At 37.2% G+C, this 72089-nt stretch overlaps 2 protein-coding genes and 3 pseudogenes across 4 annotated transcripts; all 5 read right to left on the bottom strand.

The window, feature by feature from the left end:
- Positions 1–24624: 24624 nt before the first annotated feature.
- Positions 24625–26721, bottom strand: LOC114179608 (L-ascorbate oxidase homolog). The gene is made up of 2 exons (XM_028066016.2): positions 25320–26721; positions 24625–25235 (listed from the first exon to the last, which is right to left on the bottom strand). The coding sequence occupies exons 1-2, from the start codon at positions 26681–26683 to the stop codon at positions 24938–24940; spliced, it is 1662 nt and encodes a 553-aa protein (XP_027921817.2). The 5' UTR covers positions 26684–26721; the 3' UTR covers positions 24625–24937.
- A 7722-nt stretch (positions 26722–34443) lies between these two features.
- On the bottom strand, positions 34444–34806 carry LOC114175331 (uncharacterized). Its single transcript, XM_028060111.2, has one exon. The coding sequence runs from the start codon at positions 34804–34806 to the stop codon at positions 34444–34446; it is 363 nt and encodes a 120-aa protein (XP_027915912.2).
- A 1730-nt stretch (positions 34807–36536) lies between these two features.
- LOC114177588 (uncharacterized) lies at positions 36537–38505 on the bottom strand (annotated as a pseudogene). The gene is made up of 5 exons (XR_003603152.2): positions 38186–38505; positions 38063–38090; positions 37546–37824; positions 37349–37453; positions 36537–37260 (listed from the first exon to the last, which is right to left on the bottom strand). The product of XR_003603152.2 is annotated as an uncharacterized LOC114177588 (transcript).
- Positions 38506–39773: 1268 nt separating this feature from the next.
- LOC146887798 (uncharacterized) lies at positions 39774–40496 on the bottom strand (annotated as a pseudogene).
- A 23-nt stretch (positions 40497–40519) lies between these two features.
- LOC146887797 (uncharacterized) lies at positions 40520–47907 on the bottom strand (annotated as a pseudogene). Its single transcript, XR_014994090.1, has 3 exons — positions 43912–47907; positions 40794–41594; positions 40520–40716 (listed from the first exon to the last, which is right to left on the bottom strand). The product of XR_014994090.1 is annotated as an uncharacterized LOC146887797 (transcript).
- Between the last annotated feature and the right edge of the window lie 24182 nt (positions 47908–72089).

The raw sequence follows: 72089 nt of genomic DNA, 5'->3' as shown, positions 1-72089 counted from the left end.
TTGGTGAGCATGTGTGGAGGAAAGAGAAGGAGCAAAACTTTCTAGAAACATCTACAAAGGATGACCACATGCCTTGGCCTCCAAGAAGTCTAGAAACATCTAGATGGAGCATCACCTTGCCTTGGCCAAGAAGGCTCTAGAATGTGTCCATGTGCTCCTTTGTTGACCTACTTTCTAGACTCTAGGTTTTGTTATTTGCATTGTAATCCTTTTTAACTTACTTGTTTTTGCTAAGAGGCCCCTAGACACTTCTATTTAAGGCGACCTCTAACACTTGTACAAGGGTTGAACATTTTGGAGAAATTAAACACCTTTGGGTATCAACCATTGTGAGAGTCTTCCTCCCTAGGGAGTGAATGCTTTTAAGCCTTATCTTGAATCATGATTCAAGTGGCGGCACACATCTACTCATCTTCAAGGTTTCCATGGCTTCTTCTAGCCTAGTCTTGTAGTGGCGTGCTTCTCACATTTTTATCATTCCTTTCCTTTTAATTTTATGCTTTCTTCTTCCTTTGTATGTATGACTTGAGTTTTACTCTTTTTATGTGTTGTCCACTCTTATTTGTTATGAATCAATTCATCTTTCTCTTCTCTAGAACCTTGGAAAGGAACCTTCACATCTAGATAGCTTGCTATCTTAATGTCCAGTGCGTATTTCCTTGGTTTTGTTAACCAATCATCACCATATTCATTAATCTTCTAAAAGGAACAAGATAATTCTACATCATTTGGTATCTAGAGCTTTGGTTCTCCTTGAATATGGTGTTTTTCTTGTTATAACCTTGTCTTGTGTAGCTATCTTTGAATGGTCCACATAAAAGCAGTGCTCGCAACAATGTGTGTGTTTTTGAAAAACATATTACAGCTAGCTCAGTGGTCCAAAAGTAATGTTCTTTATATCAAAAGAAAGCCCTGTGAGTCTAGTTTCCAACAAAAAAAAAGAATGACCGCATTTGGAGTTTTGTGGAGAGAGTTATGATCAAATGAGTGAGCAAAGGTCAAAGCTGCCAAGAATACGAAAAACAACATTTTCAGGTTATGCTGTGGCAATTTTGGCTTCGGTTTTGTGACTCTTTTTGCTCCCAAATGTGGTTGGATAACATGTCTTTGGATGCTTAGTCATTGAGCTTCAAATCCATGAGTTTAAATGCATCATAGCTACATGTTTATGTTTTTTTTTTTGTATGTCATGTTGAGTCTTTAAATGTGCCTAGCTGTTGCTTGAGTCATATGTCATATGTAACTTGAAGTTTTCTTGTTCTTGTTATTCCAAGTATTTGAATATGGCATTCACTTTATGTCTTGCTTGATGTATGCTCCTTGAAATTGATTTTTGCCCAAAATTTGAGGAACTAAGTGTCCAAGTCACCTAAAAACATTGTCTTTCTATCTTATGAAACTTGTGAAAGAAGAAAAATCTTAACACCTTTTTACTCATTTTCCAAGCGCAAACTTGCTCTTTGGTGAACCAAAAGTGTAATTTTGATTAGGTGTTATGCTACTAGTTTTCATATTAAAATTGTGGGTGATATTGGCTAATTAGTTTCATTCTTAACTTGGTTATTATCTTTCTTAGTGTATGCATGATTTAAGACTTGGTGTGACATGTTCAAGTACTTTCCATAGAGTCTTTAAATGTGCTTTTCTTGTTTGGTTTGGTAAAAGTTTTGTCACATAATTTCCTGTCTTTAGAGTTTAACTTCCTTGGCTTTGTGCTTTTCTTGCTTGTCCTTAAGTAATCTTTGTTTTGTCTTAGTGGTTTTCTTCCTTTGTTCTCTTTTAAGTTTGGTGGCCGACCCACTTGAGTTTGTGTTTGAGAAGGTTTCAAAAACTTAAAAAGTATTTCACTCCTTTTGGTGGATTTGAGTGTAACCTTGCCTTGTTGCTTTGGGGGAGAGTGATCTAAACACTTGGGTAAAATTATTTGGACCGTACTTAGTCTCGGGTTTGGTTACCAATTGTCACTAATATCTTCTTTTTTTCTCGAATTTTGAGTTTTGTGGTAGGAAAGTGAGATGGTGACTCTCGTGGCCACTCAAGTTGCATTGGGGGACCTTGGTAAAATCTTGTAACAAATGGAGCTAAATAGAAGAGAAGATAGAACTCATCATGAAAGAGTCCTCCAAGCACACATTCAAATGCAAATGCAACAAATTCAACAAATGCAACAATTCCAACAACAAATAAAGGCTAGGAAAATAGAGCATTCTAGGCGCCAACCATCACAAAAGAAGGAAACTCCAAAGATTCCTAAGTTCTATGGTGGATGTGATCCCAAAATCTACCTTGATTGGGAAGCTCAAGTGGAACAAATTTTCAATGAAAATCATGTAAATGATCAAGCACAAGTTGATCTAGTAGTGTTAGGATTTTTGGAGTATACCAAAACTTGGTGGCATAAAGTTTGTGAAAATTATGACCAAGGGTCACCCGCGGCTTCTTGGATGGACATTAAAACTCTTATGCACGCTAGATTTGTTCCTCCCTCCCAAGGGCGTACCTACATTAGGACCAAGGGGAGCCATGGCTCCCCCTAGGTTTTTAATTTTAAATTTTGTATATATATTTATATATTTTTCAAAATTTAAATTTATATATTTATATATTATTTTTATTAAGTTATATATATATATATATATATATATTATTTATGTATTAAGTTATGTATATATTTTTAAAAAATAAAATAAAAACTAATTTTATAAACCTTAATTAATAAAGCGATTAAGGTTTTGTATCTGATTGTAACATTTTTTTAGAGCAAACCATTAATAAAATATAAAAATAAAGAAAGAGAGATTGAGAAAACGAGATTGGAAAGTAAAGAGATCGAATAACTCATACTCACAAGATCTCCTAATCAGTATCTTAGTATGATTTATGTATGTTAGATTTATGATTATCTCATTACTATATTTCTTCTAAATTAAGTTTTTCCTAGTATGAAAACTAATTTGATTTTAGGGATTTTTTTATGAAATTGGCACGAACCCTAATTATATCTTCCCAAATTAGTATTACCCTACATTATAAAATATTGGAATTTTATATTTTTCACTTCATATAATAAATTAGTTGAATAATCTTGAATTGGACTAGAAATTAGAATACTTATTTTGCAAGAATTCAATCTATTAGAAAAATTGAAAATTGAGAAGTGTGAATTGCGGTATGAGAATGGTTTAAGTAAAAAAATAATTTTTTTTAATTAATAAATTATATATAAAAAAATATAAATTGGCACCCCTAAATTTTTGGTTCAAGTTCCGCCACTGCTCCCTCCTATAGGAAGGAACTTCTTTTGAAGCTCCAAAGGCTTCACCAAGGTTCTATGTGTGTGAGTGAGTACTTTAAAGAATTAGAGTCTTAAATGTTTAGGGTTGGAATAAAAGAAACTAACAAAGAAAAAATGAAAAGGTTTTTGAATGGTCTTAGGAGAGACATACAAGACCAAGTAGAGTTGTATGAGTACTCCACTCTTCAAAATGTTTTCACACTTGGCCTTAGAATTGAAACTCATTTGAAAAGAAAGAATAGGGCAAGGAAGCGTTACTCACCCAACCACTACTATAGTCTGATGTGATCGCAACAAGGCTGATAGCTTGGGTCAACGCCTAGGCCCAAATCATGCTCAAGGCCCAATACATGGCCCACATGCACCTTCAAGCCCAAGCCCATCAAGAGGCCCAATAACAAGGAGCATGCTAAAAAAGATCCAATTGGGCTTCATTCAAGATGGCCCAAACCCACATGGGCTTCTCATACTCTTCACATGGGCCAAAGAATATGTGAAGATTTGAAGAGGTGTCTCAAAGAGCAATAGAATAGCAATAATATTGGCCCATTGTTTAGGCTTTGCTTTCTAGAATAATAAGTCAAACAATGAGTAGTTCAATTGATAAAATTATGCTTCACTAAGCCCAATAAGAGATTTGGCCATGAGCTATCAAAAGAGCCAAGGTGGACTAAGTGGAAGTCAACACTTCTTCCTACACCTCATGGATCCAAAGCATCCAAGGGTTAGGAATGCTTCCTCCTTTTCCAAGGCATCATCCAATGGTCAAGATCAAGCCTCCTTCTCCAAGCTTGATCTAAGGGCCAAGATCAAGGCACACTCCATCCAAGGGCTCACTTTTCTCATGTGTAAATGGCTTCATATAAAAGCCAAATGTTCACTCATTTGTAGACACTCTTGAAATTTTATGCAATAGATGCAACTTGAGTTGAGAACACTCCTCCCTCTATTGCCTTTGAGAGTCACCACTTTTTAGAGATTTCCTCTCTCTACCTCTAGCCACCTTCCTAAGGCTAGCATAGATTAGGAAATCCTATCACCTCTTTCACCTTCCATTGCTTGCAAGTGCCTTCCAACTTGCCTCCATTCCTTCATCCATTTCCGCTGCACGTGGAGCTCTTCATGCACCTTTGGAGCTCCACCATAATGGTATCAAGAGCCATCAAACCATGGTCTCTCAAGGTTTGGTAAGGTTCTTTCCTAGTCTTGTGTTTCCTTCATTTTCCGTCTTGTTCTCATCTTCTTCTTCTTCTTTTTTGTTTTTCTTTCACATTTACCGTTCATTGTCTATTATATTGTGTTTCTCCATTGATTCCATGCAACTATGAGACTACAAGAGTGTTCTACACTCTATTTGTAGATTTCCTTGCTTGCTATGGTTCACATATTTTAATAGCTTTCCTTTACATTTCAGCACCATTTTTTTGCTTCCATTGTGTTTCTTGTCATTTTTATTCGGTGATTCTTTTCTCTTTTCAATTTCCACCGTTCAAGTTGTGTTCTATGTCTTGTTCAGGCTTTCCTTTACATGTTTCTTCAATTTTCCACTGTTTACATTCATTTTCTGCACTTGCTTGAGTGAAACCGTGCCAAACTCCACTCCAAAACGCAATGAAGCTTCATGCTATGCGTGTGGTTGTTTGAGTCAGCTTTCCTCACTGTTTTAATGCCATCTCACTGATTGGTTTGTGCCTTAGAGTGTCCTAAGATGTTCATCTTCATCTATGCTTTATTCTAGATCATAATCAAGCTCCAAATCGAATTGATTTGTCTATTGAACATCTTCCCCTTTCACTCTGCTTTTGCTTCTGTTTTCAACTTTTTTCCATTGCACACCTTCTGTTTGAGAAGTGTCACGAGTGACTTAGTGCACCAAATTTTAAGCTGATTAATGCTTCGAAAAGCTAAGTCATAGACGAAAATTCTCCAACAAGAATCATTCAATTATGTTGAGAATTGAATTCTATACAATTTTTTGAAGTAGAGGCAACTTTCTGCGTTTTCCAGTGCCAGTTTGCTGCTGTTTTCACTTGTGTCTTGACGCACACTTTTCTTGTGTGATTTAACTGTAACGATTCATAACACCGAATCACCTTCTGATTTTTGCCTAATTTTCTTAACATCGGGACGAAAAAGTAGCAAAAAGAATCATTCAAATATGTCCAGTACAAAAAATATGAAAAATCTTCAAAGTTAGGCATCTGTCAGCGTTTTCTGGTACTGTGTTTTCGGGAAAATCACTGTTTAGTGCGTTTTTGGTGTGTTTTGCTTCAGAATTTCAGTGCTCTTGGTCTATACATTTGCTTGTTTATGTGTGTATTCCATATTGCCATCAATTGCTTTCATTTGGAGTGGATTACTTCCCTCACATTGGCATACCATAAGCATTTTATGAGCACTGCAGTTTTTGTTTTTGGTTTTTACTCTATTCTAGTTCCGTTCTAGGATTCTTTTTGTTGTGCTTTCCTTTCTTTCAAGCCTTAATTTCTTGTTTGTCCTTGTTTTTGGCTATTCAATTCAGTCTTGTCAAATCATATTCAATGTGGTTTAGCTTTCTTAATTAGTTTTTCTTGTGTTATACATTTCAATTGGCAAGTAATGTAGGCTTCAATGCTCTTGATTGTGAATTAAGTGATTTTGTTTTCCAAATTGGTTGCTAGTCTAAGGTAGCATTTTAGGTGGTGGTTGAGAAGTAAAACTCTAGAGAGTGTGCTTGAATTCTTCCTCTCACCTTCACCATATTTTGGAAAGTTTTGAGCCATCAATTTCTTGCTTGAGTGAGAGCTAACCAATGCCTTTGGCATAGTTTGTTTGCTGTTTTTGTTCATTATTTTGGCTAGGTTTTTGTTGCTGTTTGGTGTTGCATTTTGCATCCACAAGGGGTCCAAATATACCTCCAATTGGTGTATACTTCAAAGCCATCAACTAAGGCTTCATTTGGCACCAAAGTGCTCTTGGGAGTCCATCACTTTGCTGTCCAAAATTGTGGTGTTCAAGTTGGCCTCGGGAGTAACTTCCAACACCAATTTGAAGCATTTTTGTTGGCCATTGTGGCTTGTAATTGTTGCATCTTTTAGTTTACTAGTTTTTCTACAATTTGGTCACTTCTTTTGGTCAATTTGGAGCATCCTTTGTGCCTTATTTTCTACTCAAAGTTCTCTAAAAGTTTGGTGCTCTTAGGTTGCTCCTCTTTGCCTAAATTTTGTGTACCAATTTTAACTCTCTCTTGTATTTTTGCCTACTTAGGTGTCTTGGGGAATTACAAGGTGTTCAATCCCATCTCCTAAGTAGAACCTTTATCATCCATTAGTAATTCGCTTTTAGTTGTAAGTGTGTTGAAAGTTCTAAGTGCTTTCTCACCTTACATTAGGCCGTATAGCTTATATTCAAGTTTCCACATTGTTTGCTTGTTTTGTGCTTAGTGACTCAAGTGATTATATTTACTTAGCACTTAGACAATTGTGTGATCTTTGAAACCTTTTGCAAGTGTATCTTGGCAAGGATTGGCCTTGGTATTTAAGAAGTCTTAAAGACTCACCTCGCCTAACCTGGAGGTCCACTTGTGATTGATTTCCTCTAGCACACTTTGTTCAAGTTGCATAAGTTCATTCAATCACCATGAGTACATATTCTACATATAGTCCTAGGTTGCATAAGCATGGTAGTCATGAGTTGCATAATACATTTCATAGTGATATTCCATTCTTTGGGGAGGATATAGGACCAATATCATTTAGAGATTGGATGTGGGATACCGAGAAAATGGTGCAACCATTGTTTAGTACATATAGTCAATTTGACATTCTTAGGCATGTTACTTCTAGGTTTATAGGACGTGCATTCGAGTGGTGACAAGAGAGACAATATAGAGTGAAAAAGGGGAGAAAATCATGCATTAATACATTTTATGAATTGAAAGCATGCATGTGGAAACATTTTATTCCCCCTTCATTTAGGATAACTAAAGAGCAACAGTCTAGGATAGAAAACTTCATTGACATAGGTGATGCATTCATCCAAAATCTTGCTATGTTTTCTAGACTAGAAAAGGATTTTAAGACCAATTTGGACTTGCTCTTGAGTGAACAAAAAGAGAGAGAAAAACAAAAGAGAGCACGAGAGAAGCTTGAAAAGCTTCGAGAGTTTGAGATGCAAAGAGAAAAAGAAAAGCTTAAGAAGCTTCGTGCTAGAAGAGAACAAGAGGAAAAAGAGATAAAAGAGAGGAAGAAAATAGATGAAGAAGAAAAGGCAAAAGAGGAGAATATTAGAAAAGTCAAAGAAGAGAATAAGAGAAAAGACTTTGAAGCAAGAGAAAACTTAAAAAAAAAAAGTGCGTTTGAAAGAAAATCAAAAGTGGTAGAGTTAAAGAGTAATTCAACTTCAAGGGAACTCATTGTTAGGGACTTGGTGTGTAATCCTTCACCAATTCCTTTCATGAAGACCAAAGTTCCAAAGGGAGTTTTCCCATCTTTAAACTCTTTTCACTTTTTCATTAAATCTCTTGTTTTATTTCCTTCTCAAACTTTTTGTTCTTTATCTCATTCCCTTATTTCATCCTCTACAAAATATAGTGCCAAAATACACTTTGACTTTAAAATTCTTTTCAAAAATCATCCAAGTCAAAGTGAGAAACACTCTTTTTGTGAAGTGGGCCTAATCCCAACTTTTTCCAAATTTATAAGTCCATTTTCACACATTCCCCAATCAATTATACTGCATGGTCTTCATGATTTTAATCCAATTCTATTTGATGACTATTGTAGATATGTTTTTGATCCTGGTGGAACCCAACTTTAGTTGCTGTGAGCCTTAAATGACCCTCTTGATCTGAGGTCAGATCCTCTTCAAGTGGGAGGGGATGATGTGATCCCAACAAGGCTTATAGCTTGGGTCAACGCCTAGGCCCAAATCATGCTCAAGGCCCAATACATGGCCTACATGCACCTTCAAGCCCAAGCCCATCAAGAGGCCCAATAATAAGGAGCATGCTCAAAAAGATCCAATTAGGCTTCATTCAAGATGGCCCAAACCCACATGAGCTTCTCATACTCTTCACACGGGCCAAAGAAGATGTGAAGATTTGAAGAGGTGTCTCAAAGAGCAATAGAATAGCAATAATATTGGCCCATTGTTTAGGCTTTGCTTTCTAGAATAATAAGTCAAACAATGAGTAGTTCAATTGATAAAATTGTGCTTCACTAAGCCCAATAGGAGATTTGGCCATGAGCTATCAAAAGAGCCAAGGTGGACTAAGTGGAAGTCAACACTTCTTCCTACACCTCATGGATCCAAAGCATCCAAGGGTTAGGAATGCTTCCTCATTTTCCAAGGCATCATCCAATGGTTAAGATCAAGCCTCCTTCTCCAAGCTTGATCTAAGGGCCAAGATCAAGGCACACTCCATCCAAGGGCTCACTTTTCTCATGTGTAAATGGCTTCATATAAAAGCCAAAATTTCACTCATTTGTAGACACTCTTGAAATTTTATGCAATAGATGCAACTTGAGTTGAGAACACTCCTCCCTCTATTGCCTTTGAGAGTCACCACTTTCTAGAGATTTCCTCTCTCTTCCTCTAGTCACCTTCCTTAGGCTAGCATAGATTAGGAAATCCTATCACCTCTTTCACCTTCCATTGCTTGCAAATGCCTTCCAACTTGCCTCCATTTCTTCATCCATTTTCGCTGCCCATGGAGCTCTTCATGCACCTTTGGAGCTCCACCATAGTCACTCATGGAAGGAAAAAACTAAAGAGAAACATGATAAATCTCCTTCTAAGACTCACCAAGCACCATCAAGTAAAAATAAGTCACCAAGTGGTCACACTCACGATTCCACTTCTCAAAGATCAAGTTCCAATAAATGTTTTAAATGTTTGGGGTATAAACACATTGCTTTGAATTGCCCAATGAAGAGGACAATGATCTTAAAGAAGAGTGATGATGAGAGTGAACATTTTTCTTCCCCTTCCCCCTAAAGTACTTCTTCCCACACTTATTCTTCTTCAATTGAAAGGACTAAACCCCTTGAAAGTGGATTGTTAATGGTAAGGCGCCAACTAGGACAAGTTCCCAAAGAAATTGATCCTTCTCAAAGACAAAACCTTTTTCATGGAGGGTGCCTTATCAATGACAAGATATGTCCCTTCATCATAGATAGTGGAAGTTGTGTAAATATGGCTAGCCTAAGGGTGGTGGAAAAGTTTGGCTTGAAAACCATTCCTCATGCCAAATCCTCATTAACTTTTCAATTGGCAATTTTAAGGATGAGGTATTATGTGACATTGTGCCTATGGAAGCCAACCATATTTTGCTAGGTAGGCCATGGCAATTTGATAGAAAAGTTGTTTACGATGGCCATGCAAACACTTATGTTTTCTCCTCCCTAAGAAAGAAGTTCACAATCCTACCTTTCCCACCTCCACAAGAAAATGAGGACAAAAATAAAATAAAAGATGAAAAAGAAAAAGGGCATCTCCAAGACTACAAAAAGAGTTTTTCAAAGCAAGAGGTGCAACACCACTCTTCATTCTCTTCCCAAACAATGAGAGACGAACAAAAACACAAGCAAGAAAAGGATAGTGGCATTAAAAAGAAAGAGGGCATCTCCAAGACTATGGATGGAATCATTAAAGATGAAGAAAGTTCTCATCAACTCAAGTCAAGCTCCATCAACAAAGACTTCAAGAATTTGGGGTCAAATTCTCTCCAACAAGGGGATAATGATAAAAGATTGATCCCTACCAAGGATGATGGCCCATGGCACATGCTTAAAAGAAAAAGGAGTTCCTTGATCCCTTCCTTTGCTTTTATTTTCTTTAGTTTAAAATTCCATTAAGTTGGCTTGGTTGACTATTTTTAAGTTGACTTGTTGACCTTGACTTTGGGTTGACTTGTTGACTCAAAGGATTAGCTTAACCTAAAGCTAACATGCTAATTAAAAATTAACTTGTTTTGTAGGTTCATGAAGAAGTGGGACAAGGAAGGACAAGTGGCCCATTTAGATGGCTTTTGGAGAGCACATGCGGAGGAAAGAGAATGAGCAAAACTTTCTAGAAACATCTAGAAATGATGACCACATGCCTTGGCCTCCAAGAAGTCTAGAAACATCTAGAAGGAGCATCCACCTTGCCTTGGCCAAGAAGGCTTCTAGAATGTGTCCATGTACTCCTTTGTTGACCTACTTTCTAGACTCTAGGTTTTGTTATTTGCATTGTAATCCTTTTTAGCTTATTTGTTTTTCTTAAGAGGCCCCTAGTGACTTCTATTTAAGGCGACCTCTAACACTTGTACAAGGGTTGAACATTTTGGAGAAATTAAACACCTTTGTGTATCAACCATTGTGAGAGTCTTCCTCATTAGGGAGTGTAGTTCTTTTAAGCCTTATCTTGAATCTTGATTCAAGTGTTCTAGCCTAGCCTTGTAGTGGCGTGCTTCTCACATTTTTATCATTCCTTTCCTTTCCATTTTATGCTTTCTTCTTCCTTTGTGTGTGTGACTTGGGTTTTACTATTTTTATGTGTTGTCTAGTCTTTTTCGTTTTGAATCAATCCATTCTTCTCTTCTCTAAAACCTTGGAAATGAACTTTCACATCTAGATAGCTTGCTATCTTAATGTCCAGTGGGAATTTCCTTGGTTTTCTTAATCAATCATCACCATATTCATAAATCTTAAAAAGGAACAAGATAATCCTACATCAACATGTGACTAGACTATCATGATGCACACAAATTTTAATCACAACACAAAGTCGGATCTATGGCTACAACATAATTCTTGAATCATGATAAAACAGAATACAAAGTGCATGAACACTAATGAGATTAGATGAGAGTGTGCATAAAATCATATGGCGCATAAATTTTCACCTTGATTTCAGCAAACCAATGCACTACAGCAATAAAAAAGTTTTAACAGTAGCAAAAATCCAATCCAGCTCATATTCCCATAAGGAATTTTAACTCAGCCACACACTCAATTCAATACAACTCCAAATGCCATGCAAATGAGGTAATGCCTACTTATGTATATGCAAATGCACTAATACAAAATGCCAAACAGATTTAATATGCCACAAAATGCAGAGAAACTGAAATGAACTCAAGGAATTGATCCCTAAACTACTGCAGAAAACTAAAAGCTGGGAAAAGAGAATTGAACTTGGTGTAGAAACTTAAATCAACAAAACAAAAAAGTAGCATAAAGCAATAAAGGAAACTTAAAAGCATTGCATAATCGAAATAAGCTAAACTTGGAACAGTGCAGTGACTAAACATGAATTCATCTACACTCGAGAAGACATCCCGATAAATCGTGCCCACTTTGGGGTCACATGATTTCTAAGAGGAAACCTGATTATGTGCAGATATTGAACCCAAGCTCAAATCACTGACTAAAGAGTGCAAAATTGAAACGACAACTAGGAAGTAGGAAAGAGAATTTAAACTGCTGCAGAATTTAAATGCTGAAAACGTAAACTGCAATAGAATTATAAACAAGAAAAAAACATAAGTTGAAATTCAAAACTGGAATTGGAACATTCTATTATCAAAATTAGAGGAGATTATACGAGTTCAAGAGGAATGCTAAAATAAAAATGGTGAAAGGGAGCTCACTTAGCAATTCCGACCACTTTGTGCTCGTGATCAACCGATGTGAACTACTCACACACTAAGGGACAATCCAAAATTTGAAGGCCACTTTGTGCTCATCAAATATGGAAAACCCCTCTTATAGTGCATTATCTCTCCCTCATATAAGAACCTCGAACCCTAGCTCTCTCTTAAAAATCTCTCTTGCACACTCTCTTGGGCTACCACTTTTAAACCCCAAAGGAAAAATTACAAAAGAAAACCCAAAACTTGTCGAATCATGATTTGTTGCTCTTGAACCTTAATCATGACATTGAGACCCAATTCGTTGCCCTTGATTAGCTTGACCTTTTTATCATTCATCCATCTCTCTACGACTCCATCCATCATGAATCATCAATCAGAACACGATCCAACACTCACGCCTCTCTCTCGAAGATTAGATCAGACTCGTGCATCATCTTCACTTGATCGCACATTATCCCTTTGTTAGTTTTGAAATGGTGAGTTTAGCCAAGAAGGGGGGGTTGAATTGGCTTTATAAAACTTTTTCAAAAGCTTAAACTCTTTTTCAATTGAATCTAATGGACTGGAAAGTTTGGATGTAAATGCAGCAGACCAGTACACTTTCAGTCGATTAAAATATAAAACAGCAGACTAAATTGTTCTTGATGCTATGAAACAGTCGATTAAAAATACAAATCAGTTGGCTAAAATACTGGAGAATTATGCAGAATGCAGAATTCACGAATTCAACTCAAACAACAATCTTTTACATACAAGACATGTTCCAATCAGTATTTATAACAAGTATAAAGCCTTAGATTACACAAGAACGCATTAAATCACACCAAAGATAAAATTTCTTGGTTTTCTTGAGTTTTTAAAGAGATTCAAAGAGAGGGAGATGAGGGAAAGAAGAATGCACAACTATTTTTTATACTGGTTCACTCAATTATGAAGCTACATCTAGTTTTCTAGGACAACTTGAGCCTGGTTTCCACTATATTCAAAAGTTTTGCAAATCAAACACCAAGATTACACTTTTGAACACAAAGCACACAAGATTTTTGATTCACACAAAAATCTAGAACTACAACCTTCAAGAATCACACTTGTAGACCTGAAATCACATCAGGCAAACCATCCAGAGGCACAAGAATGTCCAAACTTGATGGTGGTTGTCCCTAGCACACTATACATGTGTTCTTTAATCACGTCCAAGCCAAAATGCCTCCAAGATCAACCAAGATCAACCAAGATCTTCAAACATGAGTTGCAGCTGTGTATTGTAGAGATAGAACGCTTCCCAGAGATGAATGACACGATTTCATTCAGAAAAACTCAGATTCACACCTCTGCTCGCGAAAACGCAACTTATGTAGTTTGGTTTAAGTGAAAACAGTCGATTGAATTTTCCGTACAGTTAGCTGATTTCACCTGACTTATGTGAAATCAGTTGATTGAAAAATAATTCAACTGACTGAATGTATTCATTCCAGAAACTATATACAACAAGCCTTTTAACCTGATAAAACCCATTTTAACATATTAAAAGAGACACACTAAGGCACACAAGACATCTAACCTATGTCATATAGCCTATCAACAATGTATAACCCTAACACATTACATTTAACATGTTATATACAAATTTAACACACTAAAACTTAATCTTCAAGAGGATCTTCATCAATCTTCATCAAGCACTTACGATCTTCTTGCACATGGCTTTATCAATTCTTTGCTTCAAGCTTGCTTGTGCCAACACCCTTCTCTTGCATCAGGATTTTCTCTCATGCATCAGGCTTAGGTTGTGATCTAACCTTCTTGTGCTTCTATGATGCAACATAAAGGATGAGTCAAGCAACTAAATAAAACACTATGTTTTGGGGAGGGAAAAACTTGACTGCCTTTAAGTTGACCAGGGGTCTCCTTACAAAAAAGATGAAAATTGGATTAGGAGTTCTCATGCAATTCAATAAAGATAAAGGGTTTCCTAGCAAAGTTTTATTAAAACAAAAGGGTCTTAAAGAAGAGAACAAAAATACAGCAAATTACTACTAAAACTAAACTTTTTAACACAACTTTATGAAAGCTCTATTTTTCTAAACACTTAACAAAAACTAATTAATTAAAGACAAACAAATATTTATTTAAACTAAAAAGAAAGTTTTAGAAAGGAAAAATAACATAAAATGGAGTGCTAATAGTTACTTTACCCTTTCTATTCTGTTGACTACTTTCTTAACAATACTGAAGTTGTTATAGATAAGTAGTATTAATTTGATCGCTTCATGACAACATTATCAAACCCCCACACCTCCTAACTTGCTCTAATGGAAATTTATCATAATCCCTAATGAAAGTTCATAACATCTCATATTGCTTTTAATAACCACTAAGTCATTAATACCTAGGTTACATAAGAACAAAATGTTATGCACAAATTGTAGCATATTAAGTTCATTTCTCCCTAACCTTATACCTTCCAACAAATTCATATTACTTGCTTGTCTAACTAAGCTCAATTGCCTTTCCACAACTATTAGGAATAAGAAAGGCTAGCTATAGGATCCCCTTCTCTTAGCCTCTTGCTAGAATGAATTCCTAAGTTGGACTGCCATTTATAAGAATAGAAATTGTAGGTGACTCAAGACATGCCTTTATCCAACTTAACCATTTAGTTCCAAACCCTCGTGTATCCAAAATATAGTATAAGAAATCCTAACTAAGTGAGTCATATGCCTTATCAAAATCCAACTTTACTATCAAACACTACTTTCTATAATTTCGTACTTCCTCAATAAATTCATTAGCCACCACAACACTATCCAATAAACCCCTACCCTTAGTGAAAGCTGGTTTATTGTTATCAATTAAACAAGGTAAAACTAGTTCAAGTCTATTGGATAGGATTTTGGCTATTATTTTATAAATACAACCCACCAAGGAAATAGGTCTATATTCATGCAGGCTAATGGAATTATCTATTTTTGGTATCAAGGATATGAAAGAAGCATTACATTCTTTTAGTATGAAATTATATAACTAGAAGTCATTAATAGCTTGTACAACATTCATTTTCACATCCCTCAATGTTATTTAATGAAACTAAGATTAAACTCATCAGGTTTAAGGCTCTTAGTGCCCTCACACTGCCATACAACTTTTCTAATTTCCTCATTTGTAATAATCTTAGTTAGAATTTCATTATCCTATTTGTTATCTTCTGAAACTCCACTTTCCCTAACCTAATTTGTAATGGTGTTAAGATTATTAACCTTTCTTTAAAATAATCCATACCCTTTTTACCACATCTGGTTTATTTCTTCTCTAATTCACTATGGAATGAAAATATTGAGAATTAGGATCACATTCTCCTATCCATTTAGGTCTTGAGTTTTTTTTTCACACTACTTATAATCTCTATGTCATATTAGATCGAGCTCACTGAATAACTCATTTCTCTATATTCTTTGGACCTTCTTTAGAATGCTCTCATCATCCAACTTATCCAACCCACTTATTTTATTAGTGACGTCATACTTTTGTAGATTATCATATCCAAAGACGTCTTTCTTCCAAACCTTGAGATCCATTTTTAGTTTCTTGAACTCCTCTTTCAATTTATATAAACCATCGCTATAAGAAAAAGTGGTATTATCTACCGCAAAATTCCATAGATAACACACAAATTCGTAGGTAAGACAAATTTACCTACGAATTACCTACGGATAAAAATTCGTATGTTAAATGGACGTAATTAAATCATCTACAAATAAATTCGTAGGTAATTCCCTATCGATATATCCGTAGGTAATACCTACTTATCCATTATAAATTTTATCATATTGGTCATTTCCTATCTTATTAATCCTAGACTAATTAGTTGTCATAAAATTTAAAATAACACCAACATAAATGAAGATGATTTATAATAAATAATAAAGTTAACAAAGTTTAGTAATCTAAATATTTATCCAATCATCTTAATGTATATACAAGTTCCAACCATATGATCACAAAAGTTCTTAACCAACACCTATTCCTTAGTCTCTCCTCCTCAATAGCATCTAAGAGAATGCATTGTGAGACACCAACATAATTGGATTCAACTTCAAAAAATCTACTTTGATGAAGTTCCGGTTGAAATAGAACATGTTTGTATTAAAATAAACAATAAATAATTGATATGTAAAGTTTTAATAAAGTTGAAAGAAATTGTGTCCTCCTAAATCTCTCATTGACAAAATCTCTTGCGGTCTTTCATAGCTAAATTACCTACTCAAAGTCTACTATAATTAAGAGTATACACTAACAATCCTAAATATTGTATTCATGAAAACACATGCTTTCATATAAATGCAAAACTCACTTCACCAATTAGACAAGTAATGATGATAGAATGTTGTGATTCATTATTCAATGACTATGATAAAATACCTATTAAATGCATTATGTGGTTGACTTGGGGTTTAAGTGTGGATACATGGGACCTTTGGTTTGATCAACTTATTATACAAACGATTGTTTAATTGTTACTATAAATTAGTTTAGCTTAGTTTAGTACTTATTTTTCTCCAATATTCATCAAATAATGGGTTACACTACATATATAATAACATCCAGTTATTTAAACGGGAAAATAAAATTATACTTGAATCATATAAAAATTTAGCATTCTGCATATCATGTATATCAAATTATTAAAATAAATAAATTAAAAGTAGGATTCAACATGTTGCAAAATGTGCAAGAATCATTGCATTCAACTTTGAGTTAATGTTTTTACCTAAAAGTAATGTGAGCATAAATTTATAGGTATCCGAAAATTAGAAAAGAAAATTATGATTTTGTAAGAATTTAAATTCTTAAAAAAGATATAGTTTTTCAAGGTTTGTAGTACTTAATAAAATGGAGAAAAATTACCAACACATTGTTTTTATTTATTTAAAAATTTCGTATCGCTTAAATATTAAGTTAATAGTAATTTATAAACTATATATCTTTCATTAATTTATAGATACACTTTGCAAGATAAAATCAATAAGGATTTAAACAAACTATAAATAGAAAATAACCAGTGGCGGATCTTGGTCAAAAAGTTTGAAGGGGCCAAAATAATATACTCAAATTTTATATATTGAATTATTATCATTAATATAACAAAAGTATATATAATTTAATATTGAAATTTTTGTATGTTTTTCCTTACAAATATTATAGTTTTTAATTTGTATTTGATATGAAACTCATTTTAAATTAGTTTTTTCTAATTTCATCTCTTTCCCTGGATATTCCCATATTTGAGCACGTTTTCTTATAATAAGTTCCAAAAAATTAATATAAAACATTCTGCTTATAATTCAAAAGAAATAATATGAAACTTCCCACCTATAATTCTTTGAATTTTAAAAAATGGTTCTCTAATTCAATAATTGAATTCTTAGTATCATGCTTGAAAATAGGTGAAGAAGTAAATTTGTATTGTTTTTATCTTCAAGGGTATCTTCCCTTTTATCACTTTACAAAAAATGAATCTATTATTTTATTTTTCATCAATATACCTATTTAAAAACAAATTAAGTCTAAAAAATAATTTATCAAAATCTAATAAAAAATTGAGAGACGTAATTACTAAAAAAAATGATAATCAAGTATTTAAGTAGTGGTTATGAAAAAACATATAGTACATAACTTTTCTTTTTATATTCATAAAAAAATAAATATACAAAAAACTCATGAAAAAAAATTAAATATCAAACTAATATTTTCCTCTCAAGAGAAGGGAGAAAGTTCTCTTTTTTATCTTGAAAGAGGACAGATGAGAACTAAAAGCGGAAGAATGAAATTATATAACTTTCTATTTTTTTTTAAACAAAAAAGAAAAGAAGAGACACAAGAATAAAGAATAAATATAATACGTGAGAAACTTAAAATATTAGAGAGAAAAAATCTCAATAAATTTATTATTCTTTGTTATGTTTAATTTTTAATTTTATTATTTATTAATATTAAATATTATATTTTATAAAAATAAAAATCAATTTAAAAAATTAAAAAAAAAATAATTTTTAAATATTTTTAAAAAAATTAAAAAATCTTGGGGGCCATGACCCCCTGCGGACCTTCTAAGGTCCACCACTGAAAATAACAGTTTTAAAATGAAAATATTGAACCAAATAAAAGAATCAAGTCGGTCTTTAATCTTTATCTCAGTTAGAAAAATTAATTGTGTAATATTAGAAAATTACCAAAATACAACTAAATAATCATTGAGACATAGTGAAATCATACGTATAATATGAAGGCAGATTACACTGGTATGAGATGTTGTCATGTACCCAAATATTCTCAATTATCCAAATCAGGTCATGATCCATACAGTTTACGTCTAATCTTCGATAATTTTTAAAAAATGTAAAAAAACATCTGAAAATTATTTTAAAAAATAGTTAAACTAAAGAAACATACAAACCCATTCGGTGGTAGTTGGAGTCTCGCAGGGTCATCTTTTTCGAAATGTATAATGTAAGGATAGTGCAAAATACAAATGAGGTGGAGACCATTATGAGCAAGCCAGTATAGAGAGGGCACGTGGATGAGGGTGTGGGAATCATGACCAAGGAAAAAAACACACGATCCAAGAAAGAAAGTGGGTTACCGAAGGATTATGTGAACAAGTAGTTTGGTATAAATAGAATAAATCCAAAAATGAAAAAGGGGGAAGAATTTTACGTTGGACTCTTTCTTCCATTTCTAACTCGTACTCTGTTTTGGAATGCTATACTGCTATTATCGTTTGGGAAATTTTGTTGTCATGGCTTGAGAATATTTCCTTTTTTTCGTTACTCTTATACATGTTAATATTACAATTGTAAAGTAAGAGTTGACTCTCTAGTTTTGTTGGCTTACATTTGGTGCTTTCATCTTCTACCATTGTGGAGAATACTCGATTGAAAAAGCTGCAAGTGGAAATGGCTCGTACGAAGGAAGGGGTGGTCGACATTAAGCAATTGGCCACTAGAATGGCTAATACAGATCATGATTTAAAGAGTATGATTACAACTCTTCAAGAACATTAGATGGATGATTCTACTCGTTTTGAGACGTTGAAAACAACTATGGATGCGATATTGAAAATTGATTCAAGCGCTCGGAACAGGTTTACGTGTCATTTCGCAGTCTCCGTCATTTCAAGTACGTAATGTCAAATTAGATTTTCAGAAGTTTGATGGATTTGAGGTATTGCAATGGATTTTTCGGGTGAAACAATTTTTTGATTACTATAATACTCTAGATGAACAAAAGTTACTCATTGCATTTGTGCACCTAGAAAAAGAGGTGCTGCCCTGGTTCCAAATGTAATCCTTAAATCAAGTATTTCCGAGTTAGGTTGCCTTCACTTGTGCTCTGGAATTGGAATTCGGACCTTCACCCTATGACTGTCCTTGCTCAAATTTGTTTAAAGTTACACAAGAGGGCTCGGTGCAGGAATATTATGTTAATTTTACTACGCTAGCCAATCGTGTACAAGGTGTAACTACATAGGCTTTATTGGATTGCTTTGTAGGTGGGTTGCGTACTAATAATTGTCGTGATGTTCTAGTGCAGACACCTAAGACGTTAATGCGATGTGTGTCATTGGCAAAATTGTTTGAAGAAAAATATGCTACAGAGCGAACCTCAGTGAATACTCGTGTGAATCGGTGGAATCGACACGTGAATACTCCAAAACACCGATCTACACAGTGGAAATAATGAAATCGGCACTCACACGAGTTCTAGTGGGGAACTCTCACTCAATGGGAACCTAAGAGGTGAAAAGCTCTCTAGAAGGTGAGCTAAGACGAAAGGGGATTAAAATCTCTCTCTCATTCATCAAAGCTTCTTACAATGAATTGGCCTGCACCTTTTATAGATCAAGGGTTGCCGTGAGAAAGCAAACGAAAAAGAAAAGGGAACGTCATCTAACAAATGAACCTAACGGCAAAGATGAGAAGGGTTTGGTTGTTCGTCAACTACTAACCTACACACTAAGAGTGGATTGTGTTGAGTGGCAAGAACAAGGCGTGACAAACCCTAACGGCTGGGTAAAGTTTGCGTGACCCATGAAGAGATGAAGCAATGCGTGATATGAACACTTGCTAATAGTCAAATTTGATAACGCTGTCGTCAAGCGATCAAATTAATACTACTTATCTATAACAACTTCAATATTGTTAAGAAAGTAGCCAAAAAATTAGTATGGGTTAAGTTAACCCTAAGTCGTCTCCCAACGAACACGGAATTGATTTTTAACAAGTTAGTTCTTATAATATCTATACAAAAGAGTTAGTTAAATAAAATAATAAAAATATGAAAGATAAATATAAAAAGATAAAATAAGATAGAAACAATAGTAAAGAAAAATAGGTCGATTCCACTGCTTTTTCAAAATAGGATTCATCATTGGTTTCCTAAAGATTATTGTTATTGATTTCTTGTTTAAGACTTCAAATTAATCAATGTAACTTCTCAATTAATTTGTTGGCGTCCTTACTTTCAACCAAAGTAACTTCTCAATCAAAATTAAAGACTTTGTAGATTAATCTTAGGAAAATTTAACCAAAGTAACTTCTCAATTAAATATTACTAATCCTAATCATGTCCATTCTTTTACCTCTTATATCTAGTAAAAAGCTAATTAACCAAAGTAACTTCTTGATTAATTCTAATCTAAGTTTTCACCTTTAATCAAAGTAACTTCTCAATTATTAGCAAAAACTTATTCAATCATATGAAAGTTTCTAAAATTAATCAAAGTAACTTCTCAATTAAAATTTAAAAACCCTTGGACTCATATGATTGTTATGTTATGTAGATTTAACACCGTGCTAACTTGCTACAATGTAAAAATCATTACTTTTACTAAATTAAGAACCAAAAGACATAGAAGAAAATAAATCTCAACAAGAATCAAAAGAACAAAAAAATTAATTGATCTAACCTCAGAATCCAATTAAGAAATTACAATGGAATCAACCCAAGAAGTTCAACACTCCATGAAATCCAAAATAAAATAAAAATAGAGAGAAGAATAGAGAGAGAAAGGAAACAAAATTAGGCCCCCCTAAGGGTTCCTAAACTTCAAAGTCCCGAGCTTGTTTCTTTTGCTTCTCCCTTGGTCTCTTTATATAGGAATTGGACTGGGCTTTTCTATTGTTAAAACCTCTCAAATATCTTTTAAAATAAAGATAAAGATAAATATTAAAAGATATTTGGAGAGATATAGACTATTTGACAAATATAGTTGGTTGATAATATCAATATCTATTATAATTAAATAAATTAATTACTTAAAGATATATGATAAATTATTACCAATTAATATTTGTATTAATTTTCCAAATCAACCCTTTGCAATCTCCTTAAATTATCTTCTAAATAATCCAATATTTTCAAGATATATTTGTTTGTTGTGGATCTAAAAAGATTCAAGAAGATCTTGTCATATTTAGAAAGATTTGGTAGTTAATATCTTTTAATATTTTATGATATAATTAAATAAGATAATTATTTAAAAATATCAAATAAAATATCTAAAGATATATTTTTCCCAAATTATCTTCTATCATAAAGATAAAGAAAACCGCAAGGTCCAATTTTTTGTTGCTCTCTTCTTGGCTTAGCCAAACTTCTTCACTTTTTCAAGCTTTTCTTATCGTCTTCATGCAATGCTTGGCTTGGATTTTTGTGCTTTTGATAATTTCTTATTCTTGGATTTATCTTTAAGGTGTCATGAAGCTTTAATCAATTTATTTCCACACCTCCATGAGCTCAACTTAGCTGCAACTGCACTAACACACCTCAAAATATCTAAAGAACATTTATGCAACTAAAAAGCTATTTTTAACATGTTTTTGTATCTCATGCTCAATAAACCCAATTATAGGAAATCCCAATTAAATCAATCTTTAAGCACACAAATTCAATTAAATACCCAGAATTAAACATTAAATGAGGGCAAAAATACGCACTCATCACTTGCAGAGAAATCAAAACGCAATTTTTTGATGAAATTGGGCTAATTGAATCTAACAAACCCTCATTCAAATCAATTTTACTTCCAACAACCCTCAACCCTAAACCTAAGCATACATCTAATAAAGAAAATCTAAAAATTTCTTTACTAAGGCGAAAACCTCCTCTCCTCTCAACCCAGACATTAACCAACTCATTCAGAAGATTTCTACTTATCTTCATAGACTATTTCAACTTCGGCATCCAAGCAAATGGTGTTTTTTCTAGACAAGTATTTTGTTCTGGTGTTAAGCTCTTCTTCAGAGAACCATATATTGCGTCCGACATGAATGTCTAAAATAAATTTGCATCCACCATAAAAAAAGTACATAAAGTCATTATTTAATAGATATATTCAACAACCTTATATGACTATTTCCAAACTCATACCTTCGTCTCAGTTGTACAACCATCGTCTTCACTACCATCACTCATGATTCCCAAATCAAATCTTCACTTCACAAAAATAAATATAAATCAAATCATTCATTATGTATTCATAAACCATTTTCACATCATAAATGCACACATGTATTAAAGTGCATTTATCAAATATAACAAACAAAACTCCTAATGAAATATTAACCAACTATTAACTGAATCAATAGAACAATACTATGTATGTTTCCCCAACAAATTACTCTGATCATTGACCAAGCAGAGAACTATTCTATAGCTCAATCGATTCATCATCAAATTCATGAACCATAACTGCAACGTTATACAAACTCCATTATTCATCAAATGGTAATAATTCTCCAACATACATAAATGAAATATGGTGGGCACAAAACAATTGCATTGTATCAATTGCACAAATCAATAACCAATTGCACAAAACAATAGACAACTAACACAAACAGAGCGTGCAAAAAAAAGTAGTTCAAAAGGGAGAAACATTAAACCTTCTCACTAACGACACCAACGGCAGCAAAATCAGGGCAACGAATAGGTTCCCAAAACGCTCTTCTTGCACCTCACATTCGCGTCGATGTGCGTCCATTTCGCAATGCATGTGTCCGGAAAGGAGATAATGGTGTCGAGGGGGAGGGGAAAGGGATTTGGGGTTTATGGTCTTTCGAATAACTGCTACGGTTTGGGGGATTCAACAATGAAGGAAGATGGAATAGGGTTTTCTGGGCACGTTTCGGGAACAATGGCTTCACAGGTGTGGGGAAAAGTTGGTTCGGAGGGATATGGGATAGGGTTTGTCGAACAACAGTTTGGGGTTTCAACATTCATGGGAGAGACTTCTATGATGGGTTTTGACGGTGAGGTTTGGGGAAGAGTTGGAGCAGAGGACGGGGAGAGTTTTGTGGGTAGGTTTGGGGAAGAGTTGGAGCAGATGACGGGGAGGATTTTGTGGGGAGATTTACAGAAGTGTTGGAGCAGAGGAGGGGGAGGGTTTTCTGGGGAGGTTTGCGGAAGAGGTGGAGCGGTGGAGGAGACGGTTTTTGAAAAACCAAAATGAAAAGAGAAGAGTGTTCTGTGATGAATGACAAGTGCCTACACGCGCGAGTGCATAACCAAATCTTCTGCACTGTCATTTAATTTTTCAGTTAAATAAAAAAAATTAAAATTAATTAACTGACGTCACGTCAGGTGGTAAGAAAAGTGGTAACAAAACGGTGTCATTGTATCATTTCTCCAATAGATAACTAAAGAATAATAAAGAATCGGTTGGGATTTTTTTAATCTGGTAGCTCCTACTTCTTTAAGGATATAATTTGTTATAAAAATATATAATTTAATAACTAAAATATAGAGAGGGTAGAAAGAATATAGATGTATAATTTATAAAAAAATGAAATTTTTAATAAAATAAAAGTAAATTATTATAACTTATTTATAAACCTTCTATTCTTTATTTATTTTTAAACTATATCTATAAAGAAAATTAAGTTGTTACAATTTTACCTAAAATTGTGGTTGTAATTAATTGTATCGAAGGAGTTTAATACCTCCACTTATCTCTAGAAAAAGAATACTCCTAATTACATTTAAAGCCTAATTCAAAACCGGCTGTCTATCACTTTTTGACCGATAAAATGTACATTTTAAAACAAATATATATGAAAAAGTAAAATAAATATATTTTTCCACTTAAATTGAGTGACGTTTTACTAAAACTTCGTATATATAATATTAAGAGAAAAATTTTAATTTTTTTACTTCAAATTAAATAATTAATGTGATGAATTTGGTTCTAATACAAAGCCACTAACGAAAATAATTTAGCGAAATTATTGCACTGATTAGGCATTCCTTGCTTTTTAATTTTTATAGAACATGTTTTTTTAATGGATGGAGTACATAAAAGATAAAACTTATATAAAATATATTAAGTACACCATCTAAATTATACGAGTTACATTAAATAGTGAATTTCAATTCAACTGCTTTGATCCATTACTGTATCATAATCGAAATCCCTGGATTAGGTAGCCGAGAATGCATTGTTAGAACTTAAATGCATACAGTCATGAACAACTTGATTAGTTAAACAAAAACCTGGTAAATCAGGTTATGAAAAACCTCAGATAGTCTGAACAGTTAGATAAATTGGATTCCTGATTCAGTAATTGTTACGTACTCACACTATTATTATTGTTACGTTTCTGATTGTTTGGCAGAATCTAAATAGTGAAGTAGAAGGCGAAGAGAAGAAACACAGTAGTAACAAATATGAATAATATTTATGAAAATGAGAGTACAAAATTTTTTTTTTATGATAAATGGTGGGAGATGCGAAGCCACAACCCCAGAAGGAAAGAACAATAATAAAATGAGATATTGGAGAAGGAATTGAGCAGAAGGGCTGCAACAAATGTGATGCTCCAAGGACCCCCCATGTTATTGTGCTTCTCAACTTTCTCCATACTAACTACCACTCCAAATGTTGTGGAGCCTCTCATTTGATTTCATCATGTTCAGGGCGCAAAAACTAACCGGAGAAAGCAGGGAGTGGTAATAGTAGTCCAACTGAATTAGACGTATGATGGTGGCCTTGGAAGACCCGCGACAGCGCCACACAAAAGACCGTTGTCGGGCATGTTGTACTCGTCCCTCAGGGATCGTTCTGGAGTTGGAACACTGATGTAAAGCTGTTGTCCCAAGTACCTATTCTCAGCAATCTCCGACCTCAAGTTCCACATTCCAACGTTGTCGAATGTCAACATGATCGCAGCCCATGACTTGGGGAACACCTGAATGGTGTGTCTGCTCACACCATCCAGAAGATTGTAGTTCTTCCTCTTCTCGGGAGTCCAAGTGCCGGGTTCAATCCTAAAAACACAAACAAACAAATTATTTTCATTTCATTTCCGAGAATAATATAAAGAATCTGAATAATGATATAGTAATACTCACGCCACTGCGAAGAAGGAGTAACCGTTCAAGTTGTAGGACTGGACGCTCTTCTCGTGGTTCTCGAAGATGATCTCGATGAAGGTGCGGTATTCGAATTTGACAACGTTGGGAGCCAAGGTGACGGCGGTTCCAAGGTTTGCTGGTGGCTCATCGGGAATGGTGTCGTACTTGAAGACTTTGTCGCCGATACCGAAGTACTCAGCGAGCTTAAGTGGGGTTTCGCTTTCGACGTGTGAAACACCATTGATGGCGTAGCGAAGCTTGCCGTTATCCCTGCTGACGGTGTTAACGAACTTGAGGGTGCGAGTGATGTTGATCTGGCCATAGTGGTAGGAGCCCTGGGGGTTTGGCCTGGCAGCGCTGGCGGTCAAGTTCCAGCGGAAGGAGCGGAACTGATTGAGAGACCATGCCCAGCCGACGGGAGCCTCGGGGATTTCAGGGGCAGCTGGGCCCTTGCCGTTGACATAACGGATGATTCCCTTTCCGGTGAGGATGGTTTTAGTGAAGCGGGAAGAGGCAACGACGTAGTAATCTTTAGGCTCTTGGTCAGCGGTGACAAGGACGCCATAGCACTGGCCGAGGTGAACATCGAGGGAGTCGTAGACGTTCTGAACGGTGTGGGAGCCTTCCATCTCAACCAGTTTCATCTGGTGGTTTTGGAAGCGGAAGTTGACGGAGTTTTTGAGACCCACGTTGCAAAGACGGTACTTGTAGGTCTTGCCGGGAAGCATGGTGAAGAGGGGCTGATCAGTGCCGTCACCCTTGGCGTTCTGGCCATTGACGAGAAGGGCCTGGGGGCGGCCTAGGGCGCGGCCACTGTCGAGGAGCTTGGCGAGGGTGGAGTGACTCTTGGTGTACCAATCACCTGCCAGCACGGTGTAGTCATCCTCGGGGTCGGCGTAGGGCACTGGGATGAGCAAACGGCTGTTGATGCGGAGGCCCCCGAAGCCGCCGGCTGCGCGGTGCATGCCGAGGCTTGGGTAATAGAAATAGCTTCCGATCTGATCCTTGACTTGGAATTTGTAGGTGAAATTGGCGCCTGGTTGAATGGGGCAGTTGGTGCCTGCTACGCCGTCTTGCCAGGAGTTCTTCCTTTGCTGAATTCCAGCCCAATGGAAAAGGAATGGCTCGTCAAGGTTGTTGAAAACATTGATGACGACGTTGTTGTTGGTGGTGGAATTGATGTTGGGGCCTGGGAATTCGCCGTTGATTAGAATAACCTGTTGGGGCACCCCTGCCGGAGCTAGGGTTCCGTAGGTTATGTTCCAAGTGAAGTAGAGATAAGGGTCTTCAGCCCTTGTGGGGAAGACCACTCCTGCCAAGAGGCAAACCAACATCACTGAAATCCTTGTAACTCCTCCCATTTTTTCTCCTTTTATTGTTATTGATTACAATGTAACTCGTACACATTTTTTCCTCCCTCTCCCTCCCTCTTTTATACTTCTCCAACCCTCTCTTCCACCACTCAATATCTCCCTAACATTACGCGCTCCCTCCAAACCCGCTCTTCCTCAAACTTCCCTCTTTCTCTCTCTCTCTCTCTCTCTCTCTCTCTCTCTCTCTCTCTCTCATTCTCTCTCCCTCTCTCTCTCTCTCCCTATTACACCTCTCCAATTTTCAACACTTTTTTCTCCTACCACGCGTTCTTCAGTCTCTTTTACCCCATTTTTATATTTATTAATCATTTATTGCCATGCTTATGTAAAACATAAAAAAACAACCTACTTTCAAAAAATTAATATCCATTAGTGATGATAAAATTTAGTTTGGATTAGTTGTTTGTGGTAATTATTATAAAGAAAATCAATTTGTTTACTATAAGGGCTAGAGAAAATTTATGTTTAAGAATCAACATGTAAGTAGCATGCTTCAATAAGTTTGAGCCACACTGTAAATTATAAAATTTTATTTTTTTAGTTTCATACTTATTTATGTTTTTTCTCTTATTATTATATGTTTAAAATACTTTTTTACATATTTTTGGCATATTAATTTACTTGTATCACAACAAATCAGTATCTTTTTCGAATTATAATGATTTTTTTCAACATAGTTACAGAATAATTAAATGTTTCATGTTTCCAATGTTTTACACCTTTTTTATCATTAGGTGTGAATTTAATTGTCAGGATTTCAATGGAAAACTAGATTGATTGAAAGGGCTTCTTGTTATACCAAGTGTACCAAGTGTGGAGCTTCGATCACCAATTATTGCAAATGTGTTTTTTTTTTCTGTGTACCATATTTAATATTTATATATATATATATATATATATATATATATTTTGTTTGTTTATTTCATTCTTAATTTTTAATTAATCTTAGAATATGTAAAACTAACGAAAAATAAATAAAGACTAATATTCGACTATTTCCATTGTCACAAGAATCCTTTATTGTGTTTTTAAGTTTCAAATCCTCACCCTCTAAACTAAACTTTGATGTATAGTATAATATAGGAGAGAAGGACCCTTCTTTCTTCTGCTTTGTTGTGACAAAAGAATCACGCAGCAACACTTGTGCACAACGGAAAAAAAAACTTAGTTCTCCCCATTCAAGATTCTCCCATTTTCCGTAGATTTAGGGTTCATTGTCAAAAATTTTGGAAGATTTAGAGATTTTGGGAGAGTGGGAGCTAGGTTTCAAGACATTTGTGGAGACAATAGGTTTGAATAGAAATTTTATGAAATTTGGAACGTTCAATAGATTTTGGCAGAAGAATATTAATTTTTTTTGTTTTTAATTTATTTTTTTTAGATTTATTTTATCCATGGATTAATTAGTCTTATCCATGGATTTTATTTCCCATTATCCCTATTCTCGTAGATAACTTTATTATGGGTCAAGCTTTCCTATTTTTTTATTTTTTTATTAATATTATTAAAATCAGTGGGAAATTTCGTATGTAATAGCTATTTATAGACTAACTTTTTTCTATAGATAATTATCCATGGGTAATTCAGCTTATTCTTGTAGTGCAAAGCACAAAACACTTGTGAAATTTGTAGTGTTTTCTCTGTCCATCACAAAGTAAGTGTCATAATAAATTTGTGTCAATTATATGAAATTACGGTATCAAAATTTATGACAATTATAAAATTGATTGACAAATGAACCACATTTATGGAAATAATTGAGCATGTGAATATCTCATATTATTTGACATATCATATATTTTGGAAATTTCCAACATTCTCTCACTTGGTCCATTTATCCCATTATCAATCAATACAATAAACTAAATACAAGGATAATGGTGACATCCAACAATGAGTATTATCTACCATGTATCACAATATATCAAGTCTCTCATCAAAGACTCTTAACTTTAATGAATAAACCATATGTTTATTCTTGGTCAAGGAAATTTCTCAAAATAAACAAATATGTCCTCAACAAAATGTGAAAAAACTTAATAAGAGTTTTATCAAAGTAAAATTAGTGATTGTCACAACATGGAACTGAGTCCCATTTGCATTAAATGATCCTTAGAATTCTTTAATAGCATATCTTTAGTCTAAGGATCAAATCGACAATCATCAACTCAATGCTAATGTGTTCAATGACCACTTAACACATCCTCTTATGCTAGATATTTAGTGTTAGTGTGCTTACTTTGACTTTTGCCTCTATTATTCTTAGCCATAAATACCACAACAGAGTTATCACAATATAACTTTAATGACCTAGCAATTGAATTCACAACTCTAACCCATATATAAAACTCCTCAACCATACACCATGTGAGGTAGCCTCAAAATAAGAAATAAATTCAACCTGCATAGTGGAAGTAGTGGTCAATGTTTGTTTTTTTGCTGCTCCAAAATATGTTTCCATAGTTAGCATAAAAATATAACTAGATGTTGATTTTTTGGTATTAATACAACCAAAAATATCTAAATAGAAGTAGCCTACCACATCCAAACTATTAGTTTGTCTATTTATGAGCATGATATCCTTTAATCCTTAAACATATTTGATTACCTTTTTTGTAGCTTTCTAGTGGTTAACACCTGAATTATTCTGATATCTTACCAACACTCCAACTACGAAACGTTAGATCTGGTGCAAACCTCAACATACAGTAGACTCCCAACAACTGAAGCATATGAAACATTCTTCATTTGTTCCTATTCAATATCATTTTTGGCTCCAATGTTATAATCAAATTTTTAGTAAGACACTCACAATTGTGACATCCCATTTAAATAGAATGATCTACTCAATAAAACATCGCATGATTATAATAACGAGGAGCAATCAGATCAACATAGAACATAAGAAAGGTAACTGCTACAGTCATCCAAGAATGTACTTCGAAAGTAACTTAGGCATATCACCATGCAATAAACAAACATAAAGGGAGTTTAAAAGTTTGCAAAAGGGTCGCTCCTAGAGTAAGGAATTACAAAAAGAGAAGGGCATTATAGCCATGAAAACTGCTCTACTACAGATAACTGGTCCCAACTACGCAGCCCCGCTACCACCAACAGATCCACCTCCAGATTTCTTCCCATCTGCTCCCACCATGAGGTGATCATTGCAAAAGCAAAAGAATCAAGGCAAGACAAGTACTTAAATAGTTCAAGCATGCAACGTAGTGAGCACAGAGAATCATGGTATAGCAGACAAGCATGACACTATGACTCAATTATCCAGATACATATACTAAGATCGGATTCACTGGACCCTTGCACTTGTGGTGCCCTCTACTACTCTACAGAGCCATTGCCAATGGGTTTCACCATACCACACACAAGGTTAACCTTCAAGCATCTAAGGCCATTGTCCTGTCAAAGACTAAGGCCTCCCGCCACTCTCACCACTTGGGTCAGTTTGCTCTACCTGAAACACACTGACCCATTAGAGTTTCGGGATGCGGTCCTTACTTGAATCCATATCTTAATATATACACTACGCGCCACCATGAGATCTCCCCACGAAACTCATGGAATTACGCCTACCACATACAAATTTCATGATCCTCATACCGTAACCACCACTGGTTATCTCAACATTTAATTCTCATGCACGTTCTCAACCAACCAAACAAAATCCCATGTTTCCCTCATGTTAACATACAAATTTTAGTGCATACAACTCATGCAACTCATGCAATTCCACAATAATCATGTACGTTCGAGATAAATAGCCACACACTCAAAGTAAACCAGAGTATATAACACAAATCTGCACCATTCTCGCCTAGTCTAGAAGCCCTCGCCTAAGCTACAGCAACTGTCTCGCTTAGGCTAGGCATTCTCGCCTGGGCGAGGTCTGTAACAGTGGCACTCTACGAGCCCTCGCTTGGGCGAGACCAGCTTGCCTGGGTGAGATCGTCATTCGCCCAAAAATAAAAACCCCTCACCTGGACGAGGGCGCGAGCAGAGCACATTGGCTTTCCTCGAGTACTCGCTTGGGCGAGCCATTCTCGCCTGAGCGAGGCAATGCATTGCTCAAAACAAGCTTTGGCCGCCTGAGCGAGATGCTTGAGCAACACTAGTGAGAGCTTATGCTATTCTCGCCTAGGCGAGACGAGCTCGTTTAGGCGAGAATACCAGTGCTCCCCCACTGTTTCACACATGCAGCACCACAAACAGATAACACCCACCAAACAGTTCATTCACATACAAGCACAACACTTTTAAATCATCCCAAGCATGAAATATAGCAGAAATATACCAAGTACTTAAAAATACGAAAAGAAAAGGCCTAGCTTCCCTTACCTTTTTTATGCAAGAAAAGGAACAAGAACTTAAAGAGCACGACTTAGGCACAACAGCTCCACAGACTAGGATGAGGAATTTAAACAAAACCCCAGGACCCAAACTAGAGTAAGAGAATGAACCTTAAACGCCACAAAACACCCAACTAGAAAAGGAGAAGGAAAAGGCTACTACAGATCCTAGGAGTAACTTACCAGAGGAGAACAACTGAGCTAACTCGAGGAGGGAAGTTCTATGTGCCCTAGCAGAGCTTTTGCTTTCGTAGAGAGAGATAGGAGAGAACTATTTTTTTGAAAAAAAGGTAAAGTGAGATTGTGAGGGGGTTGGCAGAGTATTGGTGTCCTACAGAGGGGCTGGCCTTGGGCCTACGAAAGGCCAGGCCCAACCCTTTTTAGGACAGAAAAAAGGGGCTTACAATATCTCCCCAACAACAAAAATTTTTCGTCCTCAAAAAATCAGACTTACCAAAAAAGATGCGGGTATGAACTCCTCATTTCCTCCTCTAGCTCCCAGGTAGTGTCACCTATCCTCCAGTCCTAGATGACCTTTACAAGACTGGTGGCTCTTCTCTTCCGCTCCTTAACTTGGTGATCCTCTATAGCCACAGGTTGTACCACTACTCGGAAATCCTCCCTGACTTGCACATCCTCCACCTCCAACACATGTGATGGGTCAAAAACATACTTCCGTAGATGTGAGACATGGAAGACTGGGTGGAGATTTGCCAATTGGGGTGGCAATGCAATCTCATAAGCCATGAGCCCTATCCTCCTCAAGATCTGATATGGACCCAAGAACTTAGGAGACAACTTTCATGAGCGAATAGCCCTCCCCACACCAGTGGTTCGTGTCACCCTCAAGAATACATGCTCCCCAGCCTCAAACTCTAGGGGTCTTCTCCTCCGGTCTGCATATGCCTTCTGCCGACTCTGAGATGTTTGCAACCTATCTCTCACTAACTGCACCTTCTCTGTGGTCTGTTGCAGCAAGTCAGGTTCTAGCAAAAACGATTCACCATCCTGGTACCAACATAAGGGAGTCCTACACCTCTTCCCATACAAAGCCTCATAAGGCGCCATCCCTATGCTCGCCTGGTAGCTGTTGTTATAGGTAAAATCCACCAGCAGCAACACCTCATCCCAATTGCCAAGGTGGTCCAGGATACACGTCCTCAACGAATCTTCCAAGGACTGAATCACTCTCTCTGACTGGCCATCCGTCTGAGGATGATAGGCATAACTCATCCTCAGCCTGCTACCCAAAGCCTCCTGTAGCGTCTGCCAGAACCTTGAAGTGAACCGGGGTCTCTATCAGACACTATGCTACTGGGCAGTCCATGAAGTCTCACTATCTCTCGGATGTAGAGCTGGGCCAACTTGGCCATAGACATTCTGAGATTCACTGCCAAAAAGTGAGCACTCTTCGTCAACTGGTCCACCACCACCCATATAGGATCATGTCCTATCACGGTGCGAGGCAAGTGGGTAACAAAATCCATAGATATGCTATTCCACTTCCACACTGGAATATCCAAGGGCTGAAGCGTTCCACCAGGTTTATGATGCTCCAGCTTAGCCTTTTGACAAGTTAAGCAGGCTGATACGAACTGTGCAACTTCCTTTTTCATGCCTTACCACGAAAAGTTCTCGTTGAGGTTTTGGTACATCTTAGTCATGCCTGGGTGCAGACTAAGACGACTTTTGTGACCCTCCTCAAGAACCAATCTCCTCAGCTCAGTATCATCTGGCACACAGACTCTACCTCTGAACCTCAACACACCATCACTACCCAAAGCAAATTCCTTGGCCTGATCTGATCCTAGTAGCTCTTTCACCTTCTGTAGACTAACATCCCTTGCTTGCCTTTCCCTAATTAAGCCCAGGAAGTCACTAGATATAACCAAGGTGATACACTTAATGAATTCCGGCTCCAACTCAAACGGTAGCTTCATGTCTTTGAAGCTCTCAAGCAATTCCATCTCTTTTATCATCAAGTGTGCCACATGCACTGTCTTCCTACTCAATGCGTCTGCCACCACATTCGCCTTCCCCGGGTGGTAGAGAAGCTCAAAGTCGTAGTCCTTTAGGAACTCTATCCACTGCCTTTGCCTCATATTCAACTCTTTTGGATCAAAGAGGTACTTCAAGCTCTTGTGGTCACTAAACACGCGGAACTGCGCACCATAAAGGTAGTGCCTCCAGATTTTTAGAGCAAAGACCACTACCGCTAGTTCTAGGTCATGAGTGGGGTAGTTCTTCTCATGAACCTTCAACTGCCTCGAAGCATAGGCCACCACCTTCCTTTCTTGCATCAAGACACACCCAAGACCCTTATGAGAGGCATCACAATAAACCTCAAAGGGTTTGCTCACATCCGGAATCACCAACACTGGAGCACTCGTCAATCTCTGCTTAAGCTCCCTAAAGCTCTCCTCACACCTATTAGACCATGCGAAAGGTTGGTCCTTCCTGGTTAGCTGTGTCAAGGGTGCTACTATCTTGGAGAACCCCTCAATAAACCTCTTATAGTAGCCAACTAGACCCACAAAGCTCTGAATCTCCGTTACTGACTTGGGACACTCCCACTGTATCACAGCCTCCACCTTAGTTGGATCCACAGTTATACCCTGAGTTGATATTACGTGCCCCAAGAACTGCACCTCTCTCATCCAAAAGTCACTCTTTGACAACTTAGCAAACAATTGCTTCTCCCTCAAGATACCAAGCATTATCCTCAGGTGCTCGGCATGCTCCTCATGCGTCCTAGAGTAGATGAGAATGTCGTCTATGAAGACCACGATAAACTTATCTAGAAACGGACGGAAGATCCGATTCATGTAGTCCATGAACAAGGCCAGAGCATTGGTCACACCGAATGGCATGACAACATACTCGTAATGCCCATATCTGGATCTGAAGGTAGTCTTCTCAACATCTTCTGCCTTCACCAGAATCTGATGATAGCCCGACCTGAGATCAATCTTGGAGAACACCGACGTCCCATGTAGTTGATCCATCAAATCATCTATTCTTGGCAAGGGGTACTTATTTTTGATAGTCAGCTTGTTCAGCTGCTTGTAGTCCACACACAACCTTGAGCCACCATCTTTCTTCTTTACAAGCAAAACAGGCGCTCCCCACGGCGAAGCACTCGGCCGTATAAATTGCTTCTCAAGCAATTCCTCTATCTGCTTCTTTAACTCCACCAACTCTGCAGGAGCAATCCAATAAGGGGCTATCGATACGGGGCCCGCACCCGGTACCAAATCTATGGAGAACTCTACTTCTCTCCTTGGGGGTAAGCCTGGTACCTCTTCGGGGAACACATCCTCAAATTCCCTGACCACCGGTATCACTATTATCCTTTCCTCCTTCTCAACCTCCATCCTTGCAAAGATCCTACAACAACTTCTTCTCCTGACAGTTGATGAGAACGCGATTGGCTGAGAGCCAATCCATTCCCAAGATCACATCTAGCCCTTGCAGAGGGAGGCATATGACATTGACTTTATACACGTGTCCCTCTACTTCCACCGGGCACCTAGCACACACTGAAGAAGTCCTAACCAACCCAGATGCTGGAGTAGATACAACGAGATCGAACTGTAGTTCACACACCGACAGACCCAACTCCCGCACACAAGACTCCGACACAAAAGAGTGTGTCACTCCAGAATCAAAAAGCACGCAACAAGACTTGCCAAATATCACACAACAACCAATCACAAGGTTACCTGAACCTGCTGCCTCTAACCCGGTCATCGCATACACCCTTCCTGTAGCCTGAGGTCTGCTGCCTCCCCTCCTCGGCTGAGTTTGACTCGGAGTCTATGAAGAAGGTCGTACCACGGTCCTCCTCAAAGTCGGACAGTCTCTACCAAAGTGACCCTCCCTACCACAACGGTTGCTCTTGTGGAACCCGGATAGCTACGGGCAAAAACTCTTCACATGCGGTCCTCCGCAATGATGGCACTGGATCTTGCTCGGCGGAAAGAAAATCCTCTAGACCCCTGTTGTTGTGGATGAGGCCTAGCATACGACTTCTTCTTTTCTTCAACTCTCGGCCTGGACCCAAATGGTCTGCTAACCCTCTACTGTGGCTGCTGCTGGGCCTCGACCTCCACTTTCATTCTCTCCATAACCTTGGCCTTTTCCACCAAGGCCGCGAAGTCCTTGATGGAAAGTGGGGCTACCATCAAGCGAATGTCTCCTCGGAGACCATTCTCAAACTTCCTGCAACGCCACTCCTCATCGAGCGGCATGGTGTAGAAATGCCCCAGATGCTTGAACCTCTCGGCATACTCGGCCACTGACTTGTCCCCCTGTGTCAACTAGAGGAACTCCACCTCCTTTGCGTATCTCACGCTGTCTGGGAAGTATTCTGAAAGAAACCTCCTCTTGAAGGCTTACCATTTGATCTCCTCATGCCTCTCTTCCATAACCAGCCTCATGCTGGCCCACCAATGCTCAGTGAGCACAGAGAATCATGGTATAGCAGACAAGCAGGAAACTATGAGTCAATTATCCGGACACATATACTAAGATCGGATTCACTGGACGCTTGCACTTGTGGTGGCCTCTACTACTCTGCAGAGCCATTGCCAATGGGTTTCACCCTACCACACACAAGGTTAACCTTCAAGCATCTAAGGCCATTATCATGCCAAAGACTAAGGCCTCCCGCCACTCTCACCACTTGGGTCAGTTTGCTCTACCTAAGACTCACTGACCCATTAGAGTTTCGGGATGCGGTCCTTACTTGAATCCATATCTTAATATATACACTACGCGCCACCATGAGATCTCCCCACGAGACTCATGGAATTACGCCTATCACATGCACGTTCTCAACCAACCAAACAAAATCCCATGTTTTCCTCATGTTAACATACAAATTTTAGTGCATACAATTCATGTAAGTCATGCAATTCCACCATAATCATGTACGTTCGAGATAAATAGCCACACACACAAAGTAAACCAAAGTATATAACACAAATCTGCACCATTCTTGCCTAGTCTAGAAGCCCTCGCCTAAGCTACATCACACTACAAAAAAAATAGATATTACCGACGGTCGAGATCCGTTGATAATAACATATATCTGTCGGTAAACTACTTTTTTCGACGGATTTCTGACAGGCCAAAATCCGTTGGTAAAAGGGTCGTAGCTAACACTTACCGACGGATATGTCCGTCGGTAATTACCGACCGCACAATCCGTCGGTAATTATTGACCGCACAATCCGTCGGTAATTATCGACCACAAAATCCGTCGATAATTATCGACCGCGAAATTCGTCGGTAATTACCGACTGCATAATCGGTCGGTATATACATGAGTTTGACGCAGCATTTTTCGATGGATTGGCGATGGAATAATCCGTCGGTAATTTCAAAACTGTTTTTCAGTGCAGTTTGTATTCGCACTGTCCACAAAATTTATCAAACCTGCAATCTCACAAATACAATCAGACCTGCCCATCTTATAATTATCCGTAGCCAATCCAAACAGGTATCTTATACATACATCACACGCATAAATATTTTAAGAGTCTGCATATAAAAGTGAAATAAAGATTAACATCTTTCAATCACAATCTCATAGGTTATGTTTAACTAATGTAAAAGCAGACATAAATAACAAACTCAGTATAGAAAAATGTCCTAATAATCTAGATAATCATCTGAATGATTATCTTCTGCAGGGTCTTCTTGTTGCTCAATCTGTGGCTGGACTGTAGTGGGCTGGACTGGAGTGGGTTGGACTGGAGTGGGTTATACTGGAGTGGGTTGTACTGGTGTGGGTTGGACTGGAATGGGTTGTTGCTGGGGCGGTGTTGGGTTGGACTGCTGTTGTTGAAGACGGGTCTGGGCATCAGGAGGTAGAAAGGCCATGACTAGATTTTGGAAGTTTTGAAACTGCCTTGTCAAATTTTCATAAGCTTGATCACGTTCTTCTAGTCGTTGCGTCAGTCGGTTCACGACCTCCTCAGCATTCCTGGAATAAGATGCTTGTTGTTTGTGGATACCTCTTCCAGTAGTGTAACCTTTGCCAAGTTCTCCAGTGCCATAAAGTCTTCCTTTATTTTTTCCGCCGACAACGTCAACCCAACACTGTGTCCTAATGACGTCTTCCTCATCATTATGCTCTGACGCCTCAGCACAGGACCCTTGCTCAGATCTGACCTGTGACAGTCTAGTTGAAAATTCTTCCTGTTAAAGAAAACAATGACAAATTAGTTAAATAAGGTACAACATTTAAGTTTAAAGGAAATAATAAATAGTAAAAGGATTTCCTTACATGTGTTCTTCGAGACCTTTCATCAACAAACTGGCCAGATCCCTTGCGAAGACGAGTTTGGTAAAATACCTCATCAATATATGCCTCTCACCCCAACTCTTTTTCCTTTTAAAAAATAAATGGTTATATGTATACATCGATTTTAAAAGAAGTAAATTATATCATAATATGAAAATAAAAAAGATTAAGGTTTATACCATACGAAGGGCATGCTCATGAGTGGTAATGGAACCACCTGTGTGTAGGGTCCCACCCTTTTCTGAAGCTCTATTCCTCTGGGCTGTAATTTGCTTGTTACGATAAGAAGGAGAATTCCAATGTTCTAGCAATCGATTCCAGATATGGTCCCCAATCCAATAAGGGCGCTCCCCTGCAATCCGGGCATCTCTAAACATCTCAGATAGCCTATGAGATGCTTTGGAGTGGAAATTTTTTTTAATTTGACCTTCGTGCTCAGGTCTCCACTGAACCGACCTCTGTAACAATAAATCAAGTACATATGATCTTGACAACACAATATGCATGGTATTTAAAGTCTAATAGCAGTGACCATCTACTTTTCATTTGAAATACATACATAAATACATAATGAAAATAAGTTTCATGACGTTTTACCTTAAATCATTGCCAAAAAGGTTCTTTCTCTTCTAGAGGTATGGCTCCCCATGATGGCCATGGCGAAAGGAACTGTTGCTTAATAGATCTTGTGATTGCCTGAGAAGCAACTCTGGAAGGAACAAACCTAAATATAAATGCATAAAAGTCATCAAAAAGAAGGCAAGCCAAATAACAAGTCATGGCATACAAATTAGTATTTAAGATCTAAATAGATATTACCCCCGATTAAAAGGCTCAATCATCGGTTGCTCATGGAGAGGAGGGTCAACATCATCAGCAGCTGAATCAGGAGCATCTGCTGCAGGAGCAACATCAGGAGAGGGATTAGAGGATGAGGAAGGTCTACAAGAAGTGTGAACCACAACAGGGGAGGGTCCTTGATGGGAAGGTTGTGGTGTGGAGGTAGGTGGTGCGGGAACCACAATAGGGTTTGGAGTGAAGGTAGGTGGTGCGGGAACCACAGTAGGGTGTGCTGTGAAGGTAGGTGGTGCGGGAACCACAGTAGGGTGTGGTGTGGAGGTAGGTGGTGTGGGTACCATGGTAGGATCTAGTGTGGGTACCACAATAGGGTGTGGTGACGGAATGGATGTAGATGGTGTGGTAACCCCGGCAAGGTGTGGTGTGGGTACCCCAACAAGTGATGGTGCCTGAATGGGCGCACTCTGTGGTATTTGGCTAGGAACCCTTATGATATACCGTGGTGGCTATCTTCTTGGTAGACATGTCAAAGTGGGCCAACCCGGCTCACACGGGTTGGCTCACCACGAGCCGGGTTGAAAATGAGTGAACCCAACCCGGCTCACTTTCTGGTGAGCCAGAAATTCTGTAACCCGGCTCAACCCACCACGAGTTGGTGGGTTAAGTGGGTTGGCTCACCAACCCACCTAAAAAAATTATTTTTTTATTTTTTTTAGTATTCAAATATTTAAATAAATTTTTAAGTAACCCATGAAATGACAATCATACTAAAATCAAGAATCAATATTTTGATCATGCTCACCGCCAATATATGAAGAATTATTTCCAAGAAAGTATCCATTAGTCTAAGGAAGCATGGTTAATATTACAAATTTTCTGTCATGCTATTCAAAAAAATATAAATAAAAAAATTATATATTTTTTTTCATGCTAATTTAGAAAAAAATGTTTATAAGACGGTTACTTAAGTAATTTACAATAAAGATTATAGTTAAAGATTAAAGTATCAACATATATATAACTTAACAATCAAATTAATTAAACATTTAAACTATTCAAATATAATTAAGCAACATTCTAGTATTTAAAAATATGAAATTGTGAACAAATATAATAGGAATAGTAAATAATTATTAAAAAAAATTAAAAAAAATTTAAAAAAATTGCAAAAAAATGTTGGTGGGTTAAGTGGGCCAACCCACCTTCAACCCGGCCCGAACCCCTTTAACCCGTGGGTTAAGTGAGCCGGGTTGAGTTCAACCCACTTTTGAAAAAGTTGAATTTTTCTCAACCCAACCCGACTCGAACCCGTGGTGAGCCAGGTTGACTCACGGGTTGAAACTCATTTTGACATCTCTACTTCTTGGCTTTGTCTTCTTCCCTTTATCAGAACTAGATGGACGTCTAGGTGACATTGTAGCAATCAAACTATATAAAACAACAAAATTGAACATCAAATATTAACAAGATAGTTATTTTACAGTTTAAAATGACAAGTGTTATTCACATTACCAACCACAAAATAATACTTTTATAAGTGAAATATTTAAAGTTTGCCAAAACATAGTTAATGAATCTTTTACATAAATTTAACAATTACAACAATAATTCAATCATCATCGTCATCCTCCTCCTCATTTTTGTCATGATCGTCATACTCGTCGTCATCATCATCATCATCATCATCATCATCATAATCTTCTTCTTCTTCTTCTTCTTGGTCGTCTTCATCTTCTTCATCATCTTCTTCTTCTTCTCCATCTTCTTCTTGTATTTCTCCTTCCAATTCTTCAGGAGCACCATCAAAGTCATGCAATGTAGATACACTTTCAACATCGATTATTTCATGGACATGTGACATTTCATCAACTTGATATGGAATATCCTCTTCCACCTCATTTGACTCAATGCGACCCCTAGGCTTAGTTTGTATCGCAACACACCAACCACTTTTGTCGATGCTCCGAAATGCTGGATATGGGACATACTAAACTTGTCTAACATTATTAGCTAGAATGAATGGATCAAAAGGTCGATATCTTTTACTCATTTCAAGTTCAACAATATTATACCTAGGATTCACCCTTGTACCATCTCTAGAAGGATCAAACCATTCACAATAAAAAACAACTACTTTCTTTGGAGAAGTACAACTGTTGTACTCTAGCTCAAATATTTTATGAATTATTCCATAAAAATCATCATAACCTCCCTCTGTAATGCCCTTCACGTACACACCACAGTTAATTGTCTTCTTTCCTTTGGACCATTCATTAGTGTGAAACTTATACCCATTAACAAAGTATGTGTGCCATTCTTTTACGCATCTCATGGGCCAATTTGCCAAATCCCTTAAATCTTGATTTTGAGACTTAATGGCGCATTATAAACCTACAAATATGCAACAATAAATTGTTACATGAATTTGGATAACAACAATTTGTTTAAGAAATAGGAGCATACATACTTGATGTTTCAACCAGTAAGGAAACTCTGAGTATATTTGAGCAGAAGTAGTTCCCTCATGTACTTGATTAGCCACAACGAATGAGCTATTACATAAGAATACAATTAATAATAAGTATATAAACTTCTTGATTAAGGTGCAGAGATTGAGATTAGAACATACTCAAGGTACGATTTAACTTCAGCGCAATTGATTAACACATGGACATGAGCAGAGTTGAATTCAGCATCAGTTAACCAATAAGTCAACTCCTTGCCTGCCTGACGACTAACTTGTCGAAACACTGATAATGTTGAGTCACATGTTTCATTTTGCCAGTGTGTTTCATTGTTAGGCGACAAGATGAAGTTCTTGAAATAATGAGAGCAAAAATATGTTGTTTCACGATGCAAGTAGGCTGCACAAATTGATCCTTCCACTCTGGCTTTGTTTTTTACAGAATGTTTTGATTCCTCCATAAATCTATAAAAAGAAATGAATAGATTGTGATTTGAAACTGGAATAAAAGTCTAAAACATACAAAGATATAGTAATCATGGTTTATCACCTTTCAAATGGATACATCCACCTATATTGCACTGGCCCACCAAGCCATGCTTCATATGGCAAATGAACAGGGAGATGCTCTATTGAATCAAAGAACCCAGGAGGGAATATTCTTTCCAATTTGCAAAGAATAATTGGAATATTTTCCTCTAACATTTTCAGTGACTGCTCCTTTAGTGTCGTTGAGCACAAGTCTTTGAAAAAATGACTAATTTCTATTAGAGGATTTAACACGTACATTGGCAATGACCTGAACGCAACAGGGAGTAATGTCTCCATGAAGACATGACAATCATCACTTTTCATACCGTGAATACTACCCTTTTCGATATTAGCACATCTTGCTAAGTTTGAAGAATAGCCATCTGGGATTCTTAGTTCCTTGATCCAACGAGAAACTATTTTAGATTCTGATGAGTTCAAATTTTTGCCCTCATTTAATATTTAAATTTGGGGATTTAATTGAATTTTCTGTGCTTAAAGATTGATTTAATTAGGATTTGTGATTATTGGATTTATTGAGTAAGTTTGGTAAAAGTGGCGTAAAAATTGATTTTAGTTGCATAAAATATTATTGGATATTCTAACGATTGTTAATGCAGCTAGAATTTATTTTTGGTCATTAATAGTGTGGATTTGAAATATTCAAAGTTACAAAATAAGTCCAAAATCAAGAAATTCTGGAAAAGAATAAATCATGAGCTAAATGCACCCCCAGATTTTATTTGCACACTCCTCCTGCAAGTGGACCACAAAAACCTGTTCTGCACCCCAGTTTTCACTAAGTTGCACCCCTCCTACCACTTAAACCCAACTCAACCAGATCATGCCATGTGGCAATCCCCACCTCTTAAAATTAGCAAACCAGAACAAGCCACGTGTCATAATCCTCCACTCACCCAATTGACCACTCAGATCTTGCCACATCATCATCTCCTCCATCTCACACATGAAACCCTAACCCTAATTTTCCTCCTCTCCTTCCAACCTCCACAGCCGCCGCCGCACCTCTTCATTCCGCCGCACCACCACAGACCTGCAACCACACCGCATCTGCACCTTCACGTCTCGCCGGCCACCACAGATCGCGCAGCGTTCCATCACCACCGCAACAGCACCGTGCCGCCTCTGTCTTTCCCGCAACCTTCACGCACCATCGCAGCACCTCCACGACAACCATCCTCTCCGTTCGCGCAACTGCAGCGCGCCTCCGTCGCACCATCTCCACAGCAGCGCCAGCCACCGCGCCTACACTTGCATCTGCGCGAACCAGCTCTGCAACACCACCACAGTTCAGTCTTCTTCTTCCTTGCACCCGCGTTCTGCGCAGCAGCAGCAGCTACCAACACCATGCTTGACGAGCCACCACCTGCATCTTTGCGAGAATCCAGGAGCAACCACCACGCCGGAAATCTGACCGCCGCGCCGTTGCAGCACCCACAAGCCTCCATGAAACCCTAAACGCAGCAAACCCTAGTCTGGAGAGAGAAAGTGCACTCTGCGCCACGTGTCAGCATATGATAGGCAGTCAACTGGTCAAACTCTGGTCAAACTGGTCAAACTCTGGTCAACTGGTCAAACTCTGGTCAATTCTGTAAAAATGCTTAAATAAGAGAGGCAGAATTGGAAATTGGACAGAAATTGAGTTGCTAATTAATTAAATAAAAATAAAAGATTTTAGCAACTGATAGATAATGCCCAAAGTCCAGTTGAAGCCTATATAAAGAGACTTAAGGGAGCAGAAGCGGGACACTTTTTTTTTTTTCTGACTGAGACACTTAGAACTCTCTGGTTTTGGCAGATACCGTCTCCACCACATCTTTCATTCTTTCTTTTATTTTCTTTCCTTTATATCATCATGTATTCCATCAAAGCCATGGAGGGCTAAGCTTTTAGGGTTGATTCCACTATAATTTCTTAATTGGATTCTGAGGTTAGATGAATTTAAATGTTTTGTTATTTTGATTATTGTTGTGCTTTTTGTTTATCTATGTCCTTTGCTTCTTAATCGAATAGAAAATAATGATTTTAAATCTACATGCATGCTAATCATATGAGTTAAAAGGTTTTTAAATTAAATTGAGACTTTACTTTGATTTTGTTTAGAAACTTTCATTTGATTAAATAAGTTTTTGCCAATAATTGAGACTTTAATTTGATTAGAGGTAATTAATTTAACTAAAATTAGTCAAGACTGTACTTTGATTAATTAAGTTTTCTATTTGGTGAAGAAACAAAGGAATAGACATGATTAGGCATAGTAAAATTAATTGAGACTGTACTTTGATTGAATTTACTATGGACAATCTAACAATTCTCACTTTTAATTGAGACTGTACTTTGATTAAAAGTGAGGATGCCAACAAATGAATTAAGTCTTTACATTGATTGATTTGTAAATCAACAACAATAATTAATTTAACAATAATCTCTAGATAACCAATGAAGAATCTTATTTAGAAAAAGCAGTGGAATTGACCTATTTATTATTACTGTGTTTACATTCTTCCGTGTCATTTTCTTTGCATATCAAAACCCCCTATCTTTATAGTAGCTAGTTTTAATTGAATTTTTAAGAATCAAATATTTGAGATCAATTCCGTATTCGTTGTGAGACGACTTAGGGTTATCTTAACCCGAACTATTTTGTTCACTACAAACTGGCAATACTGAAGTTGCTAAAGTAGTGGTAATTTGATCGCCTAACGACAGTGATATCAGATTCATCTTTTATGAAGGTGTAATTTGCTTTTGGTTTGAGCAACCGCCCGTTAGATTGTGGCTTCAACTGCAAGTCTTTTCGGCCACAATATAAAGATAAATCTTTTCTTGCCTTGTCATTATCTTTGGTCTTGCCACTAACATTCATCATGGTGTTGAAGATGTTGTCAAAGAAATTTTTTTCTATATGCATGACATCGAGATTATGTCTTAGCAAGTTATCTTTCTAGTATGGAAGATCCCAAAATATGCTTCTTTTGGTCCAATTATGCCACTCTCCATACCCATCTATCCTTGTCACACCAGTTTCAGTCACTTTTGGATAATCTTTGACTCTTCTCCAAACTTGTGATGGGGTTAACCTAGGAGGTGGCCTATCCGTTTCAACTTCCCCTTTGCGAAATGCCTTTTTGTTTCTCCTAAATGGATGGTCAATGGCCAAGAACCTCCGATGGCAGTCAAACCAATAACTTTTTCGGCCATAATTCAATGTGAATGTCTTAGTGTGCTCCATGCAATGTGGACAAGCTAATTTACCATGTGTGCTCCAACCAGATAACATTCCATATGCAGGGAAGTCATTAATAGTCCACATCAAAACCGCCATCATAAGGAAATTTTGCTTCCTTGAAACATCATACGTCTAAATACCATTCCACAACTTATTCAAATCATCAATCAAAGGCTCCAAATAAACATCTATGGATGCCTTTGGATTAGATGGACCTGGTATTAGACATGTTAAAAACATGAAAGGCTTTGTCATACACATCTCAGGTGGAAGATTGTATGGAGTAACAATCACAGGCCAACAAGAATATGATGAAGACGACACCTGGATGTATGGATTAAATCCATCCGAACATAGACCAAGTCGAACATTACGAGGATCACTGGCGAAGGATTCATGTTTTCGATCGAAGTGCTTCCAGGCTTCACCGTTAGATGGATGACGTAGCACTCCTTGAGTTTTGTTCTCATAATGCCATGTCATGTGTTGTGCTGTTTCCATTGAAGCAAACATTCTTTGTAATCTTGGAATTATAGACAAGTAGAACATAGACTTCAATGGAATTGGTTTTTTTTGCCTTCTTCCTGCATGGATTGTGTGATATCGAGCTTGTCCACAGAATTTGCATTCAAGTAAGGATGCATCATTTTTTCCATTATCGTTGTCATAAAAAAGCATACACCCATTAACACAACAATCAATCTTCTTAGACTCTAATCCCAACTTTGAAACTAATCTCTTGGCTTCATAATAATTCTTTGGCAAAGAATTATTTGGTGGTGTTAGATCTAAATAGATTTTTGCCATATTATCTATTGCTTGGTTGGGAATGTTCCAATTAGATTTGCAAGCCAAAAGTCTAACGCATACTGATAGTTTCGACTCTGTTACCCCTTCAAATACAGGTTGATTTGCCTATGCCAATAAATTGTAAAACCTCTGAGTGGCTTCGTTTGGAGACTCTTCTAAACGGCTATTGTCTTGTTCTTCAAATGAAGGATGTCGATTAAGAGCATCATTCACCATTTCTTGCATATACATAAATTGATCCATCTCAGAGGTGTGTGCAACAGTACTTGAACTATGAAGGCAATTTTCTTGTGCAGTCAAATCAACAAAGGGCATTTCTTCACCATGAAATGTCCAAATCTTGTAATTTGGCATGAATCCTTTTTGGTATAGATGAACTTTAACCACCTCGTCTTTCAAAATTTTAGTGCATTGGCACTTTAAGCATGGACATCTAATCCCTCCATCAAGAGCATAATATTTATATTGTCGAGCTATCCAAACCAAGTCTTCAACTCCTATGATAAAATCTTCCTTTAAACCTCTTCTTCCAGGATAACAACGGTCATACATCCAACCACGGTGGATGGAAACTTCGGCCATGTCCTGGGACAAGCCAAAGGAGGAAAATGTTATGTTACACTATGCTAGTGCAACAAAGTACAATTATCAAACATGAGACTTAAGTAATAAATCTATTACTACTTAAGCCCATGCATGTAGAAGGCAAAGATAGAGGGTGCACGAATAATTTCTTCATTCTAGCACACCTCTAATTAACTTGATTTCAATTTTTGCACCAATTTTATAGTATTATTTTAGTCCAATAGCAATTCACATATACAATTGGATGAGAAATTCGACCATGTCCTAGGACAAACCAAAGGAAGAAAATGTTATGTTACACTGCATAAGTGCAACAAAGGACAATTATCAAACATTAGAATTAAGTAATAAACCTATTACTACTTAAGCCCATGCATGTAGAAGACATTTGATTTGAAGGTAGTATACTTGATTTCAAGGTAGCAATTAAATAAAGCAATTAGTATTTGCTATAATCATACTTCAATCATATATATTCAAACAACAACAAAAAATTAACAATGAAAGCTACATACCAAAAACATCAGAGAAAGGTTGAGGAACTAGAAATGAAGATAGTCAATGTACTTGTAAAAGAAGAAGCCATTTAGAAAGTTGACTAAACTTTGACTTTTTTATTTGAACCTTAAATGCAAGTGTAAACTGGTGGAGAATGTTTAGGATGCTTCAATACACGTATTATAATTAACAAAAGAAAGGTGGAGAAAAGATCACAACTCAGAATTAACAAGGTAATTCGAGTTTGCCTAGTCAAAACTAAAAAGAGAACTAGAAATTGGCCAAAATGAGCTAAGGCTACCAAATTAGTAAAGGAATTGATAAGCAATGATGCAAACACAATCTAATTTGTATAAGAATGATGAAAAGTTAGGCCAAAGTGAGGAATAAGATGGCATACGAAAATTCATATGTGGAGGCCAACTTTATGCATAAGTAGTCTACCACTCACAACTTGGTTAATGTTTTTCTCATTGCATTAGAGTGACTAACTTTGTGGCTTAGTTTGATGCAGAAACAGTGATCCCATGGCAGAAAATGCAGCTGAAACAGTGGCCTAAATAAGCACTAAATTGGATGAAAAGTTGCTAAGTTGACCAAGAGTTGACTTTTTGCATTTTTGCTCTAATATGATAACTATGAAAACTGGTAAAAACAGCACCAAGAACCTACTCAACAAGCTTAAAATGACCAAAGGAACCTAAGAAATAACTCAAAACTGAAATCCTACCTAAAACTCAAAGTTTCACTACCTAAAACCTCTAAAAAGACACTAAAACTAGGCTAAAAACTATGGTTATGCTAAATCATGGGTAGAAGTGGATAGAAACTACCTAGACAAGTTTAAAATGACTTAAGAAAACTTAATCCTAACACACAAACTGCCTCCGAACAGATTTACACAAAATCACTACCTAAAACCAAGACTAGTCTACTAAATTAAGTATTTTCTATGTGCATGTACTACCCTAACCTATGCAACTTTAATCTAACTATCCACACAAGTTTCTAATGCCAAAACATGACTACAAAGGAACTCACACGACTAAAATCAACAACAACTCGAAATCTAGGTCCTTAACACCTAAAACTACCAATAAACTAGGCTAAAAGTGCAAAAATTTAGAAATTAAGTACACTAGTGCATATAACTATTATAAAACTAATTGGACAAGTTCTAATTAACAGAATAAAGGTGGAGAAAACATCACAACTCAGAATTAACAAGGTAATTCGAGTTTGCCTAGTCAAAACCCTAATGGCCAATGGAAAGGACCAAAAACAAAACCAAAAAAATATGATAAATAATGAATGAAGATACTAGCTAGCTAAATCAGATCATTAATTCCAATCACAAACATATCAAAATTGACTACTTTTCACGTTCAAGTTTTCCATTCACCAAAACAATGCAGTCCAAAATACATGCATCTATATACATTGGTTAGTTAAAATGAAGTCTATCTAAACAATTATTAAAGATTGGTGATGATAATTATCATAAAATTATGCTTCAAACAAGCAGCACATAACCAGCAACACATGCTCTATCATTCAATTCCATTCAATTCGGATGCACTACAATAGGAAGAAAAATGAAACGAAAACGGGTGTTACCTCCACGACAACCTAGCAGCACCAAAGCCAGTGGTTCTCCTCACGGTCAGAGCACCTCGACAGCCGGAATCCTCAACGGCCAAAGCAGCACCAAACAGAGCACCCTCACTCACGCGGAAGCCCAATTCGAATTCCTCTCACCACAAAAATGGAAGCAACTATCAGAAAACAAATAATGGGTAAGGATGAATTAAAAGCTTGGATTATTGCTCGAGCAACAAAACCCTTACCTTGTTTCTCCCGACGTCAGAGCGGATCCCCAAACTCGAACACAAGCCACCGAAAGCGTTACTGGAAGGAGGTCGTCACGGCGGCGATTGGGAGTGGGATTGCGACGGCACCGGCAGTAGCAATGGGCGGTACCAGCAGCGGTGACTTCAATAATGTGTTTGGAGAAGAAGAACCGAGTTTTGCAGTGGGGGAGGGCAGCGACACCGGAAGAAGGCCGTTACGGCGAAGATTGGAAGTGGCACGGCGGCGGTTTAGAGTGGCGGTAACGGCGGCAACGCGAGCGGCGCGTTCTCAGTGCTTTGGAGGAGATGAGTTTTACGAAATGGGGGGAAAAGGGTTCTGATTTTTTTAAGTTTAATCCGCCAACTTACCGACGGACTAATCCGTCGGGAATCCGTCGGTAATTGCATGAAAACTTTACCGACGGATAAATCCGTCGCCAGCTGTCTCTTGTGTTATTACCGACAGACACATCTGTCGGTATTTTTCCTGCTTAATTGCATGAAAACTTTACCGACGGATAAATCCGTCGCCAGTTGTCTCTTGTGTTATTACTGACGGACAAATCCATCGGTATTTTTCCTGCTTAAGTTCCGTCGGAAAATTATTGTTACAGACAGATAAATATCCATCGGTATTTGTCCGTCGGTAATTAACAGATTTCTTGTAGTGATCAACTATCTCGCTTAGGCTAGGCATTCTCGCCTGGGCGAGGTCTGCAACAGTGGCACTCTACGAGCCCTCGCTTGGGCGAGACCAGCTCGCCTAGGCAAGATCGTCATTCGCCCAAAAATAAAAGCCCCTCGTCTGGACGAGGGCGCGAGCAGAGCACACTGGCTTTCCCCGAGTACTTGCTTGGGCGGGTCATTCTCGCCTGAGCGAGGCAATGCGTCGCTCAAAACAAGCTTTGGTCGCCTGAGCGAGATGCTCGAGCAACACCAGGGCGAGCTTCTGCTATTCTCGCCTAGGCGAGACGAGCTCGTTTAGGCGAGAATACGAGTGCTCCCCCACTGTTTCACACATACAGCACCACAAACAGATAACACCCACCAAACAGTTCATTCACACACAAGCACAACACTTTTAAATCACCCCAAGCATGAAATAGGGCAGAAGAAAAGGTAAAGTGAGATTGTGAGGGGGCTGGCAGAGTATTGGTGTCCTACAGAGGGGCTGACCTTGGGCCTACGAAAGGACAAGCCCAACCCTTTTTGGGACAGAAAAAGGGGCTTACAACAATCATTAGAAATTGTTGATTGATCTTTTGATCCTTATAGATCTTCTCAATGTTGATTCACTATACACATAACTCAAAAGGTGTTCTTAAAACAACCTTGGTTAGAACTTGATTCACTATACACATAACTTTATTAAGTCCTTCAATCCACAAGAATTTAGGAAGCTCTACATGACTCCTCATTCTTCTTACCATAGCCATTAAAGTTCATTTTCTTCTTTTTGCCACACAATTATGATCCAAAGAACCAGACATAGTGTATTGGACAACAATCCAATGTTCTTGAAGAAATTTTGCAAATGAACCAGGTGCTTATCCACTCATAGTGTATCTACCATAATGCTTTCCACCTTTATCTAATCTCCCAATCTTATGTTGTTTTAAGTAGTGTAACTCTACTTCAACCTTAAAAACTTTAAAGGCTTCTAAATCTTCATCCTTAGTATGAAACAAGTAAAGATATATATATATATATATATATACACACACACACACACACATATATATATATATATATATATATATATATATATATATATGTATATGTAAGTAATCATTTATAAAGGTGATGAAATGTCTTCAATTCTATAATGTATGAATTCCTTTTAGCACGCCTTTATTTGGATTTTTTAGTTTTCTTACCTTTAATGTAATCAACACAAGTCTCAAAATTGGCTAAATATGAAGTACTAAGTACTTCATCATTTATTAATCACTTCATTCTCTTAATGGAGTTAGGTTCCAATCTCCGGTGCCATAACATGGAAGAATTCTCATTCACAACACATTGCTTTAACCTAGTAGAAACATGCATTGAAGTATAAGCAATGTAATTTGTAGTTTAATGGAGTAAAGACCATCACAAAATTCATAAAAACCAACAATTTTTTATTTATTCAACAAAGTAAAACTGTGTTTCATACAATTAAAGGAAACATCAAAGGGAACAAATTGTGAAGTGGAAATTAATTTTTTACCAAAACTAGGAACACAAAAGACCTTTTCTAAACACAAAATAAAACCACTACTTTAAACTAAATTGCATGTGCCAATGGTACATGTGAACACATCTTGCTTCCTTAATAGATAATGTTCCCTTTTGGTTTACTTAGGTTTTGCATATCCTCTATAGTATTACAAACATGGATTGTAGTTCCAAAATCAATCCACTATGTGTTAATATTAGTCATATTACATTCATAACAAACAAAGCAAAATAATTACCTTATTCTCTAGCCAATTCTTAAACTTTGCGAAATTCTTTTTCATATGTCCCTTATTTTCTTTACACGAGAAACACTTGGACTCCTCCTTTGTAACTGGCTTAATAAACATTTTTCCCTTCTTATTAACCTTATTCTTCTTATTCTTAAGAGAAGTAGTCAAGTTCATCATTTGGCCTTCCTCAATAATCTCTCTTCTTCTTGAACACACATGGTCAACAATGCATAATAGACCACTTATCGTTATATGTGCCATAAAATTTTTTAAAAGAAGCATATTTATGTGGCAAAATAAAAAAAAATATAATGTATTAGAAAGGAATCAAACATGGTAACCTCTAAGGCTTTCAGTTGACTCACAATGTCCCTTATGCACATGATGTGATACACACACTACAAGAAATATCGTATTTAGTGACAGATGTTTACCGACAGATATATATTCATCGATAATTGGCATTTACCGACGGAATTACCGACGAACACCCATGATTATCATTACCGACGGATTGATCCGTCGGTAATGATTGTATGGAATTTTGAACTCAATTTTCGACGGATTCATCCGTCGATAATGTCTATGCGAAATTAGCCCCGACGGAGTCGCGTACTTACCGACGGATTATATCCTTCGGTAAAGTTCATGGTATTATGAAATCGCACCTCACTTTCTTTTTCCCCAAATTGAGAAACTTCCCCCAAAATCACCACGCCACTGCCGCTCTCATTGGCATTGCCATTGCACTGCCATTACCTCGCCGGTGTCGTCGCCTCGCCGCTGTCGTCCCCTCTCCGCTGCCACCGTGGGTTGGAGTTCCACCGTCGCCTCTCTCCCCCAAATTCACCAAGCCAATTGCGCTGTCGTTGCTCACCGGCGTCGCCATTGCGCTGCCATCACCTCGCCGCTGTCGTCGCATCGCTGCTGCCGTCGCCTCTCCGCTGCCATCGTGTGATGACATGCTCTGTCACGGAATTCATTGAAAAACCCATCCAATCGGAGTTCTACCGATTGAATCACACAGAACACCCTTTTGAAACGCAGTGGAAGATAATTATGGTGTTCGGATTCTCACTGGCAAGGTCACTCTAGGGATTACTCTCGGTGAAGGTGAGCTAAGACGAAAGGGGATTAAAATCTCACTCTCATTCATCAAAGCTAACTTGATACAAAAGTTTGGCCAGCCTTTTATAAGTGAAGGCAGCTGGACACAAAAAGTAAGGAACGAAGAAACTAACGGCAGCACTACCGTGTACAATAAACCCTAAGGGAGAAAAACGTTCAAATGGAAGGAACCCTAACGACTAAGGCACATTCCTCGTGTGGCAACAAAGCAGAAACTAGAGGAAGGATGAAGAAATTCGTGAGGTCTGTGAAGGGAAACCCTAACAGATAGGATGAAACGTGGGAGGCATCCCTAGCAGCACTTCAAGAGAAAGAGGAAACGGGTGTTGGAATCACTCTGCGGAAGAACCACTTGACGAGAACCACAAAGGCTTGGGATGCTGTCCTATTGGGCTGTTGTATCAGAAACCTTGGCCCAATTAAAAACTAAATGGAGAAAAGAATGTGTTGTTAGGCAAAGGAGCATGCTACACATGAAGAGCTTTCTAGTTGGAGGCCCAAAGAAGACTCAAATAGGAGCTGCTTGAAGAATGTGCTGGATGTCACTTTGCAGAAGCGTGAGGTGTGCGAATGAAAAGTGGCTGCTCGAGGCCCAATCAAGAGAAAACATTCGTGACTCAGCTGAAGGAAGTGTTGCATCCGTGAGATACATGGGCTGCAGAAACTGGATGCGTGTGACGCTGGCCACACATGATTCCTATAACCAATTGGGCTGCACAAATTTGTTGGAATGGGCCACAGCAAGCCAAGGCCACAACACTTGAAAACATTGATCTGCATTTAATAAAAACCAAATTTAGAGAAAACATTTATTTAATTAAAAATAAAAGAAATAAAAGAAATTTAAAAAGAATGGGCCAGGCCATTGGCCCAAGCTGAAAAAGCCATGTAGGGTGATATTCATCATCCCCTCCCTCTTGAAGAGGATCTGTCCTCAGATCAACAGGGTTCTTCAAGGCCCACAGCTTTAAAAGCTTATTTCCTCCAGGATCAAAAACACATCTACAAAAATCATCAAATAAATTTTCATTAAAATTCTGGACTTCATGCAGACTATGTTTTCCGAAGGCACATGACAATGGGCGTTTATGTTTGGAAATAATTTCAATGAAGCCCACTTTACTAAAACATTGATTTTCACTTTGACGTAATTGAGTCCAAAAAGGAAATTCTATGTTAGAGATTGATTTTGGAAAATCTTTTGAAGGATTTAAAATGAATGATGAAGGTGGAAAAACAATTTTAGGGAGAACTAAGACAAAAGTATTAACCAGTAAAGAAGAGTTGAAAGATGGAATTATTCCCTTGAGGTTAATGCAAGGAGTTTTAGGATGTTGTATCTCTACTTCCCTAACCATTACTTCTTCTGTCTTAATCTCTTCCTCTTTTCTTTTAAACTCTTTCTCTTGTCTTACTCTCTCTTTTTCTTCAAATTCTTTTCTCTCTTTTTCCTCCTTCTCTTTTCTCAGTTGTTCCTCTTCTTCTCTCAATTCTTGTTCAAATTTCTCTCTTTCTTTCTGCTCTCTTTTCTAAATTCTTATTCTTTCTTTTTCTTCCAACTCCCTCATCTCTCTTAAGAGTATTATGAGTTTTTCCTCCTTCCTCCTTGCTATCTCAATTTTCTTTTTCTCGATCTCATGATCAAAATCAAAGGAAGGTGGTATGAATGTTCTTCTCATGCATGCTCTCAACTCACTCCAATTTTGAATGGGAGATTTTCTTCTTTTTTCCACTCTAGACTGCCTATAATCCCACCACTCTCTTGCATGTCCTACAAAACTAGAAATGCACAAAGTAAGAAAATAGTATTTACTATGTCTAAGATGGAATGAATGCACCAAATCATCTATTTCCCTCTCCCAAGATATGTATGATAATGCACTTATGTCCTCACCAAAGAAAGGGAATGTACTCTCATGTGTATGATGCATTTTATCCTCACTATGACTACCTAAATGCAATCCTCTATACGAATGAAAACTCATATTGCCAAAAAAAATACTTATCAAACAATTTTTTTTACAAAGAAACTTTAGAAATTTATAAAGAGAATATAAAGGAAAAAATTTCTAGAGATATTCCCAGGAAAGGGAGGTGAGTCTCATGGACAGGCTTAGAAACCAAGCCTTTCCTACCCAGAAATCTCTAAATTTCTTTCACAAAAATTCTCAATAAAATTTCCCAACAAAACAGATCTTAATTGTGAAAAACAACTTTCAAAGTGTATGAAATCCTATGACCAAAGAAAGATCAACTAAGGGTTTAAAGATTTGCACCTAGATATCACAGAGACGTAAAACAGAAACATCAAACATGCATAACACACACATAACCTGGACATGGAAAACATAAAGAACAAGAAAACATAAACACTAGACGAAACCTATCTGGAAAGAATAAGTGGCACTTTGAAACCTCTTAATTCTTCCAAACTGCGCGATTAAAAAAAAAACTATTACAAACAGCCAAAGAATGGAATTGCAATAATGCATTTTCCCATTCCAAGACAAAATGAACAGAACTGAAAACAAATATTACACAAAATTCTGTGATAACAAAAAGAAATCTGCAACTGGAATTGGACCAGTTTGCTCTCGGTCCAGCCTGCACTCAAGTGTCTTTCCTCACAGTTCCTCCTTCAGCTCTACCTTCAAGAGAAAGGTAATCACCTACAAAGTTGCCAAATCAGTGAGTTTCAAGCCAAATGAACCAAGATCACTCACGGTCTTCCACATAAGAATAACAAAGCAGAAAATCAAGAAAAGCTCAAATGGAAGAATTGGACAACATCAAGTGATAGAAATAAATGGACAAACTCAATTGAATAACAAGAAGGACAAGCAAGAAAAAGGCAAATCAACAAAGGATAGCACACAAAGGAGAACTTAAAGAATGTGTCTAGAACAAGATTAAAAAAACTAAAATCAAGAAGACACAAAACAAGTTGAATCCAAAATAGTGCACATGCATCTCAAATTGAAACTGAAAATACAATGTAAGGATGAAGTTGTGAACTGCTCTAGCAACTTTCTTTTTCCAGATGTTCTTATTATCAATCTCTTCCCACTGATTTTCTTTTCACTGTTTTCTTTTCAACTTTCAAAGATCAGCATACTTTTTTTTTGTTTTAGCCACAGTTCATAACAATTTTCATGCTTCCAATGTCAATTAACAAATGCACATGAAGAATTATCAAAAGATTCAACTTAAAAAAAAATTGGAGAATGACATAGGTGAAATGAGACTCTCTCTCGGTCAGTGCAGAATCAAACATCAGTATGCAGCAGATTTGAATCAATCATCAACACAAATCACAAAATTTGCAACATTTTAAGTCATTTGACAATCTCAAAAGCTGAACATGTGTGATCTAAGAAACTAGCTGCAAATCAAAGCAATAACACTAGAATTGTGTATGCAATCAATGAATCAGGGCCACACAGAGGCACTCAAGATACCACGGCTGCAGTCAAATGGACCAGAAAGAAATAGCTAACTGAAACAAGTTGAATGACAGTAATCTGATAAAACAGAAACTGTGAAAAGAAAGCCAGGCCATAAACTCTACTGCACTCAACAACCAAGGCCAAATATGATGTAGTAAACAGAATCTACAATATTGATTGCTGCACAACAGGATATAACCAACGTAGTACACTACAATAATATGTAACTTAATCAGCTTAGACAAGCATAAAAATCTGCCAGTTCTGAATCATCAACAAAGCAATAGCAGTAAACTGAGCAGAACTGGAATCAAAACACAATGCGCATGACTCAATTCTGCATAACAAAATTCTGTGAATGAATACTGATGTTGAAAGTAAAGTGCACAGTAATGGAGTCATGCTAGTATAACTGCCTATGCATACACATGACCAAGCTGGAGGTTCCACATATAGAGTCTGATACAAATCAGAGCTCACATTTAGAGATTACTCACTAAATGCTTCGGTCACAACAATCCTTGGCCAACAGATGAATTTCCAGAGCAAGAACAGAATCAAACAAAGCACAAAGGAACAACAGAATCAACTACTATTAGTGAAAAACATCTAAACCGAAATTGGACAAACGATGCAAGAACTCAACACGAATTAAACATGAAACAGTGAAAAATACACTGTAGAAAGTTGCTATTGATCTACTAGCAAGATGTGAACTCCACAAAACACAGGAAACAAAGCATGTGATACACAGCAGGGACAAAAACAGACGCGCAACACAGATCAACAGAAAAAAAAATTAGGCACACATCTATGCAATCATTAACATAGAAAACGAACTAATAAGACCTAAGACAAATACACGAGATTATAAAATTGAAAGCTAGGTAATCAAAATTGAGATTAAAAACCTAAGAGACATGCATTGATGGTAGTAGATTCAGCGAGCTAAAAACAGTCTTTACAGTATTGATTCAGAAAATTAGAGCAACAAATTGTGAATCAATTTCAACAACAAATTCACCACGGGAAAGATTCAACAGAGACACAAAAAACGCAATCAAGTAAGAACAAGACAGAATCGAACAGAAAAGAAGAAACAAGAACAAAGATACTCATCTTTGAAGACCTCCATGCTCCAAGCTCGAAACCGGAGCTCTGATTACCACATGATGACATGCTCTGTCACGGAATTCATCGAAAAACCCATCCAATCGGAGTTCTACCGATTGAATCACACAGAACACCCTTTTGAAACGCAGCGAAAGATAATTATGGTGTTCGGAATCTCACCGGCAAGGTCACTCTAGGGATTACTCTCGGTGAAGGTGAGCTAAGACGAAAGGGGATTAAAATCTCACTCTCATTCATCAAAGCTAACTTGATACAAAAGTTTGGCCAGCCTTTTATAGGTGAAGGCAGCTGGACACAAAAAGTAAGGAACGAAGAAACTAACGGCAGCACTGCCGTGTACAATAAACCCTAAGGGAGAAAAACGTTCAAATGGAAGGAACCCTAACGACTAAGGCGCATTCCTCGTGTGGCAACAAAGCAGAAACTAGAGGAAGGATGAAGAAATTCGTGAGGTCTGTGAAGGGAAACCCTAACAGATAGGATGAAACGTGGGAGGCATCCCTAGCAGCACTTCAAGAGAAAGAGGAAACGGGTGTTGGAATCACTCTGCGGAAGAACCACGTGACGAGAACCACAAAGGCTTGGGATGCTGTCCTATTGGGCTGTTGTATCAGAAACCTTGGCCCAATTAAAAACTAAATGGAGAAAAGAATGTGTTGTTAGGCAAAGGCGCATGCTACACATGAAGAGCTTTCTAGTTGGAGGCCCAAAGAAGACTCAAATAGGAGCTGCTTGAAGAATGTGTTGGATGTCACTTTGCAGAAGCGTGAGGTGTGCGAATGAAAAGTGGCTGCTCGAGGCCCAATCAAGAGAAAACTTTCGTGACTCAACTGAAGGAAGTGTTGCATCCGTGAGATACATGGGCTGCAGAAACTGGATGCGTGTGACGCTGGCCACACATGATTCCTATAACCAATTGGGCTGCACAAATTTGTTGGAATGGGCCACAGCAAGCCAAGGCCACAACACTTGAAAACATTGATCTGCATTTAATAAAAACCAAATTTAGAGATAACATTTATTTAATTAAAAATAAAAGAAATAAAAGAAATTTAAAAAGAATGGGCCAGGCCATTGGCCCAAGCTGAAAAAGCCATGTAGGGTGATATTCATCATCGTGGGTCTGAGTTCCACGTTTAAAGATCAGCTGGGTTCCACGTCGGAGCGGCTTTGTCTTCTTGCCGGCCACCGCGTTCGTTGACCCTGACCTTTGTTTTGGTGAGTTTAATTCATTCTTCTTTTTGCCATTATTATCACTGCTAGGTTTTCTCATTGGTTTTTGATTGGTAAGGAATTGTATTATGGATTGTCGGTGCCGTCACTCTCGCTGGTCAGCCACTACATTGTTCGACCCTCACCCTCATTTTGGTGTCTTTAATTGATTGTGGTTTACCGAATGTTGATCGCTTGTAGTTGTTCTCACATGGTTTTTTGTTTTATAAGGGGTTGTGTTCGGTCTTCCCACGTCCGTTGGTCCACAGAGCGCTGATTTTGGTCCTAGAGCACTGATCTTGTGGTGTGTTTGCGAGATAGGAGCCATTGTAAGGTGTGTTTGCCGATTAGTTCTATTTTTGGTTTAATTATTGTTGATTGATACTTAGTCCAAATTGAGATTGGTTGAATTGTTATATGCATTTGGATTGGTTCTGTTTTTGGTTTGATTGCTAATTGATGCTTAGTCTAAATTGAAATTGTCTGAATTGTTATTGGTTTTGTTTTTGGTTTCATTTCAACAATCTATACCACCTCATTTATTTTGATTAGCAGTGTAATTCTAAATGAAAAGCTTGTACCTGTAATGGGATTTGATTGCTAATTCTGTTAAACTCTTATACTGCATTGTGATGCCTCCATGAATAGATATCATGAATCTGATGATGGTATTTTGGTGTAGACACATTAACTTTTCACAATTTTGGTTAGGAATAGATATCATGAATAGATAACCCAAACTTTTGCATTGTTTCATTAACCCATATCCTTTTTACATTACTGTCATGTAACCCAAACTTTTGCTTAAAATTTCCCATATATTGATCTTGAGACTTCTTTTTTCTTTGGGTCAATTGAATATGAAAAAGTCAACTCATGGTCAACTTACCAAATTTTCAGCCAATTTAGTGCATCTTTTGACATTCTTTTTGTAAGTTTTTTTGCCCTTCGTTCACTATTTCTGCATCAAAAAATGCCACACAAGTTAATCACTCTAATTCAATGAAAAAAACATAAACGAAGTGTTTTAAGTAGACTAGTTATGCATAAACTAAGTCACACAAGCTTGGGTCTCCACACATCAATTTTCGTGCAGCATGTTATTCCAGTCTTTTACATCAGTTTTCATCATTCATTTACCAATTAGAAGGTGTTTGTTCCATTGCTTCATATTTCCTTTGCTGATTTGGGATGTCTTAGCTCATTTTCACCATTTCTAGTTCATTTTTTGGGTTTTTACTAGGCAAATTCGAATTAGTTTGTTAATTCCAAGTTCTCATATGTTCTTAACCTTTCTTTTGGTAAGTGGAAGATGTCCAAGTAGTTCTATAAGAGTTATGTGCACTAGTTTACTTCATTTCTAAATTTTTGGAGTTTTAGCATAGTTTAGTGGTAGTTTTAGGTCTTAGGTAGCTAGATTTTGAGTTGTAGTCAGTTTTAGCAGTTTGACCTGTTTTCTATTCATATTTTGCCATTAGAAACATGTTAGGATAATTAGATTAGACTTCCATAGGTTAGCTTAGTACATGTATGCACAAAAGGGTCAATTTGTAGACTAGTCTTGATTTTAGGTAATGATTTTTGGTAAATCATTTAGGAGATAGTTTGTGACTTAGGATTAAGTTTTCTTACGTCATTTAACCTTGTCTAGGTACTGTAGTGGTAGTTCTACCCATGCTTTAGCATAAACTTAGTTTTAGCCTACTTTTAGGGTGTCTTTAGAGGTTTTAGGTAGTGCAATTTTGAGTTTTAGGTAGGATTTCAGTTTTGAGTTGTTCCTTAGGATCCGTTAGTCATTTTAATTTTGTTGAGTAGGTGCTTGATTTACACCCAAACTTTTGGTCAACTTTTAAGCTTTTCAGCCAAGTTACAGCATTATTTCTTTGTTTTTGTTATTTTTTTGTCCTTGGTTTACTTTTTATGCATAAAAATAGGCCACATAATTTAGTCACACTAATTCAATGAAAAAATAATGAAGTTAGGTATTTAACTAGAGTAGAGATTCATAAATTAGCCATACAAGTTAGTCTCTACCTCAATTTTCATTTTCCTTGATAATACAATGATGTTTATTTGCATTTCAGATTGTAAACTGAAATAAACTGAAGTTTATTTGAAAATTGTATAACAGATTCAACCAACCATTGCTTATGCTTGCTTATTTGGGAATATGTTATGTTTGTTTTGATATATTCATTTGCATGAAGACTAATATTTATTTATGCACTATGATAGGGGAGGAAAAGGTGAGGGTGGATCTGGAGGTAAATCACAGTAGCAAGGAAGGATTTTGCTAAAAGGTTGCCTAGTACCTTTTGTCAGGTATACTTTATTTTCACCTGATGTGATTCTTGCTAAGTATTATCATGCTGCTGATTTAAGTAGTCAATGAACTATATTAATGTAGTCAATGAAAATGTAAAGTAAGTGTCTAACAAAGTTTTAAATGGTAAAATGTTCCTTAAAATAAAGTCAATTACTAAAAAAACAAAGAAATCAAAATTTGACTGTAAAACTTAAAAATAGACTACTAAAGACAAGAACAAAGAGAATTTTAGCTAAATTGGTCTACATAGTCATGGGACTTGCATTCCAATTAGGACATTGTATCTTGGTTAGTATTTGGATATCTTACTTAATCAGTGAGATATATCCCGACAATGTCATGATCTTAAGCAATACGTGGGGACATATATGTCTCTACTTTATTTCAATTCTCCCCTTTATAATCTAATTTAAATCATTTATTGTGGTATAAAACATGGGTGAACCTCCTTTGAATCGTGCATGGATGTATGATCGTTGTTATAGTGGTAGAAGGGGATTGAAGGAGTCTTTTGTCTTAGGCGTTGAAGAGTTTGTTCGAGTAGCAAGACATTCTAGATATTTTGAACTTGAAGGTGGGATTAGATGCCCTTGCATTAAGTGTGACTGTACAAGGATTTTGATAGATGAGATTGTAAAAGTTCACCTTTATAAAAAAGGGTTGATACCAAATTACTGGATTTGGACATTACATGGTGAAGATATGCCAGTTGTTGATTTAAATGAAGGTGATAATTTTCTCCCTAGAGAGGGTGTACATACTACTGAAATGGAGCAATTGTGACATGGAAGAGATGGTCAATAACGTTTTATGTCAATTTCAATCAAACGAACAACCCAACGACACTAACTTAGAAGAGTGTCCTAATGAATCCACACAAAGGTTTTATAATTTGTTGGCGGAGGCAAATCAACCTTTATTTGAAGGGGAAAGAGACTCTAAATTGTCAGTATGTGTTAGACTTCTATCTTATAAGTCTAATTGGAATATTCCTAACCAATGCTTAGAGGCTTTCACCAAACTTTTGTTAGATCTCACACCACCAAATATGAGCTTGCCAAAGAGTTTTTATGACGCTTAGAGGTTAGTATCAAAGTTGGGATTGGAGGCTAAGAAGATTGATTGTTGTGTGAGTGGTTGTATGCTCTTTTATGACAATGATAGTGGAAAAAGAGATGCAGCATTGCTTGAATGTAAATTTTGTCACAAACCAAGATATCATCCATTTCATCAGGGATCAAGGTGCAAAAAACCAATTGCAGTTAAGTCAATGTTCTATTTGCCTATAATCCCAAGATTACAAAGAATGTTTGCTTCTATGCAAACCGCGCCACATATGACTTGGCATCATGCAAACCAAAGCCAAGGCATGTTACGCCAACCATCTGATGGTGAAGCCTGGAAGCACTTTGATCGTAAACAGCCTACCTTTGCGTCTGATCCACGCAATGTGCGACTTGGTCTATGTTCAGATGGATTTAACCCTTACATTCAGGCTTCATCTGCACCATATTCTTGTTGGCCCGTGATTGTTACTCCATACAATCTTCCTCCTAAAATGTGCATGTCAAAGCCTTATATGTTTTTGAGTTGTCATATACCAGGGCCATCCAATCCAAAGGTCTCTATTGATGTTTACTTTGAGCCTTTAATTGATGATTGGAAGAAGTTGTGGGTTGGTATCTTGACCTATGATGTTTCAAGGAAACAAAATTTTATGATGAGGGCATGTTTGATGTGTGTATTCAATATTGCCATCAATTGCTTTCATTTGGAGTGGATTACTTCCCTCACATTGGCATACATGCAATGAATACCATAAGCATTTTATGAGCACTGCAGTTTCTGTTTTTGGTTTTTACTCTATTCTAGTTCCGTTCTAGGATTCCTTTTGTTGTGCTTTCCTTTCTTTCAAGCCTTAATTTCTTGCTTATCCTTGTTTTTGGCTATTCAATTCAGTCTTGTCAAATCATATTCAATGTGGTTTAGCTTTCTTAATTAGCTTTTCTTGTGTTATACATTTGAATTGGCAAGTAATGTTGGCTTCAATGCTCTTGATTGTGAATCAAGTGATTTTGTTTTCCAAATTGGTTGCTAGTCTAAGGTAGCATTTTAGGTGGTGGTTGAGAAGTAAAACTCTAGAGAGTGTGCTTGAATTCTTCCTCTCACCTTCACCATCTTTTGGACAGTTTTGAGCCATCAATTTCTTGCTTGAGTGAGAGCTAACCAATGCCTTTGGCATAGTTTGTTTGCTATTTTTGTTCATTATTTTGGCCAGGTTTTGTTGTTGTTTGGTGTTGCATTTTGCATCCACAAAGGGTCCAAATATTCCTCCAATTGGTGTATACTTCAAAGCCATCAACTAAGGCTTCATTTGGTACCAAAGTGCTCTTGGGAGTGCATCACTTTGCTGTCCAAAATTGTGGTGTGTTCAAGTTGGCCTCGGGAGTCGCTCCCAACACCAATTTCAAGCAATTTTGTTGGCCATTGTGGCTTGTAATTGTTGCATCTTTTAGTTTACTAGTTTTTCTACAATTTGGTCACTTCTTTTGGTCAATTTGGAGCATCCTTTGTGCCTTATTTTCTACTCAAAGTTCTCTAAAAGTTTGGCGCTCTTGAGTTGCTCCTCTTTGCCTAAATTTTGTGTACCAATTTTAACTCTCTTTGAACTTGTATTTTGGCCTACTTAGGTGTCTTGGGGAACCACAAGGTGTTCAATCCCATCTCCTAAGTAGAACCTTTCCTATCCATTAGTAATTCGCTTTTAGTTGTAAGTGTGTTGAAAGTTCTAAGTGCTTTCTCACCTTACATTAGGCCGCATAGTTTATATTCAAGTTTTCACGTTGCATAGTGGCTTGATTGTGAGATCAAAGTCTCTAATCTTTTGCCATTTAGGGGTCCGTTTTTAGTGTTAAATTTCTTTGAGTCTTGTTTGCTTGTTTTGTGCTTAGTGACTCAAGTGATTCTATTTACTTAGCACTTAGACAATTGTGTGATCTTTGAAACATCTTACAAGTGTATCTTGGCAAGGATTGGCCTTGGTATTTATGAAGTCTTAAAGACTCACCTCGCCTAACCTGGAGGTCCACTTGTGATTGATTTCCTCTACCACACTTTTTTTCAAGTTGCATAAGTTCATTCAATCACCATGAGTACATATTCTACATATAGTCCTAGGTTGCATAAGCATGGTAGTCATGAGTTGCATCATACATTTCATAGTGACATTCCATTCTTTGGGGAGGATATAGGACCAATATCATTTAGAGATTGGATGTGGGATACCGAGAAATTGGTGCAACCATTGTTTAGTAAATATAGTCAAGTTGACATTCTTAGGCATGTTACTTCTAGGTTTATAGGACGTGCATTCGAGTGGTGGCAAGAGAGGCAATATAAAGTGAAAAAGGGGACAAAATCATGCATTAATACATTTTATGAATTGAAAGCATGCATGTGGAAGCATTTCATTCCCCCTTCATTTAGGATCACTAAAGAGCAACAAGCTAGGATAAAAAACTTCATTGACATAGGGGATGCTTTCATCCAAAATCTTGCTAATTTTTCTAGACTAGAAAAAGATTTTAAGCACAATTTGGACTTGCTCTTGAGTGAATAAAGAAAGAGAGCAAAACATAAGAAAGAGCAAGCAAAACTTAAAAAGCTTCGAGAGCATGAAAAGAAGAGAGAAAAAGAAGAGCTTGAGAAACTTTGTGCTAAAAGAGAACAAGAGGAAAAAGAGATAAAAGAGAGGAAGAAAAGAGATGAAGAAGAAAAGGCAAAAGAGGAAAGTCTTAGAAAAGCCAAAGAAGAGAATGAGAGAAAAGAATTAGAAGAAAGAGAGAAAATAAGACAAGAGAGTGAGCTTGAAATACAATTACAAGTGGTAGAGTTAAAGAGCATTTCAAAAGCAAAAAAGGAACCAATTGTTAGGGATTTGGTGTACCATCCTTCACCAATTCCTTCCATGAGGATAAAATTTCCAAAGGGAGTTCTCTCATCTTTAAATTCTTCTCACTTTGTCATTAAATCTTTTGTTTTGTTTCCCTCTCAAACATTTTGTTCTCCATCTCATTCACTTATTTCATACTCCTCATCATATTGTACCAAAATACACTTTGACTTTAAAATTCTTTTCAAAAATCATCTAAGTCAAAGTGTAAGACATTTTTTTTGTGAAGTGGGCCTATTATCAACCTTTTTCCATTTTATAAGCCCATTTTCACAAATTCCACATTCTTGTATGCTGCATGGTCTCCATGATTTTAATACCATTTTATTTGATGACTATTGCAGATATGTGTTTGATCCTGGTGGAACCTCAAATTTGGTTGCTGTAAGCCTTAAATAACCCTCTTGATCTAAGGTCAGATCCTCTTCAAGTGGGAGGGGATGATGTGATCCCAACAAGGCTTATAGCTTGGGTCAACGCCTAGGCCCAAATCATGCTCAAGGCCCAATACATGGCCCACATTCATCTTCAAGCCCAAGCCCATCAAGAGGCCCAATAACAAGGAGCATGCTCAAAAAGATCCAATTAGGCTTCATTCAAGATGGCCTAAACCCACTTGGGCTTCTCTCACTCTTCACATTGGCCAAAGAAGATATGAAGATTTGAAGAGGTGTATCAAAGAGCAATAGAATAGCAATAATGATGGAGGTGTGGTTCGAGACCGTCAAGGGATAAGAAAACAGTTGATGGAATCATGTCCAAGACCTTAAAAGAGATCTCGGATTAGCTTCAGATTGTAGAACAAGAACTCTTTTATAATTCTTGTAATGTTTTTGTTTGGGCTTTACCGGACCTTTAGTTATGTTGGGCCTTTTTGTTGTTTCGGCCCATAGTATATAAGCCATTGTGAGACACATTTGTATGCAGATTTGAGTTTTATGAAACAGTGAGTTTTCTCTCAAGTCTCGAGGTTCTCCTCAGAACCACCGATCCTTATCTTTGAATCTCCGATTCAAAGTGGCGGATCTTCCTCACTTATCTTGGAATCTCCTCCAAGTGGCGTGATTTCCTTCCGTTCTGCAAAAACCCCCAATCAACGTCCTCCATTTTCCCCCTTTTCGTTTTAGGGTTCATACCCATTTTCGTTCTAGATGAATTTCACCCCAAATCCGAGACGATCCTTCATCATATGGTAATCAGAGCTCAGTTGTTTCTCTTTCAAATTCGTTTCAGATTGTCGTTCTCAATTTCTTCGCATTCTGGGTTCTGGCGTAGTTGTTCTCATTCATCCTTCGTGCACTTTCGTTTTGTGCTCTAAAGCAAAATCGCTAAATCACAATCGTTGTTTTTTCTGAGGCATGAGTTGAAGTGAAGAGATAATGGCGCGGTCATCTACATACGAGTGGTTTGGAAAACCATTGTTCTTCGTTTTGTGCTTACACCCATTCAACCATTTTCTGAAAATTGGATTCTCTAGCTCGAAGCTTTCTGTTTCCGCATACCAGTTTCAGTGTTGGGATTGTTTTCGCTGTAGTTGAATTAAGCAAAGTTAGTGATGCATACCACGTGCTTGAGAAAATGGCCCATTGAAGATAAACTTGAAGTTGAGGTGTTCTAAGTTGATTCAAGTGGCCATATTTACTGCTAGCGTTTTCTGGAATGTGAATTGCTTAAGTCAATCAAGGACTAACACAACAATCAAGGTGTGAGTGAGTTTGAGAAGCTGGTCCATCTGACTTACTCACATGGAGGAAACTTTTGTTGCAGTGCAGCAACTCGTGGTTTAAGCTTCGTTCGGTGCACTGAAATTGTGAAGCTTGCGGTGATGTGATTTGAAGTCGTGGATGCAAAACACATTTCTTTTGGCATGTTACAGCTCATATTCTAGTGCAGACATTTTGGTCCAGTTGGTGCAACAGATTGGAGCTTAGTGCAACATATTTACTTCATCACCTGATCTTTATCTTTAAGTGCATGTGGTAGACCAATTGGCAACAACCATTTGGGGTCAAGCAGTGCAGCGTTTTTATGTTAGAAGCAAAGTGATTGGTCATCTAGAAGCGGCTGTACTATTGTGGTGGACTCAAAGTGATTGGAAAGTCAAATTTCCAACATGGTTCGTGTGGTGTTATGAATGTGAAAATTGGAAGTGCAGCAAATAAATCTCCGTTTTTGGAGCCATGCAGTAGTAGCTTTCGGTGCAGAGTTGTAGTTGGCCTTGTCTTTAGTGGTACATTAGTGCAGCAAGATATTGGCCCATGCGATAGCAACTAAAACCATTCAGCACAGCAACCCCTATTGGTGTAATTAGAAGCTGTAGTTTTTCATCCTAGTGGAAGCATCACATATGGGTTTTAATTGGTGCAGCAGATTGAAGATAATTCTAGAATTGGCAGCAACATCTATTTTCTTCAAGCGGTGTTGTGCTTGAAGTTTAGTGCAAGCCACTTGTTGTCTTTAGTGTTGTAGCAGCCAAATACATGGCGTCTCAAGCGGTGCAGTTTTTGTTTTTCTGATTGAGTGGTGGCTTTGTTTTCGGTGCAGCCAACTAAATAGGTAATTGAGCAGCAATAACCTCTATGTTGAAATACTAATACTGTAGTAGAAAGATGTGGATTATAGTAAGCTGGTGACGTTGGATACACTAAAGTGTTTGCTGGAGTTAGTTCCAAAACTAGGAACCTTTTTCTCAATTGTTGGTGGGACACAATGATGAAGGATTATCTTGTTCCTTTTTAAGATTATTGAATATGGTGTGAGTTGATTAAGAAAGCTAAGTGAAATCCCCACTGGACATTAAGATAGCAAGCTATCTAGATGTGAAGGTTCCTTTCACAAAGCTCAAGAGAAGAAGATGATGGATTGATTCAAAACAAAAAGGAAATGGAAGGCACATAAACCATAGAAAACCAAGAACAATTAAAGGAAGAAGAAAATATAAAATGGAAAGGAAAGAAATGATAAAAATGTGAGAAGCACGCCACTACAAGGCTAGGCTAGAAGCCATGGCAATCTTGAAGATGAGTGGATGTGTGCCGCCACTTGCTATGCAAGATAAGGCTTAAAAGTATTCACTCCCAAGGGAGGAAACTCTCACAAATGGTTGAGACACAAGAGTGTTTTTACTTCAAAATGTTCAACCCTTTTACATGTCTAGGAGCACCCCTTTTATAGAAGAGTTTAGGGGCCTCTAAGCAAATAAAAGATACCTAAGGATGTCTCTACAAAAACCTAACTCTAGCTTCTAGAAACTAGGTCAAATAAGGTTACAAAAATGAGAGACAAAAGAGTCATCTATGGTGTGTGCAAGGCTAATTTCGTTCTAGCACAAAAGGAGACAAAGAATGTGTCTCATATGTCTCCAAAAAGTGGTCAAAATGTGCTAAAAACAAAGGAGACCAAAGGTACATAGGTACACTTGTTTTATGCCTTTTACTTTATGCTTTATGCCTTTGCTTTACTCTCTCATCCACATCATTTATGCTCCCCAATCACCATAGGCCACCTAGCATTGCTTTCTTACTCTTAATTAACCTACAAAGAAAATAAACATAGATTAGCATGTTGGCTTAAGTCAAGTAAACTATAGTCAACAAGTCAAACCTAGTCAAAAGTCAACAAGTCAACTAAAGTTGATTCAACTAAGTCAACTTAGGGAATCAAAAATAACAAACACAAATGAAAGGGATGAAGGATTAGTGAACTTCCTTTCTAAACATGCTTAGTCTTCTTAAGCATGTGCCTCCATCCTTGGTTGGGGTCAATCCTTCATCATCCTCCCCTTCTTGGAGAGAATTTGACCACAAATTCTTTAAGCCTTTGTAGATGGAGCTTGACTTGATTTGGGGGAAGTTTTGTGCCTCCCTTTTATGAGCTCTTGTTCCATCCTTTCTAAGGGTATTACCCCTAGCTTTGGTTAGGCCATCTTTATTTTCTAAACTATTCTTTCTCTCTTGCTTGTGTTTTGGGCCTTCCTTTTTGGCTTGGGAAGAGAAGGAAGGGTGATGCACATCTTGCTTTGGAAGAATTTTTTTGTAGGCAAGTAACACCTTGGTGAAAGCTTGCCCCTTTTCTTTTTCTTCTTTATCTTTTCTTATTATATTTCTATCCTTATTAACTTCTTGAGGTGATAGAGGTAGTAAAGTTGTCTTTTTCCCATTTTTGAAGAAAATGTATTGGTTGGTATGGCCATCATGTAAAGTTTGTTTATCAAATTGCCATGGCCTACCTAATAAGATATGTGTGACTTCCATGGGAACAACATCACATAGCACCTCATCTTTGTAGCTTCCTATAGAGAAGTTAATTAGGACTTGTTTATTGACATCTATTTCTCCCTCTTTACTTATCCAAGCAAGCTTGTAGGGCTTAGCATGAGGACTGGTCTCTAAGCTAAGCTTTTCCACCAACCTTGTGCTAGCTACATTGGTACTACTTCCTCCATCAATAATTAGAGAGCAAACCCATTTGTTAATTTTGCATCTAGATTGAAAAATGTTTTCTCTTTGAGTTGGCTCAAGCTCACTTTGATCTTGACCTATCATGCGCCTTAATAACATAGGTTCTTTCTCAAAAAATTTAGTTTTACTAGAGGAAGAAGATTCTTTTGAAAGAGAATGGGGAGATGAGTGTTCACTTTCAACATCATTACTCTTCTTTAAGATCATGGTCCTCTTGGTTGGGCAATTTAAAGCAATGTGATTATAACCCAAACATTTAAAACATTTAATGGAACTTGATCTTGAAGAAGTGGAATGGTGAATGTGATCACTTGGAGACTTACTTTTACTTGGTGGTTCTTGATGAGAGTTAGAAGGGAACTTATCATGTTTCTTTTTATCCTTTCCCTTCCATAAGTGACTAAAGTAGTGGTTGGGTGAGTAACTCTTCTTTGCCCTTCTTTTTCTTTTTAATTGAATTTCAATCCCAAGGGCAAGTGTGAAATCATTTTCAAGAGTGGAGTACTCATACAACTCTACTTGGTCTTTTATGTCTCTCCTAAGACCTCTCACAAATCTTTTTATTTTCTCTTTGTTAGTTTCTTTTATTTCCACCCTACGCATTTGAGACTCTAATTCTTTAAAGTATTCACTCACACTTATAGGACCTTGGTGAAGCCTTTGGAGCTTCAAAATAAGTTCCTTCCTATAGGAGGGAGGAACAAATCTAGCGCGCATAAGAGTTTTAATGTCCATCCAAGAAGCCGCGGGTGGCCCTTGGTCATAATTCTTACAAACTTTATGCCACCAAGTATTGGCGTACTCCAAAAATCCTAAAACTACTAGATCAACTTGTGTTTGATCCTTTACATGATTTTCAATGAAAATTTGATCAACTTTAGCTTCCCAATCAAGGAAGATTTTGGGATCACTTCCACCATAGAACTTAGGAATCTTTGGAGTTTGCTTCTCTTGTGATGGGTTGCGCCTAAAATGCCCTCTTTTCCTAGGCTCTCTTTCTTTCTCCCTAGCTTCAAGCCTTTGAATGTGCTCTTGGATTCTTAGGACACTTTGCTCCTTTTCTTTTCTCAATTGTTCAAAGGCCTCCTTCCTAGACAACTCCAAATCCCGAAGCAATCTCATCAATGTATTGTTTTTGTTTGGTGTAGGTGCATTTGATGAACTTGCCATGATTCCTACAACAAAAACACTCAAATCGGAGACAAAATAAATGGATTAGAGGTTAGAAAACATGAAAACCGAGACCAAATCCAACCCAAAATGTAACCCAAGTGTTTAGATCACTCTCCCAAAGTAACAAGGCAAGGCTAGCACTCAAAATCCACCAAAGGAGTGAAGCAAACACTTTTAAAAACTTGTTCAAAACCTTTCAAATGCAATACAAGTGATTCGGCCACAACATCCCAAGAGTTTCAAGAAAAGAAAACTACTAAGACAAAACAAAGAACACCTAGTGACAAGCAAGAAAAGCACAAAAACAAGAAAGTTTAACTTCTAAGGAAATTTTTTTTTAAACACAAAACTTGAACAAGACTAAAGCAATGAAAAACACTTTTAAAGACTCTATGGAAAGCATTTGAACAAGCCAAGATTATACCTCAAATTATGCATACACCAAGAAAGATCATAACCAAGTTAAAGCATGGAACTAATTTGCCAATATCACCCAAAATCCAAGTATAAAATTTGGTAGCATAACACCTAGTAAAAATGGCCAAATGGATTCACCAAGCAACACATTAGCTCTCTTCCAAACTGTTTTTGGTCATGAAAATAATTTTTCTTTTCAAAACTAGGTACTTAAGATGATGAGAAGGATATTTTAGGGTGTCTTGAACACTTAGTTCCTTAAAAATTAGGTCAAAATCAATTTCAAGGAGCATGCTACAACAAAAGGCATAGATCTCATGCAATAGCTCAAATACTTAGAAACAAGAATAAGAAAACTCAATGAAGCATATAAAATATGACTCAAGCAAAAGTTAGACACATTTAAAGACTCAACATGACATACACAAAGACACAAACATGTAGCTATCATGCATTTAAACTCATGGATTTGAGGCTCAAAGACTAAGCATCCAAATACATGTTATCCAACCACATTTAGGAGTAAGAAGAGTAACAAAAACAGTAGCCAAAACTGCCCAACATAACCTGAAAAACGTTGATCCGCGGTGATCTCGGCAGCTCTGACCTTTGCTCACTATTTCAATCATAACTCTCTCCACAGAACTCCAAATGCATTGGTTCTTTTTTTGTTAAAAACTAGACTAACAGAGCTTTCTTTTGACATCAAGAACGTAATTTTTGGATCACTGAGCAGGTGCAGTTTAATCTTTCAAAATCGTGAACAGTTTCTGCCAGCATTGTTTTTGTGTGCAATGAAAGTGGATTTGAACCATACAAAGATAGCTACAACAAGACAAGGTTAGCACATGAAAAACACCATATTCAAGATAACCTAGGCTCTAGATACCAAATGATGAAGGATTATCTTGTTCCTTTTTAAGATTATTGAATATGGTGTGAGTTGATTAAGAAAGCTAAGTGAAATCCCCACTGGACATTAAGATAGCAAGCTATCTAGATGTGAAGGTTCCTTTCACAAAGCTCAAGAGAAGAAGATGATGGATTGATTCAAAACAAAAAGGAAATGGAAGGCACATAAACCATAGAAAACCAAGAACAATTAAAGGAAGAAGAAAATATAAAATGGAAAGGAAAGAAATGATAAAAATGTGAGAAGCACGCCACTACAAGGCTAGGCTAGAAGCCATGGCAATCTTGAAGATGAGTGGATGTGTGCCGCCACTTGCTATGCAAGATAAGGCTTAAAAGTATTCACTCCCAAGGGAGGAAACTCTCACAAATGGTTGAGACACAAGAGTGTTTTTACTTCAAAATGTTCAACCCTTTTACATGTCTAGGAGCACCCCTTTTATAGAAGAGTTTAGGGGCCCCTAAGCAAATAAAAGATACCTAAGGATGTCTCTACAAAAACCTAACTCTAGCTTCTAGAAACTAGGTCAAATAAGGTTACAAAAATGAGAGACAAAAGAGCCATCTATGGTGTGTGCAAGGCTAATTTCGTTCTAGCACAAAAGGAGACAAAGAATGTGTCTCATATGTCTCCAAAAAGTGGTCAAAATGTGCTAAAAACAAAGGAGACCAAAGGTACATAGGTACACTTATTTTATGCCTTTTACTTTATGCTTTATGCCTTTGCTTTACTCTCTCATCCACATCATTTATGCTCCCCAATCACCATAGGCCACCTAGCATTGCTTTCTTACTCTTAATTAACCTACAAAGAAAATAAACATAGATTAGCATGTTGGCTTAAGTCAAGTAAACTATAGTCAACAAGTCAAACCTAGTCAAAAGTCAACAAGTCAACTAAAGTTGATTCAACTAAGTCAACTTAGGGAATCAAAAATAACAAACACAAATGAAAGGGATGAAGGATTAGTGAACTTCCTTTCTAAACATGCTTAGTCTTCTTAAGCATGTGCCTCCATCCTTGGTTGGGGTCAATCCTTCATCACACAATTTATTTTGGGCTTGGTAAACTACTGCAACAATTTTATTTCAGTTGGTGCAATTAATTCATGGTGTAGTTTGGATCAAACAATCTGGTTTTTTGGTTAGAATTGGGAGCACGTGACAGTCGCTTCCCTCGCTTAAATGGGGATTTTGGTTTGACAACCAACTTGTGGCAACCAAGTCACAAGGCATCACTTGGCTGCAGCGTGCATAAAGCCAATCATTAAATTGTGGTTCTCCTTGGTCCACTTGGAACAGAATTTGAAGCGTGGCAGCAGAT

Source organism: Vigna unguiculata, chromosome 3, assembly GCF_037176805.1.
Source record: "Vigna unguiculata cultivar grain cowpea cultivar isolate G323 ecotype 2 chromosome 3, ASM3717680v1, whole genome shotgun sequence".
NCBI classification, from domain to species: Eukaryota; Viridiplantae; Streptophyta; class Magnoliopsida; order Fabales; family Fabaceae; genus Vigna; species Vigna unguiculata.
Note: the sequence above shows the minus strand (reverse complement) of the source record. Positions and strands in the feature narration are given on the sequence as shown.

What these genes read in the sequence shown, in the direction of transcription:
- LOC114179608 (XM_028066016.2), bottom strand. Translation starts at nt 26,683, where the DNA reads ATGGGAGGAGTTACAAGGATTTCAGTGATGTTGGTTTGCCTCTTGGCA. An exon ending in TACTCCTTCTTCGCAGTGGC is followed by an intron (nt 25,236 to 25,319) that starts GTGAGTATTACT and finishes TTGTGTTTTTAG; the next exon opens with GATTGAACCCGGCACTTGGA.
- LOC114175331 (XM_028060111.2), bottom strand. Translation starts at nt 34,806, where the DNA reads ATGACCGGGTTAGAGGCAGCAGGTTCAGGTAACCTTGTGATTGGTTGT.